The following is a 72,089-nucleotide window of genomic DNA, read 5'->3' as shown; positions in this document are numbered from 1 at the left end:
TCGTAGACGAGAAAATGCAGAGAACGTTTATATACAGGCGTGGGTTGATTTCAACTTCAACAGCTCCTAAAATACTAGAAAAATTTCCAAACCTTCTAAAACCAGACGAGGTAGTTAACCCTCAGACTTATATACTGTGTTTTAGTTTCCTGCGTATTACAAAACATTTTTCTTTGTCACCAAAAATTTAAAAAAATTATTTTGCAGTTGATAAAAGAATTCCAAAGGGTGGTGAAAACGGACAAAAATCCATTGGACGTTGTTGTGAAATATTTGAAATGTAAGACGGCTAAGATCTTTCAATTAACATGAAAACAAACATGTTTAAGCTAGTCAAAGCCCAGCTAGACGAGGAAAAAGATATCCTATCAGATGAAAAATACTCAGGTAATTGTTTTAATCGATTTTTGCTCAAACATCTGAGCAATTATTTAAATCGGACTTTTACTTTTTAGAGATAGAAATTCAAGCCTGTTGTTTGTTGGTACCTTTCTTAGTCAAAGAAAAGAACGAAAATATTTTCATATCCACGGTAAGGTGAAAAGGAAAATGCTTAACATAGAGTTTAAGAAATAAACCAAAAAAAGGTGGAAAAACGTTTAGCACTCAAGAGAAAAATTATCGCACGTGGTTTTTGATTTTCATGTGAATATTAGGGTTAAGAACTACTAAGTTCTGTTGAATTTCAACTAGACGAATTAAGGTGAAATACGTTTAAAGTGATACATGTTGATGAGTGCGTTTTTGATATAGTTTCTTAAACTTTATCAAGGTTAAATAAAAACAAACCCATTTTATAAGGAATGATGAAGATCGTCTCGCTAATGAGCTACTTCTCTTTTGAATGTATAAGCTGAATTCCTCTATTTTAGGATGTGCCACACTTGCCTATTCCTCTTTTGTCCGTGGAAAAAGAAGCACTTTTCAAAGAGACGTCAAATGTGGTAGTACATTTGGAATGTGCCAAATTAACAGTCTCAAACATTCTTGAAGGGTTCGTCATTTTATTCATTTCGTATTACGTTTTTGAAATTGAATATCCTGGACCTTTATCTAAAACGTTTGAGTTTGTACAAAAAGTCATACTGGGGATCGAGCCAGCGCTTAACAAAATATCCGTTCCCATTAAGGGACTAATAAATAGACTTTCGGTGTGAGGAAACGATACTAGAAACTGTATTCCTTGGAAAAACATAAATATTTAAAATGTTTTCAGTTATTGCTACCGAGAATCAACCCATAGAGAGGTTTTTAAACACTTGATTGGTGTTTTAGACTCTTCAGGGTATTTTAAAAAGCCTACTTGGTGTCTTAAAGCACCCTTTTCTACTTCAGATGGTGTAATGAAACATCTACTTGGTGTCAAATCACTAGATTTTTCGACTTTCGGCGTTACAATAACACCTACTTGTTGTTTTGAAGCACCTTTTTAGACTCTCTAATGTATAATGAAACGCCTAATTGGTGAGTAAAAGCACAGTCTTCGACTACAGATAGTATATAAAAACACCTACTTAGTGTCAAAAAAGCCTTTTTCCACTTTCGGGGTTACAATAAACACCGAATTCGTGTCAAAAGGCACCTTTTTAGACTCTTCAAAGTATAATGAAACGCCTTATTGGTGTCTAAAACCACCTTCTTCGACTACAGATGGTATATAGAAACACCTACTTAGTGTCAAAAAGAGCCTTTTTCCACTTTCGGGATTCCAATAAACACCTAGTTCGTGTCAAAAGGCACCTTTTAAGACTCTCCAAGGTATTATGAAACGCCTAATTGGTGTCTAAAAGCACTTTTTCGACTTTCCTGGGCATTATAAAATACCTAATTTGTATTTAAAAAGCACCTTTTTTAATTTCGAGGGTATGACAAATCACTTAATTGGAATTTATAAGCACTTAGTTTTACGGGGTGAAAAGAGACCTCGTTCGAAGGTGTCATTTTGCTCCAAAAAATGTGCTTCTGGTGATCTATTTGAAAACACCTCTAAAGGTGTAAAATAACACCATATTTTTTAACAGTGTAAGGTATTTGATAAGGGCATTAAATCCCACACGTCTTGATCTAATTTTTGAAGCACGATTTCTTTTTGTTTAAGTATTTTTAAATTGTCTTCTAAATCCTCCGATTTTACCGAAGTATCAGCTAAAAGGATTTTGATCACATTTTCGCTTCTAGTTCGAATAACGATTTCCTTTTATTCTTAGTAAGTCCGGTGGTTCTCCGGTTGTTTGGTTAGTGTTACCCGTACTACCGGTAGCTTCTTTATCTGCCATTTTTTTTTCTAATTTATTTTAACGTTATAAAAGTGTTTCCGATTTTTATAAATAGTTAAAGTTTTTACACGAATAGCGATTCCTAGTTTTTTCCGGGTTTCTCGCACCATAAAGCGCATTAAGTTCCTATTTGGGAGAGCGGTGCTGGTTTTCAGTGAACACGAAACCGACTGAAAAATCTCGTGTTGTTTGTTTATTTTTTGTTTTGGTTATTTTCTTAAAGTTTTATGTTTAAGAATTCTCAGCTAATTCTGAGGTTACGTTTTAATTTTCTATCGTTCCTTAGCTAAATCTAAGGTTACTTTTATTGAATGAAGACAAGTATGTTTTTTAAGTTTAAAGTTTTATTTTTACCACTTCCTTGTCGTTACTATGACAAGTTTTAGTACTTCTCTCCTGAGAAGCTAAATTTCGAGTGCCTTATCGAAGGCAATTTTTCGTTTTGCGCTCTTTAGAACTAAAACGATTGTTCTGACCCCTGGTGGGTGGCTGGCTGGTTTTTTGCTGTGACCTGATGAGTTTCGTCATAAATATTTCGAAATTCCTGCGATTTTTAACTGAAAATTCACCCGAAGTTCACATTACGCCTCATAGGTAGCGTAACGTAATTTATTTCAATTGAAATTATTTTTCTGTCACAACGGGAACCAATCCCGCCACCTCCAGATCCATACATGACGTCACTGAAGACTCCTTCTCTAAGCCTCCAACCAACCGAGCCACGCTCGCTTAGTACATAAACCGAGTTAAGTTATAGCATAGCCCACTCGATCACGCGCGTCACGACGCAAGCTGCTCGCGCTATAGAAGCCCCTTCAAACGGCCAAAAAGTGCAACTTTTGGATTCTTGGCGGGAAATTCGAAGTCTGCGAAAAATAACATTACGTTCTATGGGAGGAGGTCGGTTTTTTGGACAGATCCTTTGTCCTATTGATTGAAATGGCCTGCAATTTTAATGAAACGTGTGTTTCGATGTGTTTTATTATTCTAAAAAGGATTCAAGCTTCTAGAGTAAATAGTTTTTTTAATAAAAATTATTTTCAAAATCAAAATGATGGGTTCAGTGCTAAATCTGATTATATCTTCGGATCTACTGGTCCAAATGTCCTGAAATTTTAATAAAAGGTGCGTTACAATATATTCTATTATATTAAAAAGGATTCAAGCTTCTAGAGTGGATAACTATTTTAATAAAACTTGATTTCCAATGTCATAATTGTAAATTAAGTACTTAATGCTCAATATCTTTGTATCTAATGGCCCAAAAGTCCAGAAAATTTAATCCTTTTTAGAATAATAAAACACGTCCAAACACACGTCTTATTAAAATTTCAGGTCATTTGGATCAATAGGACAGAGGATCTGGCCAAAAAACCGACCTACTCCCATAGAACTTCATGTAAATTTTCGCAGCTTCGAATTTCCCGCCAAGAATCCAAAAGTTGCACTTTTTGGCCTTTTGAAGGGGCTTCTATAGCGCGAGCAGCGCAGCGTCCGGGAGCGCGGATCGAGTGGGCTATGATCTAAGGAACCAAAAATGCTATTAGTTAGCGGTTTTGATTAAAATATAAATCGAAATCATCTTTGGTTTGCGATACATTAATGATAATGATGGCACGAGATATTAGTGAGTATTAATTAAAATTAGTAGCCTTTTCAAAATCGTACGTAGAACTGTTTACTTCTTAAATAAGTGTGTTGAGAAAGTTACGTGTGTTAAATTTTACAAAAAAAGGAATGTGCTATAATCTATTTAAGAAGCTGTCTGTAAAATCATTCTTGCAATCAGCCTATGTAAATTCCCTCTAAGAAGATTATGGCTAAAAGAAAGGCAACCTACGAATGGCCAAAAGTGGGCCTCTTTTTGAGGTAGAAAATACCATTTTTTTTAGAAAATTTGTGCCAATAAGCAAGATAATTAGCAATAGTCAGGGGTAAAAACAAATCAAATTTAGTAAAATTTTGGAAAAGGGGAAATATATTCAGTTGATAAAATTGATAATTCCAAAAACAGGTGAGCATTTAGCCGCTCATAACAACCTAACCTAACATAAGCTTAATCCTGTTTCTAAACCTAACATGATCTATTACATCATAAATCAAATGGGTCTTGGGTTGCCTATTTATACCCTTGATGATCTATACATATTCTTGATTATTATAATAATTAGCCCTAAAATGTTAAACTTACAGTTTTTGAGACTTGGGAGACCACAAAAATACGAAATTGCGTTCTAACATATAAATGCTCACTGAGAATAGCCAAAATAAAATTAATATATAATTAAAAAATAATGAAACCCTGTATACATCATATGGAAGTGTTGAAATAACTGCGCTTACGTAAACGCCACTGTGTTAACTGCCAAAGCGAAAACAAGTATTTTAAAGTGTAAGACCTAGGGTTAGGAACTTAGGATATGTTTCTAGCATGAAACGAAGCAGACTATATCAAATTCCAAAACAGAGCTGGAAATCAGCTTTTTTATAATCTTAAAGGACGAAAGACGCTATAAAGAGTATATTACACAGACTTACCAAAATTCAACTTAAGCCTTGGCCAAAATGAATGTCGAGAAATTACTTCAAATGATATTAAAACCTCTCTTAACTGTAATTATTTACCTGAATTACTTTTTTAGACGAAAATTGGCCCTGATAACAAAGTGTTGGTTTTTAAGGGCGTTATAGTTCATTAGAAAATCCAAATAAAGGTCTTAAAGCTCGGATGAAATATCAAAAATTAATTAGCGTTGCCTTACTGTCGTCTGCTATGAAATAAACTTTCTTACTGTCGTCTGCTATGAAATAGGGAATTCGAGGCATAATTAATTAGTAAAATTACAAAAATTGGACTTCATTTTTTTAAAAACCAAACAGGTAAGTTTCTCATTTAGTAAATGCTTGTTAATTTGAAAGTATTCCGAAAACTAACTTCGCTGTAGTTTTTCCGTATCGCCTATGACAATTTCCCTAAAAAACCGGGTAAAATGTAATGCTTTTTCTATGGGACGCTAACCCTAAAAAGGTGATTTTTTCGTTTAGCATTACAAACGGGTATCAAGTCATATCTACAAGGGCCTACCGGCCCTGTAGAATTCAGTGTTCTATTTAGTTAAATTATATTTATTATTTTTAAAAATTGCGCTAGTTCATTCAGTGTTCTATTTAAATGATACTTAAAATTCTTAAAAATTGCGCTACAGCCACCGAAACTTCGACGCATCAACCGCCACTCACAACAAAGAGATTCTAGAGAATTCTTTTTCAAACAACTTGACACGTGAATTTACTTGCACAAACGTGGAGAGCTGGACATAAGAATTACGCCGTTTTCCACCATAGAGCAATAAATGTTTAGACTAGCTGTAACTTGAGAAAATAATGAAAATTTAATGGGAGTTGCATCGATAAGGTTACTCATATTTCGCGGGCTCTCCTAAAGAGCCCATCACACGTAGATGGCGTAACTTTCTACGGCAGTATTGATAATTTCGGGATTCCAAAATGTTGTAAAACACGAGTGGGGTCGGCACTCATGTACCGGCCAGCCACCAAGGAAGTAATGATTAAAGTATACTCTCACAACAAACTGGACTAGTTATTATAGACACGGTAAAACTTATCAACCGTTAAAGACATAACGACACAGGAGTAATATTTTAACTCCCATAATTTTGCTCCATGTCAATCAGTATTAGACTGCCCGCTTTGACGCAGTCCTTACAACGGGGGTGTGGTTCAGAACGTTCAGAATTATCTGAAATCAGGAGCACGAATAAACTAATTTAATAGAAATAAGAAATTTGTGACATTCAATACCATTCTCACCATTTCTATCAATTTAAACATCGAACCTTGATGTCAAATATCATTGAACGCTGTTTATTATTTAAGATAAATTTAGATCACTCGGAATTTTCTGACATTAGGACAACAAAAAAAATGTTTTTATACAAATAAGAAATTTGTGACTTTTAGTAAAATTTTAGTTTAGTGGGAACAAAAAATATTTACCTTTTATAATAGAAACATTTTCTGCATTTACTTATTTTGAGGCAGCAATTGTAAAATTTTAGTTTCGGGGAAACAAAAAACAATACAAATCATTGGCAATTTATCTGATATTAGCACAGAAAAATTATCTTTATACAAATAAGAAATTTGACACATTCAAAACCATTCTCACCAGTTTTTATCAATTTAAACATCAAACTTTGATTCCAGATATCATTGAACGCTGTTTCTTTATTAGAGATGAATTTAGATCATTCGGAATTGTTCTCAAATTAGGATATCAAAAAAATTATTTTATATAAAAAAGAAATTTATGACATTTAAGTCAATTCTCACCATTTTTTTTAACAATTTTAACATTAAACTCTGATGCCAAACATCAATGAACGCTGTTGATTATTTAAGATGAAATAGAAAATGATGCCGGTATATTAGGTCCATAAAATCCAGGGAGAATTCTCCACATGGGTTGGGTGGTTGGCAATCCATAAAAAGAAGAGGTTGCACTCTTAACTTGAGTCGATGGCTTCATGAGCTTTTCTTAAATTAATTGAATTTGCATTACTTTCGCTATTTGTATATTCCTTGTGACCTTGATTATTCCAGGTTTGATTCAAAGTTCGAGAAACATAACACTGAGTTATTATTTTGGAATTTTCTTGTTCATCAAATTTACTTTGTACATCTTCTTCTGCAGTTTGATTTTCAAGGTTTTCAATTTTAGAAGTATGCATTTCAGAGGTTTGATTTATTTTAGGTAAAGTTCGTGAAACATAAAATTGAGTTATTATTAAAGAATCTTCTTGTTCATCAAATTCACTTTGTGCATCTTCTTCAGTGCGATTATTCTGATTTTCATTTTTAGAAGTATGTAGTTCAGAAGATGTAGATTCCGAAGTTTTCGAGTTTTGCACAGTTGGTAAGAAGGAACGCTTTTGCGGTATTACTGATAGGCGGTATGAATCGTTGTACTTTCGATGTTGGTTTTGCACATTTCGTGATGAGGAACTCCTCTGTGGCGTGTAAATACTGCATGAGCCGTGTCGTGGTTCATGTGACGAAGGAAACGTCAACCTTCTTGAATGGTGATGACTATTATTGTAGTTTCCTATACCGGATGAGGAACGCTCCTGACGACTTCATGTACTGCATGAACTTTTACGTGTATCACAAGATGAAGGCAACCTCATTCCTCTTGATAATTGATTACGATTGTTGTAATTTTGATTCTGACACCTTGAAGTACTGCATGAAGATTGTCGTGTTTCACAAGATGAAGGCAACCTCATTCTTCTTGATAAATGATTATGATTGCTGTAATTTCGATGTTTGTTTTGTAAAGTTTGTACCGAGGAACACTTTAGAGTCCCTGAAGCATTGCATGAGGAACACATTTGAGCCCTTGAAGTACTGCATGAATCATGTTGTGTTTCAATGGATGAAGGACACTTCATACTTCTTGAGAGATGATAATCCTTTTTGTAGTTTTGAGGTTTTTTGTGCAATGGACAATAAGAAACGCTCATGAGCCCTTAAAGTACTGCGTGAACGTCATCTTGTACTGCATGATGATAGGTGATCACTATTATTATAGATTCGTAATGCTTGTGATGAGGAACGCTCCGATGGCCTTGAAGTACTGCATGAATCATGTTGTGTTTCAATGTATGAAGGACACTTCGTACTTCTTGACAGATAACTATATTTGTAGTTTCAATGTTTGTTTTGTACAATATGTATCGGTGAACGCTTTTGAGCCCTTGAAGTACTGCGTGGCCTTTGTCTTGTATCATTTAATGAACGTTACTTTACATAACTTGATGGATCATCACTATTATTATAGTCCCGAAGATCATTTTGTACAGTTCGTGATGAGGAATGCTTCAGTTGCCTTTTAGTACTACAAGAACATTGTTGCGTTTCACGGGAAGGGCACCTCATACTTCTCGATAGGTGATTACTTTTTATTGGTAATGAACTAAAGCTTCGCTAACTCTGGATCTTCAGTCGCGCCGCCAACAGTAGGCACGTGCCTGCGTTGGAAAATTTTGGCCTACTTGGGGGCCTCCAAATTTTTAAAAACTTGCCTATGAAGGCCTTCAAATAAAATTTTATTTCCTACTTCAACCGCGTATAATTAACTTTATGTACTTCCACATTATATATTTCTAACTGTAAAAATCTAACACAATATCACACACCTGCATTCACTCCCCTAAGGGTCCGTTAGTACCTGTTCGACACGTTCGCTACACTTAGCTTTTATGAGAGAGCATTTTAAAAACCCTTTTTTATATTTTAAAGAACAAGAGAAAGGTTATCAGACCGGGCCATACTTTCAATTAACCGAGATATATCTAACTAAATAAGAGACAATCCTATCTTAGTGGTCGATGAATTCGGAAAAGCTTCGAAGAGAACAATTTCATTCTATGACTAAATGTATGAGGAGGGGTCGCTGGGACACGGTTGCCAAAATTTCAAAACAAAGGGGAGGGGGTCTCTAGATCATGCTGTGCCTACGCGAGAAATAATCCTGGCGGCGCTACTGATGAAAATGAAATTGCCTTGAATTCTGAAAACGAAGCAACAGCTCCTGCTAGAAAATATTTTTTCCTTGAAAGAAAACGTAAAGCCGCAGCATCTGGGAAAAAATGTAAGGCAACATCTGCTAAAAAACCACTGTTGACTGAAACAGTATTATCTTCAATTAATATTAATTATAAAAATACCGGCTCAGCCTCTAAAGGCATTGATTACCCGCAAAGGGAAAATAAATTTGTAGGCGTTTCTAGTATTAACATTATATTTTATTTATTTTCTTATTGATAAATTATTCTTTTTTTCAGTTTTTTGAAGATGAACTTAGCATTAAAGCACACAAGAAAAGAATGACTGAAGAACTTACATAAAGTACTCCAGATTTAAGAGTATCAATAGCAAAATGGACAAAACATTTGATGTGAGATTTGCGAAAATCAAAGATGGGGTAATTTTAGAAGACATTTTAGAAGAATATCCAGCTCTAAAGGATATAAACCAGGTTTGGAAATGTTTTAGGAATTTAGGTAAAGGACAAGTGATATAAACCCATATTTTTGGTTATAACTGGATTTAAAACTACTTCGAAATCGATGCAGAAAAATATTAGTTATTTAGATATCCTAAAACTTGAGTTTATTTGATTTTTTTCTTTTAGAATTGGAAAAATAAGAATTTTTTTCTTCACGAGTAACGTATTAAATACTTTCTTTTAGTTATTTATGGAGTTCTCCCGAATAACGAAAGTGGAAATAGAGAAAACTTTACGACTGTCATTGAAGCAGCTTTGTCAAAAGATTTGGCGCTATGCACCAGCTAGTGTGAAAGACCTTAAAAACGCCTTAATTTCACAAATAAATTAAGAAATGGATGAAGTAGAAAAAAACATAAAGAGTTAGCAGCATCCTTCGGGTTACTTCCTAGTTTGGTGAAGGAGCATCACGGCCACATTTTTCAACAAAAACAGCTCAGAAACCAAAAGAACAAAGGAACCGGTAATTGTTTTTATGGGCAAGAAGGTCATAAATGGCAAAAAGTTTTATATTTACATTGATTCAGAAATGTTTCTAGAAACAGATGATTTTATAATCGCTGTATGTATTTGGTTTGGCTCCTTTGTTTTTAACATCGCGTATCCCGATATTTCTGCAAACACCTTAACTTTAATTGAATCTCTGTTATTAGGGCTTAGCCACACTGCCCTTTGCAGAGTTGTAACTAATGCAATTTCTTTAAATAGCACTAAATCGAAGCCAAAGAAATTAAGAAAAAATTGTAAAAAAACGTAACTCCTTTTCTTATAAACGAATAAATTTTGCATTTCTTAAATAGTATTTGAAACGTCTAGTAACTATTGAAAATATTAATTATTACAGTTCGTTGCTTTGTTTGCATGCAGGAATATTGTATGAGGAAAACCCGAAGGGTTTCTTACGTGGGTTTGTTAAGCGACATCTAGGCCTAGTTGGTTCACTTATAAAAGAGTATTATCACACTGAAAAGAGTGCAATTACTGGCCCTAAAAAAGGGTGTAATTATTGAACGTAAAAGAGTGCAATTACTGAAGTTAAAAGGGGGCAATAAGTGATTCAAAAAAGGTGTAATCAATGAAGCGAAAGGGTGTAGTCAATGAAGCGAAAGGGTGTAATGAGCGAACCGATAGGGTGCAATGAGTGAACCCATAGGGAGCAATTAGTGAAACGAAAGGGTGCAATGAGTGAACCCATAGGGAGCAATTAGTGAAACGAAAGGGTGTAAAGAGTGAAGCGAAAGGGTGTAAAGAGTGAAGCGAAAGGGTGTAAAGAGTGAAGCGAAAGGGTGTAAAGAGTGAAGCGAAAGGGTGTAAAAGTGAAGCGAAAGGGTGTAAAGAGTGAAGCGAAAGGGTGTAAGGAGTGAAGCGAAAGGGTGTAAAGAGTGAAGCGAAAGGGTGTAAAGAGTGAAGCGAAAGGGTGTAAAGAGTGAAGCGAAAGGGTGTAAAGAGTGAAGCGAAAGGGTGTAAAGAGTGAAGCGAAAGGGTGTAAAGAGTGAAGCGAAATGGTGTAAAGAGTGAAGCGAAATGGTGTAAAGAGTGAAGCGAAATGGTGTAAAGAGTGAAGCGAAATGGTGTAAAGAGTGAAGCGAAAGGATGTAAAGAGTGAACCGAAAGGGTGTAAAGAGTGAAGCGAAAGGGTGTAAAGAGTGAAGCAAAAGGGTGTAAGGAGTGAAGCAAAAGGGTGTAAAGAGTGAAGGGAAAGGGTGTAATTAGTGAAGCGAAAGGGTGTAAAGAGTGAACCGAAAGGGTGTAAATAGTGAACCAAAAAATTGGTAATAACGAACCGAAAGGGTGTAAATAGTGAACCAAAAAGTAATAATAATGAACCGTAAAAGGTGTTAAAAATGAACCCAAAAGGTGAAGTATTTGTGTCGAACAAAAGTCACCCTAAGGGTGTTGTGAAACACCCATTTTTTGAGTGTAGAGATTCTTTCGTTTAATGACATTTTACATTTGCATTATTCTAATTCAAATTCTAAATTAAAGGTAAAAACCATATCTGTTCATTGCATCTCCAACATCTTTTCTTATTTTCGACACACCAACGTAACTTTTTCATAAAAACGAAAATATGTAAGTTCCTTCTTGCCAGCGACAGTGTCGCCACGTATCATAGCTTTATCATATATCATAGCTAACATTCGACCAATCTTGACTAACTAAATCTTCAGATTTAAACATACAAAAAAAAATAATACTTGGAACGGTTACATTGGAATTAGTTTATTTTTAGTGCCTATAATAGTTCTTGAGGTAAGTCGGTGGTCTCCTAACTCAAGGGACGCGTTTTGGCGGCTGACCGTCATCAGGATCATGTTCGTTAGTGGAGCCTGGTTCGGCTGGATCGTGTTCTTCGATGGATACCGTGTCCACTGTGTCAGTTTGATCGTCGTTAGGGTTGTCGATAAACTGGTTTTCAGCTACATCTTCCTGAGTGTCGTCTATCTCATCTTGGTCGTGGAATAGGAACCCTTTCAGTTTATCTACCGGAGCTGTGTTCCGGTATAACTTTTGAGATCGTTGGTTTTCGGGTAAATCTTCAATTAGATATCTATCGTAATTTAAACGTTTGGTGACTATGTTCGGGCCTCGATACTTACCAGCTGTTTTCAACGATAGTCCAGTCGCTTGTGGGGGTCTCTCGACCACCACCAAATCGCCAGGTTGGTAAGTCTCTGCTTTAGCCCGTTTGATATTGTAGCGTTGGCGTTGCTTTTCCTGATCAATGCGAATTGATTGAATAGCATCGTCTCTACGATTGAGAGTCTGCACTTGAAACTGTGGCAACATGACCGTTCACTATCGGGGAATCTTCCGGTATTCGCGATAACGCGTCGGCGACTGCATTATTTTTACCCGGAAAATGATTAATAGAAAAATCCAATGATTGTAAATGGGCGTTCCAAGGGGCAAATTTTCCCATTGGGTCCCGTGCGCGATGGAGCCATTTTAAGGCACTGTGATCCGTATACACTTCGAATTTCGTCCCCTCAATGTAGGGTCGAAATTTGTCAATGCCAAACTTTACGGCTAAGCATTCCTTCTCCGTGGTGGAATACTTCCTTTCAGCGGTACTTAGGGACTTACTGGCGTATTGGATCACATGCTTTCTTCCTTCAATAATTTGCGACAAGACAGCGCCTAGCCCAACGTTTGACGCGTCGGTGTGTATAATAAAAGGGTGATTGTAATCAGGGGAACTGAGAATGGGTGCTGACAATGGGTGCTGACGACAAGTGGCTTTAACGCGTTGAAGGCTGATTCCTTTGCGGGGGTAGTTCCGCATGGAATCTGTCTTATCTGTATCATCTTTAATTAACGACGTGACCCAAAACACGACATTCTTGGCGACAAAACTGAGTTTTTGAGGCCTTGACAGTTAAGCCAGAATTTAACAGGCGCTCGAAAACCTGCCCAAGTGTTTTTAAACGGGATTCAAAATCAACTAAAGCGATTATTAGGTCGTCGAGATAGGCGCAGACCCTTGAATTAATTAAATCCACAAAGATGTTATTTACCATACGCTGGAAGTTGGCAGGGGTATTGACCAGGCCTAACATTAAAACTTTAGGCCTGAGTAGACCTCGATGGGTCACGAAGACGGTGATATCACGATGAGCCTCGTGAAGTGGTACCTGCCAATACCCACTGCGCATGTCCAGCGTGGTAATATATCGGGGTTTGTGAATCGATTCCAGAATGTCATCAATTCTGGGGAGGGGGTACGCGTCTTTTCTAGTTACGGCGTTGAGATTACGGTAATCAAGACATAAACGCGGAGGTCTATCATCCTTCGAAATTAGAACACTCGGAGCTGCCTATGGGCTATCAGAGGCCTCAATTAAGTCAAGCTGTAACATGTCATTAATAATATCATCCATGATAGCTCGCTTGGACGGGGAATACCGGTACGGAGCCGAGGCCAAGGGTAAACTATTCCCTATGTCTGTGTAATGTTCGACTCTGTGAATCTTTCCAGGAATTAAAGAAAAAATTGTTTTATAACGGTTAACTAAAGATTCTAATTTCGACTTTTCTGTGGAATCTAAGGGGGCTTCGTGGAGTGCGTTCTCTATACCTTCGGTATCAATATTTTCCCCAGTGACAAACTAAAAATATTTCCGTATTTACCGGAAGCTGGAGCAAATGGAAGGTTATCAAGCGGGTTGCAAAGATAAAATAACTTGCCCGCCCATAATCAATGATCATACCAATTTTCCTTAACAAATCTCTACCCAAAATTCATTGGTATGGAATGCCAGAAACATATGTACCTTCAAAAGTAATTTCTTTCCTAGGGAGGCAAAATGGAAGCGTGACTGCACCGTGAGTTTCCAATAGCGTCGAATCGGGTTGAGCTAATAAAACAATTTTACTATCGGTCATATACCCTTGTTGTTCAAGGAGGGATTTAAAATCACTATGTAATATAGTATGTGTAGAACCAGGGTCAACTAACGCTAAGCACGAGAGGTCACCTAAAAATATATGTAAAAAATCCTGACCATCTGAAAAGGTTTGGCCCCTGGCTGTGTGCTTCCCGTGCTAGCTGGTCTCTGACGTTTTAAGCTCGCGGCGGCGCCAGAGTGGGAGAGGGATCTCCGCCCGCGCTCACGTCGCCTCTTCTTACGTTTCCCGAAGCCGATTCGGTACCCGTTAGCTCTGGACAAAAGGGGCGCACGTGGCCTACTTTTTTTTATAAGTTCAGCTAGCTAATTGGACCAAGTCATCTTGCGACTTATTGCCACTTATCTAACGCCTATACAATGCATAGAGGGGTGGTGGCTAGCCCCTATGCCACAGCTAACCGACAGCGCCCTATACTAACTATTACCGTTAACCTCTGCAAGTTTTGACAGTTGTAGCAAGTTACATTGGGGTTGTAGTAATTTTCCGATGGGGTGTCGACAGGCCGTGCTGCCGAAATTGTTTGGGCACCACGAGGACCTCCGGAATTCTGGGGTCGTTCTTGCCGATTGTTATTATTGGGATGGCTAGAAAAATTCATGGGCCTACTATTGTTTTGCCTCGATCTCCCACCTGAATTCGATGGTTGGGATACATTTCCTCGACTCTTATTTCCCTGTTGGTTATTTTGGACTCTAGGGGCTTGGTTTCGCTGAGAATTTTCGCTTAATTCGCGGGCTTCTCGCCGTACAATTTGTTCAACTCCTAAAGCGTCGTCTAACAAATCACGAATATTCTCGTATTTATCGAGTTTGACCACTAAATACTTTTTAATATTGTCGCGAATGTTTCGCCGAATTATTTTTTCTTTTTCTTCTCCGCGAGGGGTTCATTCAACTGATTAAATAATTTTCGAAGATTTTCGACTAACTCGGCAACCGATTCATTCGGTTTTTGCATTCTATCATGAATCTTGTCTTTGATTCTCTCATCGTTTCCTTTACGGTCAAATCTTGATTTCAACCCTGCCTCAAAAGCGGCGTATGATGCAAAAGGCTCATTTTCGAGATAAAAGTCAAAGCCCGGGCCATTCAGCGCCGTGCTAATAAATCGTTGTAAGAAATAGTCGTCACTAACATTAAGACCATAACGCATTTGTTTGCCTGTCTCAAAAATTCTTTCGGACCGGGGTCCGTTGGATTTCCCGCGTAATAAATGTTTGGCAAAGGGGCTGAGTAAACTATAGGTGCCGTTGCCATATTGACATTATTAATACTGGGACTAGCCACGGGGGCTGACGCTGCGGCCATATTATAGTAAGGACAACCAGTGCTTTGCATTGTTTGAGACGGTACTGCAGAGCTATTTGGGGAAGCTAGAGAAGGTTGAGGGAAGTGAGAGCCCCCCTGACAGTTATTGTTCCCGCTAGCGACTGCAATCGAGCCTGGGTGACTAAAATTACGGAAAAAATTAGCATTTGGGTTTGCAACATTACTGTTTACCGGAACGTAATTTTGAGTTTGGTTTGATCTGGAGTTACCCGCAATGTTAGGTAATGTATTAGTGGCTAAAACAGACGCAGAGCTCCCTGGGTTTGGATTGGGTGGAGTATTTGGAACCACCACCGGTTGGGAGGTTGCGACGTTATTATGAGCTAACTGTAATTGGGTAACCAAAGCTTGGAGACGCTTTTGCTCGTCGGCTTGTTGGTTTAGCTGCTGTAGGATTTCCGTTAGCATTTCAGCAGGCAAAGGGGTGCTACTAGCAGCGTTATTTCCTACTGGAGGAACCGGAATACCTTGTTGGTTATTAGCATTAACCCAATTGGTCGGGGTTTGAGCCAAAAGTATTGGGTTAATCGGCTGGTTCGTTGCCGCAACCGAAGAATTAGGGTCAATTAAAGAAAGAGACATATTAGGTGGGTTACTGACCCCGGGTTGAGAACTACTATTCCCTGCTCCTGATGTCAAGGGGAGAGACCTATTATTTGCCCCTGTAGCGAGAGGGGTAGGAGAGGTACTCCTAGAGGGGGGTTACTACGACCAATAAGACCCATAGCTGTATTTTTACGATTAATACGATCGAGACTACGTTGTATACGGGACTGTTTACCAAATTCTATGTCAGCGGCGTCAAATCGACTGTAGTTATTTCTGTCCATAAACTAAATACCTACCTAAATTAAATTAAACGATGGTACCAAATGACAAAAAAAAATTGATTTACCTATGCTTATTAACGAAAAAGAATCAAACTTCCTATGTTACTAAATACCTATGCTACACTATCACCCTGTCAAAACCTAATCAGTCAAACAAATAAACTAATAAACAAAAGAGGGCAGGTCAATTAACTGCCAACTAAATTCAAAGGCCACGAGGGGATACTGTAATCAATTCCTAATTCAGCTTCATAAGTGGTAATGGCTTGTTACGTTACTTGATGGTTTCATCAAATTGTTCCTTATTTCTTGGATGGTTACTTTAAATTTCATGACTAATTAATCGCAATTAAATCAAATCAAATCCCGGCTGGGCCCCCATTTGTAAAGCTTTTTTCGACGACAGTCTCTGAGATAACGAAATAAAGCGAGAGAGCGACGCAAATCAGTCTTACAACTTAAATAACAAATACTGTGCCGGGTGGCTCGCCTACCTTTTTACTATTGGGGGGTGGCGTGTTAGGAGTAATTATTAAAAGAGCATAAGGCTTAGTCTAGGTGGAGTGGGATAAGTAAATGAATTAAGAGTTGCCATCATGTTTAATATGTGGATACGAGAGTACTCCAATAAAAGGGAACAATAAATACATTACAGTATGCCTTAATATTAAAATAAAATATCGCAATCAGTAAATGTAAAACGGGTCATGACTCCGAAAGTAAGTTAATTGCGCAAATAGAACAATGAATAGATATATATATACAATGGCTTCTGCGAGAACATGTTAAAAAGTAAAAGTACGTTACGCAAGGCGTCGGAGGTCGGTTCCTTATTCATGAGTGGAGCACGGTCATCGCGTAGTTAGCGTGTGGTTATTCATTACGCCGAAGAAGGGTTTTCCATACACCGGCTTAACTTGCGGCTATCCACTATGGGCTATTTGGCCTCTTTTTTATTAAGGTCTCCCTTAAATCATCCTCATTTCTTTTGCCGTTCGCAGCCAAATTTTGTGGCTCTTCTCTCGGAGTCCAAGTTAAGAAGTGTCTTTTTCTCTTTCACTTTTTGGAGTCTTCAACTCCTTGGTTCCAGGTAAAAGAAATGGGTCGTGACCCGCCTGGCACCATGATTCTTTTTATGCCTTTCCCAAGTTCCTTGGGTTCTTGTATTGTTTGTTTTGTTACAACTGGCTTCTCTTAGTCGTTTGCCAAGAGTAATTTCTCTCGCCACTCCGGCGACATAGGTTTCGCGCACACATATTTACAAAGCCACCACTATTTACACAATACACTATACTAAACAGTAGGTAAAAATGATTGCATGCATGGCAACTCTTACTTTTTCTTAGGGGATTAAATAAAAATCGGGACCGAAGGGGAAGGGGAAATCGCTAAGCCCAATAGGTAGGTCGTTTGGTACGGGGTATTCGGACGCCCCGAAGCGCTAATATCCCCGTCTCTCCGACACAGTGTCGCCTGGCCAAGCCACACCGGCTGAAGGGGGTAAAGGGAATTGGAATGTTGAACCCCCAATACCGACGACCAGCATCGAGATTGAGGATAGGCCTTGTGAATTTAAGATTTATAAAATCGGAGTTAAATTTCATTATTGAATGAATCAAATTTTGATTATTGAATGAATCAAATTTTGATTATTGAATGAATCAAATTTTGATTATTGAATGAATCAAATTTTGATTATTGAATGAATCAAATTTTGATTATTGAATGAATCAAATTTTGATTATTGAATGAATCAAATATTGATTATTGAATGAATCAAATTTTGATTATTGAATGAATCAAATTTTGATTATTGAATGAATCAAATTTTGATTATTGAATGAATCAAATTTTGATTATTGAATGAATCAAATTTTGATTATTGAATGAATCAAATTTTGATTATTGAATGAATCAAATTTTGATTATTGAATGAATCAAATTTTGATTATTGAATGAATCAAATTTTGATTATTGAATGAATCAAATTTTGATTATTGAATGAATCAAATTTTGATTATTGAATGAATCAAATTTTGATTATTGAATGAATCAAATTTTGATTATTGAATGAATCAAATTTTGATTATTGAATGAATCAAATTTTGATTATTGAATGAATCAAATTTTGATTATTGAATGAATCAAATTTTGATTATTGAATGAATCAAATTTTGATTATTGAATGAATCAAATTTTGATTATTGAATGAATCAGATTTTGATTATTGAATGAATCAAATTTTGATTATTGAATGAATCAAATTTTGATTATTGAATGAATCAAATTTTGATTATTGAATGAATCAAATTTTGATTATTGAATGAGTTAAATTTTGATGATTTGGGGATAGGAAGTTTATTACAGAATTTGAGTTACAACTCCCCCCGGACTGACTTCGAACGTTCTCGGTCGAACTGGACAATTACAAAATAAAGGTTCCATGAAGAACAAAACCAAAAAAAAAAATATTTAGGGGAAATTGACAAATTAATACATAAATAAGTGGTAGTTGATGAAACCAAACTACTGAATAAAAACAAATCTAATAACCAATTGAAACAAAATTGCGAAGAGATCTCAGTATTTACAAGTGCACAAAAAAACTAAATATCGATATATTCATATATAGTATGAAAAATAATTAAAACAAAGGAAAAAAGTCTAGCTAGCTTGTCTGGTTTTGACCTATCCAGTCAAGGGATCCCCAGGTCGTAGGGTACGACCATGAATAAAATTTGCTAGCACGTCGTCCTGCTCACTATCACTAGCTTCGGCTATGGACGGACAAAAATTGGATTCATTAAGGGTCAAATTCTTTCGCTCGACATACGGTTTCAGTTGAAAAATATGGTAGGTACCAAAAAGGACCTTTTTCGTGTCCACATTCGCCAACCTGTAAGTTCTTGCACTAAGCCTATTTGCTTTTTTGTAAGGACCCTCAAATTTTTCCGCTAGTTTAGCTGTGAAATTATCAGCAGCTTTGGAAAGGTGGTGTGTATGTTTCAGAACGAGGCCACCCTCTTCCAATTCGAAATCCCTGTGTCTTTTATCATAATTAGCTTTTTGCCTAATTTGGGCCTTCTTAATGTTCTGATAAGCTGTCTCGAAAGCTTTTTGGACTTTTAGAAGGACGCGTATACCATAGGTATTTTCAACTTCATCGGCGAAATAATTATTAAGATTTTTCGGGGTTATGAGACTGCACGCAGATCTTATTTCCCGACCAAACATCAGTTCGGCTGGAGTAAATCCAGTCGTTTCATGCACCGCGCTCCGGATTGCCATTGCATATTGTTGTAACCCTTCATCCCAGTCCTGATGGTTATCCGTGACGTAAGATGCAATCATTATACCCAAGATTTTATTAAATCGTTCAGTGAAGTTTTCCTGAGCACGATACAGGGAAGTGAATCTTTGTTGGATTCCTAACTCACTAAATACGTTTCGAAATATTTTTCCAACAAACTGTTCCCCGTTGTCTGAAACGACAGCGGAGGGTAATCCGAAGCGGGTGAATACCTCATCTACTAAATGTTTTACTATGGGCTTTGTGGTGGCGGAACGCAGGGGAAACACTTCCACCCACTTGGTTAAATAATCTCAAACCACTAAAATATATTTGAAACCGCGCTTGCTGCGGCTATATGGGCCCTTTAGGTCGACGGATATGAAACTGAAAGGTTCGGCTAGATCACTACATTTCATAAAGCCTGCGGGTAGTTGGCGGGAGATCATGTGTTTCTGGCATACTGAACAAGAGTTGCAGTATGTTAATACATCTCGCGTGATGCCCTCCCAAGTAAATTGAGTTAGAACCCTCTTTAAAGTCTTTTTGGAATCAAAGTGGCCAGCTGATTGAATGTCATGGCTTAAGTAGAGTATTCGAGCTTTCAGGGAATCGGGAGCCATAATTCTAAAAGGATCTCATTCAAGGTGTGATTTCCTAATCTCTCTATATAAAATTTCATGGCGAATATCACAAAAGGGAGCGGTCTTCTCTACCCAGTCTCTCAAGGGCTTCTCATCAGGTAAATTCCCGTTGTATAAATAAACTAATAACGGACCTTACTACCTATCCCCAAATCATCAAAATTTTATTCATTCAGTAATCAAAATTTAATTCATTCAATAATCAAATTCAACTCCGATTTTATAAATCTTAAATTCACAAGGCCTATCCTCAATCTCGATGCTGGTCGTCGGTATTGGGGGTTCAACCTTCCCAATTCCCTTTACCCCCTTCAGCCGGTTTGGCTTGGCCAGGCGACACTGTGTCGGAGGGACGGGGATATTAGCACTTCGGGGCGTCCGAATACCCCGTACCAAACGACCTACCTATTGGGCTTGGCGATTTCCCCTTCGGTCCTGATTTTTATTTAATCCCCTAAGAAAAAGTAAGAGTTGACATGCATGCAATCATTTTTACCTACTGTATAGTATAGTATAGTGTATAGTGTATAGTGTATTGTGTAAATAGTGGTGGCTTTGTAAATATGTGTGCGCGAAGCCTATGTCGCCGTAGTGGCGAGAGAAATTACTCTTGGCGAACGACTAAGAGAAGCCAGTTGTAACAAAACAAACAATACAAGAACCCAAGGAACTTGGGAAAGGCATAAAAAGAATCAAGGCGCCAGGCGGGTCACGACCCCTTTCTTTTACCTGGATTCAAGGAGTTGGAGACTCCAAAAAGTGAAAGAGAAAAAGACACTTCTTAACTTGGACTGCGAGAGAAGAGCCACAAAATTTGGCTGCGAACGGCAAAAGAAATGAGGATGATTTAAGGGAGACCTTAGTTAAAAAGAGTGGATAGCCGCGCGTTAAGCCGGTGTATGGAAAACACTTCTTCGGCGTAATGAATAGCCACACGCTAACTACGCGATGACCGTGCTCCACTCATGAAAAAGGAACCGACCTCCGACGCTTTGCGTAACGTACTTTTACTTTTTAACATGTTCTCGCAGAAGCCATTGCATATATATATCTATTCATTTTTCTATTTGCGCAATTAACTTACTTTCGGAGTCATGACCCGTTTTACATTTACTGATTGCGTTATTTTATTTTAATATTAAGGCATACTATTTGCTTTTTTTATTTTATTGCATTTATTGTTTCCTTTTATTGGAGTACTCTCGTACCCACATATTAAACATGATGGCAACTCTTAATACTAGTTCATTTACTTATCCCACTCCACCTAGACTAAGCCTTATGCTCTTTTAATAATCACTCCTAACACGCCACCCCCCAATAGTAAAAAGGTAGGCGAGCCACACGGCACAGTATCTGTTTTTTAAGTTGTAAGACTGATTTTCGTCGCTCTCTCGCTTTATTTCGTTATCTCCGAGACTGTCGTCAAAAATAGCTTTACAAGTCATTTCGTCGAAGTCGATCGTTTCTTCTAACGTGTCTTGAATCAAATCTGAGGTTGGATTTCGTGATTTGAAGTTAAAGAGAAGAGCGAAGGGGGTGCTTTTCGTGGCACTATGGTACGTGTTATTAATTCCCAATTGAATCTCGTACAAATGGGTATCCCAATCGCGCTCATCTTCTCTTATGCACATGCTGGCTATAGCAGGAGTTAACTGTCTATTAACTCTCTCTATCTGGCCGTTTCCACGTGGCGTTGCTGTCGCGTTTACGAAGTGTTTGACGTTCGACTTTTTACAAAGGTCTTTTATCACCCCACCTGAGTACGAAGTACCCTGATCGGTAATCAATCTCGTTGGAGCTCCAAATAATCCGATAATGTCTTCGAAAAAACGTGTGGTGGCTTGCATGCCGGTATCTCGAACGCCTCGTAGGATAGTGTACTTCGTAACCCGTCGATAGCTGCAATGACTTAAGTGTTTCCTTTGGTGCTACGAACGAACGGACCCAGGTGATCCACATGAACGGTATGTAGTGGCGTTCCTACTTTGTCTGGTTGCCTTCCAGCTGCTCGTTTTTGGAAGATGCATTCTAGACACGATGAAACGTAACGGCGAACGTACCGTCTTAGTCGAGGAAACCAATATAATTCCGCTACTTTCTTACACGTTTTGTCTATGCCTACGTGACCTATGTCATCATGGCAGTTCTTGACAATTCTCCATCAAGCTGCATCTGGTACGACCCAAAGTAGAATCGGTGCTTCGTTTTCGTTGACAATCATTTTTCGATATATTCGTCCGTTTTTTAAGATGTAATCTTCGATGAGACGAGTGTCTTCTTTCGTACGTTTCCCTGTCTTCAATAGTTGTTCCCTGATATAACGTAATTTTGGGTCGCTAAACTGGGCTGCCGTTAGCCAATCTTCCGTTTGAACTTCGGTGTGCATGACGCATAGGCCTTTTGCTATTTTCATTTCTTCGGCGTCCTCAAAGGGAGCTCTACTTAAAGCGTCAGCGTGAGCCATCCTTATTCCCGGTCGATGCCTTACTTCGAAGTCAAACTCTTGGATCCTCAGCCACCAACGACCAATTCGTGGGACTAAATGCTTCTTTCACAAAGTTGCTCGAACTGAGCTGCAATCCGTAACAACGGTGAATTTGAGCCCGATTAAGAAGACTCAGAACATTTCTAATCCCCATATAACCGCGAGAGTTTCCAATTCGCTTGAGTGGTAACGTGACTCTTCGCGGGTGGTTTTTCTACTAGCATAATAAAAGGGGTGAATTAACGTGTTTTCAGCGTCTTCTTTTTGCATGAGTATAGCACTGAGTTCAATTTGACTGGCGTCAGTGTGTACTTCGGTGATAGCGTGTGGACTATAAAGGGCTAACACTGGTCGGTCAGTTAACCGTTTCTTCAGGCAGGCGAAGGACGCTTCCTATTCATTCGTCCAAGTCCACTCGACATCGTTTCGTATGAGTCGTGATAGAGGTTCGGCTTGAACTGCGAACCCCTTTATGAATCGTCTAAAATAACTTGAGAGTGCCAAAAATCGTCGGACTTCATGTACGTTTTGTGGTTGTGAAAAGTCTCGGACGCATTGAATTTTCCGTTCTCCAGGTCTAATTCCTTTCTCGCTAATGTCGAACCCGAGGTACTCGATGTTGGTTCGCAGGAAGTAACATTTCTTTAAATTCAACGTGAGTTTGGCTTATCGGAAAACGTTTAATACCTCTTTGAGGTGCTCTAAGCCTTGGCCTTCGTCGATCGAGGGAATTAGCACATCATCTAAGTACGTAAGTGCTATGGCGTATCTAAGTGGTCCGAGCACAGCATTCATCATCCGTTGGAAGACTGCCGGACCGTTGCTCAATCCAAACGGGAGACGTAAAAACTGATAATGTCCGTCTGGTGTACAGAATGCGGTTTTCGGTTGCGATTCCTCAGCTACCGGAATCTGGTAGTAATCGGACATTAAATCTAGACTCGTAAAATATTTGTTACCACGTAAACGTTCTAGTTGGTCGTCCATTAACCGCAAGGGAAAGCATCCTTTTTCGTTATTCGATTTAGTGCTCGAAAGTCCACACAAAGGCGTTTGTCGCCCGTTTTTTTCTTGATCATCAAAATTGGACTTGAATACGGAGACGTTGATTCCGTGATTATTCCAGCAGCTAGCAATTCGGAAATTTTTTTCCGTACCTTTTCTCGCTCGCTGTAAGGCAGATGGTACGGTCGATACGTGACTGGCGTTGTTGTGGTTAATTCGATGTCCATTAGCGCTTGATCCGCTTCTACCAAGTTCCGTTAACTTATCGGCGAAACAGTCGCGATATTCGTTTAAAGTATTGCATATCCTCTTTTTTCGTTTCCGGAGATGCATTCGGATCGACGTTGATTTCGCTGATGGTAAAGAGCTACAATTCGTTTCGTTCAATGCTCAGCACATTGGCGTTTTCATTCTCGACGGCGGCTTGGCAAGGTGTCGCTCTTGCTAGATTTTGACCTTTGGCTATGGTCAACTCCGTACCTGAGACATTTATAACTGGCATAGTCGTATGGCCATCTTCGATTTGATACACCCCTTTTGGGATGCAGTACTCTGTATTCTTAGGTCGTCTGTCATCAGATCGATATATCCTACGAATTTAGGAGGGATTACCAATTTATTAATTGCGAATCTTTCGGAAAAATAAACAGTTTACTATTGTGGACGCTAGAGGGTCAACGGTTCCGAAGTCTTGTTTAAAGGGTATGAGAAGCTTCGTTTGAAAAACCTCCGATTTATATAGCAAAAGATAGAATTCATTTCTGTGATTTCAAAAATATCAAGCTTTTAATTCTCCGATTTCTGGTGATTTCGCAATATGCATTTGAAAATGCTTCAAATGAAATTATTTGAAATCGACTTTTTAAGAAAGGCTAAAACGTTTCCCTGTTGCCTGACGTCACATATATTTTTCACGCGAGATGATGCCACTCTCACTGCTATCAGACCCAGAGTTTAGACTGGCGAGAAGCTCTAGACGCGTATACCTCGCGCGTATAGGATTCCCGCGCTTTTTTTTCCTCACGTCATAGTGATGTCATCAAACAGGCGAACAAGCTCAAGAAGACAAAATTGTTGATATATCGAAACTGATTTTTCGTGATTTTCCAATTGATTTTAAAAATAGAAACTTTGGTTCAATTATATTAAAAACTTGATATTTGGAAAGTAGACTTGAAACTGTATTACATACCACTTTCATGCCAAAATATGATATGAAAATGTAAATTCGCATACCCTTTAAAAAATTCCTTATTTCCAAGACTGCTTGGTTCCAGGGGTTAACCAAATTTGTCTGATTGAAAAACTCCGGAAATCTCGCATTGTTCGGTGTGTTTAATTTAATTTTAAATTGTGATACACGGTGTAGCTTCGAGTGTCCGGAATTAGCAGCTCGCAAAGGTTTTTATCAATATTCTGTTATTACAATAATTTTGTGTCGAATCGACTTCAGGGATGCACTCTGAGTAAATGGGTATGACCTGAGTGCCTCATTTTCAGTGCCTTATTATTAATTCATAGAACTCAAGATTTTTTTCCAACATATCCCTGTTTTTTCACTTTATACATATTGGAATATTATAGACCAATAGTAGACCAAAATAAATGAATCTTCGTAGATCAATAAAAAGGCCAAAATAGATGAATCCTTGTATTAATTGAAGTATACTTTAAGTTCTTTATTGAAACTCTTTAGTAAAGTTAAGCAAATTGCAGTTAATTCAAGCTTCAGCCTTAAAGACAACTGCGTACCCTATCTTTTTAGCTACATCGTAGTATACTAGCCGTAATACTTGTAGTAGGCCTAGTTGTAGTTATTTTGGCCCGAATTTTCGTTTTAGTACCTCAACCCACTCATAGGTGGAACTGAGCTAGGTTAGAGATTTTATTTTAGTTAAAATTTTTCTTAGGCGGAGCCGGGAATCGAATCCGGGTCGATCGCGCAGCATCTACCACTGTACCATAAGGGCTTGACAGAAATAGCGAGTTTTCTTCGTTTAATTTATCTCTAAAGGGTCGGAAATGAGGGAGGACCCTATTTGTGGGGTCGGATACTTCTGAATTTGTCTTTAAGTCTTTATATTTATTTCCTTTTTATGTGCTAATTAAATATATAACGATGTGGTTACTATAAAGGCCCAGCCCTTGGGCCATCTTGTTTATGATATTTCGCCTTATTTCTATTTTATTTGATATTTCGAATTCCGGATTACATATTTCATGTGTCAGATTAAATGATTTCGAGGGAGTGTCTTCAGAGTATACAAAATACCCAGACACAATACGATAACAAATTATTTGTAAATTGTATTGAAAATTAATTTGGACCAAAACAACGGACCTCAATAAGTTGTTTGCGTGAAAAAACAAACTCTTTTCTCGCGTATAAAAACTCGCTCGTTGCTCGCTTGACTAAATAAAGTTCTTTCGAAATTGCTCTTTATGGAGTTATAATTGAAATATCAACTTTTGGGAAAGGTTCACAGGAATGATTTAAATCACGCAATTGCGTTGAATAAAGCGAAACTCAAGAGTTCAACTTCTTTCTAAATATATCGCGTCCAACCACATTAGCTAGATTTATTTTCTTAATTGCGAGGCGTAAAAGCGGACAAAGAAACGTTTTTGCGTCACGCGAAATTATTGAGTAAAGCCTTACCTTTTCAAGTATAGAAACATTAATCGAATACTGCACTTTTTCTGACCCACGGTTTTCGTCATAGCGCGCTGAAATCTATCACGAATGAAAGGTGAAGCTCATTCGTGGCCTATCATCTATCCATAAATTTTATGTTTAACTCCCGAAAGCAGCGTCGTTTAGCATATGAAGCCTGAGGAAAAAGCGAAACATTTTAGTTGTTTATTTTGGTATATTGTAATTAAAGCATTCCATGCCACTTTTTTAAATTCAAGAGCGTTTACGCGAGTGGTATGATTAACAAACCATTTTCTGTGATTTAACAAGTGCTGTGTATACCAGTCGCCACAGCTTCACTTCTTTTTATCAAGAGGACAAAATATAAGGTAATTCAAGAATTGATTAACCATAAGCCCGGTTGAATGATGCGCAAAAAATAACTCAAACTATGCAAGTGATTTTATGATAAACGGTATCAAAAGTCTATTGTAACCTATCTGAAGTGTGTTATAATCCCAATTAAGTCTAAAGATGATTCATATTTCGCAATTAAGTCTCGGGATGATTCACGTGTCCCAATTCAGTCTCGGGATGACTCACGTGTCCCAATTAAGTTTCGAGATGATTCACGTTTCCCAATTAAGTCTCGAGATGATTCACGTGTCCCAATTAAGTCTCGAGATTATTCACGTGTCCCAATTAAGTCTCGAGATGATTCACGTGTCCCAATTATGTCTCGAGATGATTCACGTATCCCAATTAAGTCTCGAGATTATCCACGTGTCCCAATTAAATCTCGGGATGATTCACGTGTCCCAATTATGTCTCGAGATGATTCACGTGTCCCAATTAAGTCTTGAGATTATTCACATGTCCCAATTTAGACTTGAGATGGTTCACGTGTCCCTATTAAGTCTTGAGACGGAGCCTCCGAGATATCTAGGCCCATGCCTATCGCGAAGCTAGAATAGTTTTTAACTAATTTGGTTCGCCGCGTTTTCTCACTTGGGGACGCTTTTAGTATCATAAAAATAACAGCCTCGTTACCCCGTCGACTGCTACAATTTAGGGCAAGGCATAGACGTAGAGCGGTAAAACCGAGGTCGCGGATAGTAAAGTATTGTTTTAGAAAATTTCCGAAGAGCTTTATTAAACAACAATGGCAAAGGATAAAAAAGGTAAGGTTAAAAAAAATTAAAGGTTACGAGGGAGTAAAAAATTGCTCTTATGGTTTAATAAAACTGTGAATAAAAAACTTTTTTTTTTACTAAAAAACAACATGTTAAAATCTCATAATTAATTTTGTTGTCCACACAATCTGAACGAAAGATCCAATAAAAAAATAAACAGCCCCTAAAACAATTACGTTAATTTAAAGTAATAGTGCCGTTGTTTAAAAATTATCTCAAATCTAAAGAAAACCTTACTTTTTTGAGAGTTTAAACTCATCTGATTCCAAAAATATGCTAGATCAATATTTAAATATGAGGGAAAACACAGAAAAGCGTTCCGAAAACTTGAAATTTGGGGGGCAAAAGCAAATTTGCGGAGAAGATTTTTGGCGTGTTTTTCTCCTTGCTACGTCACTCACGGCATCTTGCGGAAAAGCCAAGCGCGAGCGCACGAGACTCTCAAGTCTACTAATATATAATGTAGTTATAATTAAATATGTAATGCCGTAAATATACTATTATGAAAAAAAATCATAAATAGAAAATTAAAAAATAATAATAACGATGTCGATAATCGATCTCTCCCTCCCTCCCTCCCCCTCCCTCCCTCTCTTTCTCCCTCTCCCCCTCTCTCCTCTTCTCTCTCCCCCTCTCTCTCCCCTCTCTCCTCCACTCACTCCCTCCCTCCCTCCCCTCTCTCTCCCTCCCTCTCCCTCTCAGGGGGGAGTGAATAGCCCCTCGATAAAATTATTTACCTTTATAAATTTACTTTTCCCCCGTGTTAACACGCGTTCAACTTGAAGGTCAGGCATCCAAAGAAATAATACTAATTGTATTATGTAATACTGCAGTATGAGTGCACTTGTACTGTACTCCCCCAAATACGAATCCAATAGGATTCATAATTGACCCGACAGTTCGATTTGAACAATACGAAGACAAGTTCGGTCTGCCCCCGACAACCTTAACGAAACGTAGCCATATCCGTTCTTAGAAATTCAATACAATTTTTAAATACCCATCTATACTTAGGCAACTAATACACACTTTTACGCACTTTAACGCTTTTGCAATACTCAATTTGTTTTGGGTTTTAAATATATAATACCATAAATATACTATTATGAAAAAAATCATAAACAGAAAATTTCAAAAATAATAATAACGATGTCGATAATCGATCTCTCCTTCCCCCTCTCTCCCCCTCTCCCTCCCTCTCTCTCCCCCTCTCCCTCCACCCTCGCTCCCTCCTCCCTCTCCCTCTCCACATTTTTGGGGGCTCTAGCTGAAATGTTGTCCCGCTAATAGATTTCACTGAAACAAAAAAAATCTGCCAATCTATGGTTCACCATAGCATTGACCCCCTACGCCATTTGCCGCTATCTCTTGGTAACACGCTTACCACGTTTTAACATATTTGGTGTATGGCAACCGTCACGCCGTTCGAAGTTTACCCCTCGAATGGAGAACTTCCTTCAATGGCGGCTTATGCATGGTAGTCTACCTTGCCCTTCTCGTATGTACCATGTTCAGACTGAATACGTCACGCCCTCATGCCCGTTCTGTCCATGTGTTGGGTCTTTGGATCACATGTATCTTACTTGCCCTCTTTATGAGACAGTCTCCTCTGGCGTTTTTTTTTGGTTCACGAGGTCCGACATCACGCTCATGATGATGCTGATATCTGGTTCCTTCCCTTAGGCAAGAATCACGACTTTTGCAACCTCGCCTTTATTACGAGTTCCATAGCGCCATCCCGCACAATACCCTGAACCCCGTGGATTTTAAAAATATTGTTAACCGCTTTGTTTCCAGGCATCGTCGCCTCACCATTGCCAGAGTTTCTGCTCTACGCTCTGGGAGTGACGATCCTGAATCTCTAAACATTCATGGAATCTTATGTGGGATTTTTCGGTTCGCCAGTACCTTTCCCCCTAGCAAACTATTTTACCCCTTTTCTTTTGTTTATATTTTAAAAAACAGACAACCCCTTAGTTTTAATTTCTTAATTTAAATTGTTTATTTTGATTTGTAGTTTGTAACACTATAGTCATACATTGTAATTATCATCATCATATTGTCATACTGACAACAAACAAACTCCCTCCCCAATGCCTCTCTCTCCCCTCCCCTCTCTCCCTCCTCCTCTCTCCCTCCCCTTTCTCTCCCTCCTCTCCCTCCCCCTCTATCCTCCTCTCTCTCCCCCTCTCTCCCTCCCCTCTCTACCTCCCCTCTCCCCTTCTCTCCCTCCCTCTCTCTCTCAGGGGGAGTGAATAGCCCCTCGATAAAATTATTTACCCGTATAAATTTACTTATGCTGTAATTGTAATATTCCGGAGAATCGAAGAAAAATTTAGAGATTATTAATGGTTATTTTAAGAATTAAATTTGCCACTTTCATATTAATGAATGAAGTCTGGTGGAGTATACGACCCTAAAGATACGATGTCGCTAAATACCCCTACCTACAAATTCAGAAGTATCCGACCCCACAGATAAAAATTCAAAAGTATCCGACCCCACAGATTGAGGTACCCCACCCCTCATCACACCGACATTTTAGAGATAAAACTAAACGATAAAAACTCGGGGTTTCTATCAAGTTTCTATGGCTCAGTGGTAGAATGTCTTTCTACTGAGTGAGCGACCCGAGTTCGATTCCCGGATGCGATATCCGAGCCCAGTCACCCCTATGGGTGGGTTGTAATATAGAGTTCCTTTTAAGCTAAAAAATAACGATAACGAAAGTGAAAACTCCGGCCACTACTACTATTACTACTACCACCACTACTACTACTATTACTACTACGGCTTGGGTCAAACTAAGAGCCTCATCGTATACTACGTTGTGGCTTAAAATAGCTTGCCCTTCGAGAGAAGAGTGAAATACTGTTGGTGAAAATGGCTGGTAGATACTAAGCCTCCGTAGCTCAGTCTGTAAGGCGTTGCACTCTGGTGCCTGTATGGATACGGGGGTAGCGGGTTCGGTCCCGGTAGCGCCAGAAAATTAATTCTTCAATAGTAATGGAATATTTACAGGACCTCGTATAGATGTCGCTGAATTCAGTATTTCTAGCGGGAAGTTTAAAATGAAAGTAGCTCTATGATGGATTCTCAAAGGTCATATTAAAAATTGAGGGCAGAAAGGAGGGGGAGCAGACGCCCAGCCGTAAGGGGACAGAACAACGCTTTCGCGGTCTATAGACCGCAAAAGCAAAAAGAAAAAAAATTACCTAGCAAACGTTGTTCGTGCGGAAGTTGTAAGACCAATTGCAGGTACCGTGACAAAGCCACACTAACCGCACAAAATGTGTTTTTTCATAAATTTCCCAGTATCATTTCGAACAATGTAAAAATATCGGTGAAAGTTTGTAGTTCCTCGGACTTTAACATGAAATATTTGCGAAAGAAGGATAAAAATAAATCAAGGCGAGGCGTGGTGAGAAGGGAGACTGTTCAATGAAAGTAGCCAAATCTCAAATGAAGCAGCGCATAGCAGATGCACTTTCAATTTGGGGTGACGTCTTTCCAAGTTTGAAATATAGGGGCGCCAGCTATGCCGATGCTCTATTCAAACATGCACCTTTAGTCCCTTTCATATACAAGGGTTTTTATTCTTCTAACTAAGTGGTAATTTTGTATTCATTTTAACTATTTTATTTTTAAGGACATCCAGAATGGATAACATTACGAACGAGATTTACAACTACATGAAAATAAACCCTAAGTGAGTACAGCCGGAAAGAAATCACAAATTTCAGTGGAATGTCATGTAAAATATGGTTTTAAACCATTTCTGGGAATTCAAAAATATCAAGCTTTTAATTCTCCGATTTCTTGTTATTTGGCATTATGCTTTTGAAAAAGCTTCATATGAAATTATTTGAAATCCATTTTTTATGAAAGGCTAAAACGTAGGCCGACGTCACAGGTATATTTTTCACGTGAGATGGTGCCACTCTCTCTCCTATCAGACCCAGAGTTTAGACTGGCGAGAAGCTCGAGACGCGTATTAGGATTCCCGCGCTTTTTTCCCTCCTCATAAAACGGGCGAACAAGCTCGACAAGACAAAATTATTAATATATGGAAACAGTTTTCGTGATTTTTCAATGGATTTTAAAAATAGAAACTTTGGTTCAAATCTATTAGAAACTTGATATTTTGAAAGTAAAGACTTGAACATGTAATATTATACCACTTTCGTGGTCAACTGTGATGACGATTTCTTATTTTTTAACAAGTGCAGCAGAACCAAATGCTTTACATATTAAGAAAATCCCGTGATGGATTTTCTATTTATACTCAATCCGATATCGTAATGTTAAACTCTATGGAGCTTAACATGATAAGGTGGAAAAATTTTTGCGAGTTAGACCCAAGGTTTTGCGACCAAGGGGGTACACTTTTTTTCACAGCCTGACTTTGCAGCAATAGCAAAGGCTGAAAAGGTATAGTATCTTATTTCTCGTAGTGTAAGGTTAACTTGGTTTTTTTGTATAGGTTTCAAAAATAAATATTTTTAAACCACGAGCTATAGGCAGAGCGGACGACACGTTGTCTAAACAAAAAAAATTTACTCTATTAGCGGTAAAACAGCGTAAGTCCAACAGTACATTTCTCTATGATTTTAGACAGGATGAAACCACGTAAGTCCAACAGAATAAAAGGTCGTAAGTTTAATTATATACTTAAAAGAACAAAAAGTAATACTTAATATATATTGTTTTCAATGAAACTTCGGAAGGCACCACAAATGTGTCATACCTTTCATTTAAAGTCGTTTTCAGACCTATCGAACGTATAGTCTTCAAAAAATGGTCGAGAAACTTTCGCTATCACAGCAAACATTTCCCATGTTATTCCTATGGAAAAATTTCCCTTTTTTACTCGAACGGGGGAGAATCCCCCCTCGCACGAGTATTGGTCCTGGTTTTCAAGGTCTCTCTAGCATAGCTTTGGCAATGCATGGCGACAGGAATACCGTGTGTTCGGACTTTTCATCCCCATCATTTCTATTTCGATTTTTTAAAGTAAACACTTAATTGGTGACTCCACCAGAACGAACTCTAGTTGAAGCCGCAAAAAAGGATAAATAGACTCCGCCTTCTCCGAAGCACGCGTTGGTGCGGTGGGTTAAGGATGGTGGCGCGCGGTGGTTTGGGCATGGTGCTAGTGGAAAGCTTAAGTCTTTAGAAGGAGTTGTCTGCTGCGAGTTCTACTGTTAATGTTTATTAGACTCTCACAACTGGAGGTATAGCGTCAAGCAAAGAAATTTTTATCTAATGCGCGCTTTTTTAGCCCCTATTGTTTAAATTTTTATTATCTTACATATCCCGCACGAGTGTCCTTTCTGCTGGGCAGCTTGTTTGCCAAAATGACTGAATAATTTTATGGGATTGAAAACCACTTTATTTTCTAAAAGAAAAACTATTGGAAGGATCTCTATGAAATTTTAACCACATATTAAGAGCACGGATTTTAGTTCAGTGGAATATTTTCAAACCAGTAAACATAATATAAAAAGTTACATCCACCACCCTTATACATTAAAAACAGTATGAAGTCTTATCTAAGAGAGCTACCGCTCTCTCAGAATTTATATTTTTACTAAAGATATTTTGGTGAAAAAATCTAAGATAAGAATTTTTTAAAATATGAAATGTTTTATAATCATGTCTTCAAAAGTCCGAATTTTAATATCTGTACTTCAGGCAATTAAATTATAAACTTATCTCTTACTTTTTCTAGTCTTTGTCCGCAAAGACAGTTTTTATTAATACTATTGAGGACCCAATACAGGGTTACTACTGTTAATGCAAGACGGGTGCTAAAACACTTGGTTGTTGTCAGCGCACTTTGATTTTTGGGTTACACACGACACCAAAACAAGGCGTAGTACCCATGGAAGACTCTTTTTCAAAGTGCACTAGATGGTTCAAAGAGAGTGCTCCCTCAAAATTATATCCCGCACGCAGGATCTACTTTTCCGAAAGATACAAACCGAAATAAGAATAGGGCAAAAAACACTGAAAATAGCAGCTTATTAAATGGAACTAATCGTTTTCAATAAGTAGCATGTTTGAAATCATACACAGAACTTGATACAAAATGAAATTCGCATGACATAAATAAAAAGGGACTAAAAGGCACTAGGGTTACGGAACTAAGATGCTGGAAAAACATTCAACCACGCTGGTTTCAGGCCTGTGCGAGTACTCGATCGAGTCTCGACTCGAGACTTGAAAATCAAAATTTTAGGATTTTTAGGACTTGAGAATAATTTCGAGTCCTCAAAAATCCTCACTACTGGACTCGAGGCGGACTCGAACCGAGGCTTAACACCATATCAAGTCCAAAAATATTTACTTTGGATAAAGAATTTATTCTTCTTTCGTCTCTTGTCAGCACGCACAAATATACATGAATGAATGAATGTTTTATTGACCTAAAATCCCTTTTGAATCAGGGAGGAACCCGCAAGGGGTTCACAGGTCCAAAAAATATATACAAAATTTGTAAAAAGCAAATATACCGACAATAACAATATCAATATCAATATCGAAACCAAATTGGCTAAGGACAAAGAATCACGTCACAATAATAAAATTAATGGAATATACATAAACATACAAAATTATACAGCCGCAAAATATGAAACAAACAAAAAACCCAAATAACCCAAATACTGGTGAGAGGCAGAACGGATCACGAAGAGCTCTGGAGGCGTAAGGACGCCCATCGACTTAAAACCAATTTGGTGACCTCAATGACGCCATTCGAAAAATCACCCCCAAGAACCAGCCTATCCTCAAGGGTTGGATTCCCAAAATTCTGCTACAAATCCCTCGCGGAAGTAAGGACCGGACACACCATAAGGATGTGTTCTACGTCCTCTCGCGCTGCCCCACAAAGTGCACAAACAGGGTCTGCGTCCCCAAAAACACGCAATAAGCGGGCGCCAGTCGGAAGAGCACCAGATCTGGCCAAAAAAAGATAGCTACTCGAGATGGAGTTCGAATAAAATTGCTCAAGAGCCGGCCGCTCCTTCAAAGCGTAACGAGTCAGGCTCGGATGCCGACTAAGCTCCATTCGCCACCGTTCCTGCGAAGATTCGACCACCACCCGATCTATAACCCTGTACCAATCCCGCAGGGAGTCAACGTCGCGCCTTGACACACCGGCACCATAACGCTCGTGTAGGCGTTCCACGCGCTGTAACCACGAAGTCTTACGGGGCATCGCGCGGATGTAAAGGTAGACGCGCTTAGCAAGGCGTGAGTCGTCCATATACCAAAGCCTCCCCAGAAAACACAGCTTACTCTCCTCGAAGGTCGACCAAGCCATTTCCCCCTTAAAGGGATAGAATCGATCTTTCGACTACAAATGAAAAGCTTTCATTTTTTTAAATCAGATAGAACCTAAAATTACGTTTTCAAAAATATATAGATATTGATAGTTTTAATAACTTAACTATTTTTAATTAATTTTTAAAAGTATTGGATTTCGTCGCCGCTCCGATCACTGCCCCCTTTACAGGCGTTTGCAAAAACACGAGCGAAAAAACTAAATTACTCCCGCGACTTTCCTTTCGCTCGGAGGTACAGTAGATTTACTCCTAAAAGTAGTTTTCATACTATTCTGCATTTTCGCCAAATTAATATAACTCATTTCGATACGGGGATGCTTTGAAAGTTATAAAGGAAGGTAAATAGTTTCACTGTAATTTTCGTGTTCAAAGTAATAGTTTTACTATGTTTAATTACAATTAAAAATATGTCAAAGCTTAGATTAGGGTCATTAGGCTAAAATATGGCCATGCCATTATTATACATGGAAGCTAAGCCTTTGCCAAAATAGCGCAAAAATATGGTGTTTTGGACATTACCTGTAACAATTTTGACAAATCTCTATCATCCTTACTCTACAACGTAACCGAGAGTTAAGAGAACAAAGGATAATAAACATGAAAAATCAGAATTATGTTTACAAAGGTCTTTTCAAATATGCGCCGTTTCCCCAGTGATAGAGAAAGTGAAAAGCTACTATACAGTGGTCTAGAGCTCCCTTCATTCTCCTATTTCCAAACAACCAATGAATCAAGAGACATTTGCAACGTCATAGTGTGAAAAACAAGTTGGGCGGTATTTCGCGGCTAGTTTGAATTTCAAAATATCTAACGTACTTTTCTTAATTTTAAACGTTTTAATTCGATTTTTTTTTTGGCACACATAATTTTAAGCACATTTTTTTACCTAAAACTGCCCTCATCTTGTACTAGTCGGAAAACGTTGATCCTATCCCTTTAACTGCCGCATGGGTAGTCAAAAAATTACCACCTAAAGCAGCCTTTCCAACAGAGAACTGAGCCTGATCGAGACGGCGAAACGTCGTGGCACTCAGACACAGCACCTCATTCGCATAAGTAAGGGCCGGAACCGCCACAGCCTTCCACAGCGTCCTCATGACACTATATTTGTTGTACGAGTGATAGCCCTTGTGTTTAATGGCACCAGCCAAGCGATTTGCTTTCGCAGCCATGTAGGTATCGTGGCTGCCCAGAAATGGCATCCTATTTGTCAATTTGGCCCCCAAATATGTCACCTCCCCTACCTCCAAAAGAGCACCACCTTGAAGGGAAAAAGGAACCGCCGAGTCCCCCACAGGCGCGTTGACAGCTAGAACAACACACTTTTCGGTACTAAAGGTTAACCCGGCAGCGGACGCAAACAGCCCACAAAAATCCAGAATACCCTGCAAATCCACCCTCGATTCTGCAGCTACAAAAATGTCGTCAGCGAAGAAACCCCCCGATATCCTGAGCTCCACACTCGAGGTGCCAGGGAGACAGAGGGAAAAGCCGCGGTTGGACGTTCTAAGGGCTCTTTCCAGGGGCTCCAAGTATAAGGCAAAGAGGAGCGGCGACAAGGGACAGCCCTGTTTCAAACCGACCGCACTAGGGAGGAACTCCGTAGCTAACCCACCAAACCAAAACCGACATTGTACATCCGTATAAAGGGCAGCTAGCAGAGCAACGAACCGACCAGGAATGCCCAACGATCTCAAGGTCTCCCATAATTTTGGACGGCTAACGCTATCATACAGCTTGCGGAGGTCAAGGAAAGCTAGGAACAGAGGACGCTGCTCAAGTCGAGAAATGTCCATCAACTGCGTCACAGTAAAAAGACTATCAGCCCCCCTTCTATCCCTACGGAACCCATTCTGCATCTCACCAAGAATCCGACCTTCCTCGACAAATGTTGCTAGCCGAGCCTTTAAGATCGCGACAAACAATTTCGAAAGACACTGCGAAAGGGCAATTGGACGGAACGATGATAGGTGTTCTATGTCTTTTCCACCACCTTTAAACAAGAGTTTAATTTCAGTTAACCTCCATGATTGAGGAAAAGAGGCCCGGTCTATAACATCAGTAAACAGGTCACACAGGACTTGTCGCGAACGACCCCCCAGAGATTTCAAAAGTTCGTACGATATAGAGTCTTCACCCGCAGCTTTCCCCGCAGCATCAACTTCTGGTAACAAAACCACACTACAGAGAGAGAGTCACTAGACTCCACAACCCAGTCCCCCTGAGCAGGCAGCAGCGGCATTAAGGCATGGTACTCAAGGAATCGAGCCTCCTCCGCCCGGAAGAAATCAGCCACCCTCGTATGTACGTCCTTAGGGCAAGACAGAACCATAACACCATCCTCCGCCTTAACGGACGCCACGACCAGATTCGCAGGCGGCGTATTAAACAGCCGCCAAAATTTCTTCCCCGCCAATCGTTCCGTCTCCCGGTTTACGTCACCAATTTTACGCGCCACGAGTTGGACCACGTCCCTCTTAAACGAGCGGTACGATTGCCATAGCGTATCAAGGAAGTGAGGTGAAACAGCACTGTTGGGCCGACGAGCATCACGAGCTGCCCTACGATACCTCCTGTTAGCCTCCTTACGTCGCTTTATAGCCTGTTTCACCTCATTGTGAAACCAACGCTTCAGGGGTCGACGCGCACCTCTCCCCGCCGAACGGCCGAGCTGGTCGGACGCCGCCGCGAGTACGACCGACTGGAAGTCATCAAGCGTCGTCACCCGGTCACGAAGTAAAGCTTCATTGACTGCCTTGCTATAGGCCTCGACTTTACGCGAGTCATTCGTTCGCCACCGCGAAGTGGTTGACACAGGACCTACACCCGCGCTACCCCGCAGGGAAACGTTTAAAGTCAAGGTTATCGCGTTATGATCGCTTCCCAGGCTTAAAAGACCGTCCTCATCAACCTCCATTCGCGATAGAAGAGACATAAACCGCTCACTACCAAGGGCATAGTCAATGGTGGATGACATTCCCCGAGCCGACCATGTGGTTTGGCCAGCGCACACTTCAGATAGGGTATTTACAATCGTCAAGTCATGATCCAAAACCCACGAAACAAGTCGGCGGCCCGTCAAATTGTCCCGCCCATCAAGGTCAGGAAGATGAGCATTAAAATCGCCCAGAACAGAGATCGGCCTACGACCATTGAGTTGAGCTAGGTCTCTCGAGAGACACTGAAAAATACCACTATTCCAACTGGAATCCTCTTTGTCCGTCGCGAAATACACGACCGCAAGAAGAATCTCAAACGCGCCACACCGAATTTCCACCCACATATGCTCAAAACACGACCGCACAAGCCGACATTACATAGAGGCCTAGCTTTCCCGTGCTGACAACCGAAGCTGCGACAAAGTATATATCGAATAAGCTGCCTTCGGAGATAGGGAGTAGCCTACCTTCTAGCGTCAAAACAAATTTCCTCACGCTCATCCTTTATCCATATTTCGCCTGAACTCGGTGACTCGGAATTTTAAGTAGAGCGCGGTATCTAGTGGGGGTTTTACCGATTTAGATTTTAGAGAAGACAGGTGACTGGACAAAAATTTGACGTCAGCTAGAACATGTTTATTGACGTTTGTTACTTTTAATATCCAAGCTGTGATATTTGAACAAATGAGGAGTAAAAAATAAAAGATATGGAAATATTTAGCCTTGATTTTGACATGAAATAATTTATTAGGACTCGACTGGGACTTGATATAATTTATCAGGACTCGACACTGGGCTTGAGACGTAGTTTTTAAGCTGACTTTAGGACTCGATACCAGTTAAAAGACTCGACTCGAGATTCTATAAGAGCTTTTTTTAGGACTCGAGACTCGACTCGAAGCCCAAAAAACTGGACTCGCACAGGCCTAGCTGGTTTATAAGTATGTATACTTACTTTTTTCATTACTTGAGAACCCCCTGCCCAAATGATATCGATGTGAAAAGCAGTTTTTTTTATAAAGCCAAAATGCATTTAAGCTATATACTGAAAAATGAACAAAGAAACTGTTAGGTGTTTTAACACTTTTAAGTACACAAAAGAATTAGCTTCATTTCGGACAAAGAGGGAGAAAAGCGGGAATAAAACCATCTTCTTAAAATAATCTAAATGCCTTTACACATATGAGAGTATAGATAACAACGTCCAGAATAAAAAAATCATATTTCGTACTTCATTTACTATTTTAGCACTCTGCAAATGTGAGATAAAATGGTTTCATGTCGAACTTCGAGATCTCTTAGCAACAAAGCTTTTCATTGTACGTGGATGTGTCCATTAATAGTTTTTATCAGCAACGTCGGTTCTCACTCGGCAGAAAACACGACGGAAACACGGCAGAAATGGGTTCGGCGGAAATTTTCTTACGCCGAGATCGCCGCAAATGCTCTTCGTTCGGACAGAAATCGTGTTCTATTTTTTCCGTCGAGCCCGGCGTAACCCTGGGGTATCGTCCAATGAGATTTCGAGCTATTGATGATGGACAGGCTGTTGGGATATTTTTTTATTGTAATTTTTTGAATGTTCGCAAACCTATGCGTAGTTTTTCTTCGGCCTTATAACGCCACTCATGAAAAACTAAAAACCTTCTGATTCAGTGTGAACAAGGCAATATTTATAGAGGTTAGAAAATATCCATATCTCTATAATTTAATCCATATTAGTAAGTAAATAATATGAAAAGCTTTAATATAATTAAAAAAGTGTTTATCTAACAAACTAAATTGAAGTTGTAAATGCTTAAAATACTCAGATCATCACTGACAAATCCTCCATTTTCGTTTTCTCTCGCCACACTCGTGTCTGACTCTATCTCACGGCTTGTCGCTAATTGCGCGAAAACGCAAGCCCATTGATCACGTAACAAGATACTTTCCGTCGAGTGTGAACGGTCTGCCGTCGGAGACCGACAGAAGTTAAAATTTCTACCGCCGGCTTCCTTATTTCTGTCGTAATTTTTCTGCCGAGTGAGAACCTAGCTTTAGCTATCGCTCATTCAAATTTCATGAATTTTGGCGGAAAGCTTTTTTCTATAGAGCGTGTGTAGGGTCCTTTACCCCTAAGCCGCATTGCACATTTCTAGCAAGGCCTTTATTATTATTAGATTGTTTATCGTATGTAAAACTGATATTTCGGAGTATTATACGAAAGCCATAAGTGCAAAAAGTTTATTTGTGTTTTTATATGCACGGAAATTACATAAAGCATTTGTCTATTTTTAGGTTTGGCCTGTTCAGCAATCATGTGAAAATAGTGGTAAGACAAGTTTCATTCCTAAAAAATGTAAACAGGCACATTTTATGATACAGATTTTGAAACGTGACTTTTTTATGATCACTCACTCTTAGCTCTTTTCTATAAGTCCACCGAACTGAAAACTACATCAAGCCAGTTTTATTTTAAAGATATGACGACTTTAACAGGGCATAAATATCAGACGGATGTGTCTTCTGATGTATTTGGTGCGTTTCCCAGAGACGTAAGTTTCAATTAGTCCAATATATTGAAAGAACTTACAGTATATTGTGCAAAAAATTTATAAATTGTTTGAAAAAAATTTATAAATTGTTTGAAAAAAATTTATAAATTGTTTGAAAAAAAATTATAAATTGTTTGAAAAATTTTATAAATTGTTTAAAAAAATTATAAATTGTTTTTATTTTATTTTATCTCAATTAAGATAAAATTGAAAATGTTTCACTAATCTTGACGAAAATATATTTGTTCAATTTAATTTTGTTCGATTTAATTTTGGTTTGGTAAATCAGGTAAACAAAACCCCGTATTATAAAGTAGTATGGAACGTTCTAGTTGGGGGTAAGATCCTCCATAAGAGAGAGAAGAGTTAAGAATTGGGTGGTCTGTATAAACCCCGACTCATAGGTTTTCTCACTCTCTTTAAAAAAGGGAAAATTTTGGGTAGAAAAAACAGGAGAAAAATATAATCAGAAATTCAGAATGTATTGGAAGTTTAAGGTGGTCGGTCGAGAAGTTTTTACCTAGTCAATAAAAGTTTTCTTTTTTAAGAACTCTGTTCGAATTATTTCGGGAGTTAAGTCGACACTTAAACCGTTATAGTTTTTTATGGAATTTACGAGCAAGCCATAACGATTCCTAAGTCACGGGCCCAATATCAACAAAATAAGTTTAGGTGGTTTAAATAATATTCCACACCTCTCACTGCTCATTTTCTCTAGTAGTTTTATTAAACCTTCTCTCCTCTCATTCTCAATTAAGATTTATTACCGTTAAGATAAATTCGATTAAAATCTAGGCCTAGCACAACTTCAAATCTTACCGTGTCACTGCAATAATTATGGCAACATCCATTGCAACATAAAATATTTATGCTTTTGATAAATTCTGCTTTTGAGCTTCATTATTTGTTGAATCAGAATCAGAACTTGAAGTGTTAAAAGCACCGACTACTTATTTTGTCCAGAAAGTTCCGGAAAGAAGTGATTCTCGAACGATAAGCCAGAACACGATGCCGCTCGAGTTATATAATCTGCGTAACAAGCTGTGAAGATAGATTTTAGACACATCGTATGATGAACATCTACGATGTGGGTCTTAGTTTGACCTGGCCGGTTGTTGGCGGTGGTGGTGTTGGCGGCGGCGTCGTTAAAGAGAACTGCCTAAGACAGTATAAAATTTTTCGTTCGTGTATTTTAAATGGAAGGGAATTATAACAGTAAGTTTAAGAATTGGATTTATTTGTACTAGTAAAGTTTAACATTGAGAATTGTTTAAAACTCCCTTTAAAATTCCTGTCACCCATCGACAATGAGGGTTTCACGCTTTTCAAAATTCAAAGAAATCGAGGGGGAAGTTTTAAGAAGCAATAGAAAGTATATACCGACGTTATATTTAGAATGGTTTTAAGGCGGTGTTTATTATTGGAAGTTACGTCTATTTCTCCAAAAATCGAGATGAGTTTAAAAAGAAGGTACTAGGCTAGCTGGGGCCTCGGATATTACAATTATAACGTAAGCAAAGGATTAAGAGTTATGATTTTTGTTAGGGCATCGAGGGGCTATTCACTCTGACCTTCAGTACTTATTTTAATGGGTGTTTTCTGGTATATCGTTTTACCACTGTTAAAGAATGCGCATCGTGGGGGTACGTTTTCCGTTATCAACAATTTTCCCTTGGCACGCTCCGTGTTGAAAAAATTTATCGCGAGACTTGAAGAAATTTGCGTGATGTGAAAATTGTGGCGTGAGACATGGAGCGTGCCACGAGAATTTTGTTAACAAAAAGGCACGGCGTTACGCGATTGGTCGGAGTGGTAGGATTGCACTTTATCTAACTAACTCAACTAACAGCGGTTTCTGACTAATTAGACCACGGGGTGTTGCATGTATTTACCATAACCCCCGAGAATTGCAGAAAAACCTAACTCCGTCGTCTGCAGCCAGAGAGACTTAATTCTCTCTTATGTAGCCGAGCTCGATCTTACCAAATGGACTCGCGGCGAAAATAGTGTTATAGCTTATTCTAGATCTTACTAAGAAATGGTAAATCTACAAAAATTATGAGATTTATGCTAATAATATTTGAAAAAGTGGACTTTAATTGAGAAAAAATTAGGAAAAGGTCTCATTTTATTTGCGTGGTAAAAGAAGTAAGCTTCAAAATTTTGGAAAAGGCGTATTTTAGAAATATTTGCAAGAGGCTTCAAATAATTTAGGAAGCAAATGAACGTAAAGGCAAAATTATGGAAAATTACGCGAAATATTTGGAAATTAATGGTAATATTTGGAAAAGGCGTCATATTTTACATCAATATTTTGGAAAAGGCGTCATATTTTATGGCATTATTTTGGAAAAGGCGTCATATTTTACGGCAATATTTTGGAAAGGCGTCATATTTTACGGCAATATTTTGGAAAAGGCGTCATATTTTACGGCAATATTTTTAAAAAGGCGCCATATTTTACGTCAATATTTTGGAAAAGGCGTCATATTTTACGGCAATATTTTGGAAAAGGCGTCATATTTTACGGCAATATTTTGGAAAAGGCGTCATATTTTACGGCAATATTTTGGAAAAGGCGTCATATTTTACGGCAATATTTTGGAAAAGGCGTCATATTTTACGGCAATATTTTGGAAAAGGCGTCATATTTTACGGCAATATTTTGGAAAAGGCGTCATATTTTACGGCAATATTTTGGAAAAGGCGTCATATTTTACGGCAATATTTTGGAAAAGGCGTCATATTTTACGGCAATATTTTGGAAAAGGCGTCATATTTTACGGCAATATTTTGGAAAAGGCGTCATATTTTACGGCAATATTTTGGAAAAGGCGTCAAATTTTACAGCAATATTTTGAAAAAGGCGTCTTATTCTTTTTGAAATATCTAAACGCAAACGGGGATATTTTGGAAAGGGTTTCAAATTACACAAGACCAATCATATATATACGCATAAAGTGCCATAACATCTAACAAGCATTATTACGACAAAGATTCGATACTCGATTATGAATTATCGCCACTCTAACCAAGTTTGCCAGTAGATAGAAAGTATTTGTTTGGGAACATGGCGTCAGCCAGTGCCAGCATCGTGCCAGATGGCACCAATAAATATGGCGTCAATGAATCAGACATGGCGTTTACCGCATTTTTCCTCTTATGGCGCCAGTAAATCAAACATTTTCCCCCAATATTGTTGTGACGTCAGTGAAACGTACATGACGTGTGCTCTTATGGCGCCAGTGAATCAATCATGGCGCCAATGTTTGGCAAAAGCATCATATTCGACAACGTGGTCCGTGCGGTAAATAACCCTTGTCATACACGTGGTTTAAACGCCATGTTCACTATAAGAACATGATTGATCTAAAAAGAGCGCCATGTTTACATGGTCAGAGCCTAGAATGTCACGTGACATTAAAGTATAAAAGACGAGGACGGTTTAAAGATAAGCCAGACTTAATGGGTTTCTAATTTTTTGGTTGGCTTATCTTAAATCTTATAACACCCATAAAATATTAATTTAATTAATTTTTATTATTAAAAAAATAAAAAGTTCTCTTATCGTAATATATTCTAGGAGAGCGATAGCTCTCTTAGATAAGACCTCATACCGACTTTAATGTATAAGGATGGTTTTTTGATTGGTTATAACTTTTTTTGTATCGTATTAACTGCTTTGAAAAAATTTCACAGAACTACAATTCGGGCCCTCAATATGTGGTTAAAATTTCAAGAAGATCCACCCATTAGTTTATTGTATAAAAAATAAAGTTGCTAAGGGTAGTTTTCATTTCCATAAATTAATCAGCCATTTTGGTGAAAAAGTTAAATTTTCCCATAGAAATAACATGGAGTTTTTTTCAAATTTAGCCATTTTGTCGCCACCCTTTTGAAATGAAATATTCGTTTGTTACGTTTGGGAACGGTTTTATATCAAAATTTAAACCTTTTTCTAGGACCATTTTTAAGGTTTTTGAGAAAAATTAATTTTAAGTATGTTTAATTTTAAATTTTAAAAACTACCCCAATCTGCGATATTTTCGCATGGATACGCTGTTTTATTGGTAAATATCAGCGCGACCAATATTGGCCTTTTTTTACGTATAGTTGCGTCATAATAATCCGATTGTTTTTTCTTAATGCCTTTTGGTTGAAATGACCTATCGATAGTGTGATAAGACTGCTTTAATATTGCCGCCGTGATAAATTACCCCGTTTGTGGCCGCCATTTTTTTAAGGGGAAAAAAATTTGAGAGTGGGTCATTTTTCGTTGCCATTTTCATATTTTTTGAGGATTTTCTCATGGATGGATTTTAAATATAATATAAAGTAGGTTTCAAGCTTTAACATAAGCCTAATTTCATAATTTTCCACCTTTTTATTGTCCCACAATCTATTTCTAAACTTGGCACTTTTTTAAGGCGGTGAAATTGCGCTAAGCCTTGGCTTACCATTAATTTTTGCCTTTTAAAAAAATGTTTACCTCTCGTTGCCCGTTACTTCGCCTTCTCGTATCGTCGTACTTAAGTTTAGACTTTGAAAGTAGTGCTTTGTTTTCTTAAATATTACTTCATTGTATAAAATTTCAATATTATAATTGCGTAAAACGAATTCAATGTTGTTTGTTGATGACCGCGCCTTGCATTTGAATTTCGTTCTCTCCCTTTAATGGGCCGGAGAATTTTTCTTTACCGCCGTCTTTCGGTCGCTTTAGCCCTGAAAACAGCTGTAGTGAGAAATTTTATTTACTATTTCTCTCAGATATGACTTCATACTGCTCTTAATGTATAAGGAGGTTTTTTTTTAAATGTATGCGCTCAGTGTGTTGTTGTGTTTGCATTTTAATGCTTCTAATCGTGCGCGTCGAGGTTTAGGAATCCAACGTGTGTTACGAAATGAAAATCAAGGGTGGATACTAGTATGATTTAGGCTTTAAAAGGAATTTGACGGCGACATGCAGTCAAGCAAAACGGTATTAGGCCTTGCATATGAAAATTTAAACCTTTTTCTAGGACCATTTTTAAGGATTTTGAGAAAAATTAAGATTAAGTGCTAAATTTCATGTCTTTTTGCAAACTCTACGCATAAGGGTTTGTTAACAGGTTTCTAAACTGGTGTCACCGGCCAATGATAACAAATACGTACATCATTTTGTTCGTTGAAATTGCTGGTAAATTAATCGATAGATCACACGATCACTAAACCCTGTCAACAAACCAATTAATATTTTTTATTCAGACTCTTCCAATCATTTTTGTTGGGTAACTATTAAATTTTTTATTATTTTTTTAGTGCTTATTTTTAGTTGCCTAAGAAAAAATTAAACGATGACCAGTTTATTTATATAATGATTATTTTAACATTGCCCAAGAAAACAATAAGCAATAGCCTGTTTTTAATTCTCACCAGGTGCCAATGATAACTGCTACGAAGATAAATTGTTTGTCAAATTGCTGGTAGAATAAATGATTGATTAAGTCGCACGATCACAAAACCGTGTCACCAAAAAAACCAGAGCTGTGCTAATTAACTGGCAACTAATTGATTTGGAATTAGCAATTGGACAATTATGACTTAATTAGCAATTAGGCATAGAGGCTAATTAAATCCCTTTACACACTGATAAACAAATAAACCCTGTCAACCCCACTCTTGGACTACGGGACCATCTAGTAACGTTTGTTTAATCGAAACTACACCATTTATTTGCTTTAAAATTCGACAAAATTTCATTGAGTTATGAAGATTGAAGAAATTGATTAACGCGAGTTGATAAAGAAATTGTTTCATTTATTAATATTTGCTTACAGCAATTAATGATACATTCATATTGGTATAAATTGTTTATTTCTGTTAATAGGAGTTAAAGGGATAAGAAAATGTTTTTATGAAATATATTTGTAGCTTCAAACGGGTCAACCATTTTTTAGAAAACTGGAAAACTAAATGGTTTTGAATCAAAAAGAATGGAATAAGGAAGGAAAAGTTAGTTTATTTTTTCAAAAGATAACAAAATGGTTGGGAAATCATTTCCTATGTTCAAGGGGTAATGAAATGACTGGTAAATCTTTTCTTCAGTTAAAGGGATAATATTTATTAAAATGGATTAATTAGAACGAACATTAATTTATTAAAATGGATCAAAAAGAATGGAATAATGATGGGAAAGTTAATTGAATTTTGTAAAAAAATAACAACATGGCTGGGAAAATGAGTCTTCAATTCAAGGGATAAAGAAATAACTGGGAAACGTTTTCTTAAGTTCAAGGGATAAAGAAATCACTGGGAAACATTTTCTTAAGTTCAAGGGATAAAATTTATTAAAATGGATTAATTAGAACGGTCCTTTAATTTATTAAATAGATGAATATTGATGGAAAAAATTATTTGGTTCAAGAGATAACCATTTTTAAGTCAAGGAATAACGTAATTGCTGGTCAAAAGTGTCTTAAGTTTAAAGCAAAGCGCGGGTCCAGTGGATCCCCTACAAGTTGACTTTCCTTACGAACTCCAGTTTTGGCTTGGAGAAGGCAGGAGGCATTTGTGGGCGGGATTTATAAGTGCCCATATAAATCCCGCCCACTAACCTTTGCCAAGCCAGAACGGGAGTTCAGGAGGAAAGCAAACTTGTAGGGGATCCACTGGACCCGCGCTTTGCTTTAAGGTATTACAAAATGGCTGGGAAACCATTTCTCCCGTTCAAAGCATAAACAAATGATTGGGGTAACCATTTATTATTTTAAAGGAAATAAAACTTTTCTAAAATGGATTAATAAGAATAGAATATTAGTCCATTAAAATGAATTAAAAAGAATGCAATAATTTTGGATGAAATTAATTTATTTGGTTAAATGCTTTTTGACAAAAAAATTGAATGAAAATTAATATGGTGATGATGCTACAAAAAATATAAGAAAAATTATCTTCAATGAAAATTTTTAATTGAAACTCAAGAAAAGAATTGAGAATGCAAAAATATTTAAAACTTAGGCTTTCAAGATATTAATGAAAAAAAAACCCCCAATAGTAACTTCTTTTCCTGTGCCCCAATATAATAAAAGTGTTAACTTTTTTAAATGTGGTTTAATACTTACAAAATATTTACAGTGATGTTTCCATATTGTTGGTTGGGATGGTGGTGTTTGGGGTGGTGGTGGTTGTGGTGGTGCTTGGGGTGGTGGTGGTTGTGGTGGTGCTTGGGGTGGTGGTGGTGGTGCTTGGGGTGGTTGTGGTGGTGCTTGGGGTGGTGGTGGTTGTGGTGGTGCTTGGGGTGGTGGTGGTGGTTGTGCTTGGGGTGGTGGTGGTTGTGCTTGGGGTGGTGGTGGTGGTAGTGGTGGTTGTGGTGGTGGTTGCATTACCTATCATGTAACCGTATATAAGTCAACTATATATATGCTTGAGCCTTTAACACCTTTGGCTGGTTTGTGTACGATATACTTTTTTATAATTCATTTTGGTCTTACATGCAGAGTTTCTCAGTCCTACAATTTCAGTTTAATATCCCATTTTCTTTAGATACTTTTATACCATAGAATATCTTTCTACCCCATTGCCAATATTAGAGCAAAATTACACTATGAGAGCCATGGCGATAAAGGGCTCTAAGATTGCTTGCATTAGGGCTACCTAGGGATAGCAGGGAACTTCACTGTCTTTTTTAAATTCAGTAGGGAGCTTTCAGATGGGATAGTAGTACGTCACACCCACCCAAGTCTTCTGGGAGCCATATTGGGTGGTCTCGGCTTCATTCCTGCTTTAAACCCTCCAATATGGCAGCGTAAATTATGTCACGAGACTCGGCTCCAACTGAAAGCTCTCTATAACATTTTATTAAATTTAAAACTAGTTTCCCTAAATGAGATTTTTAACGAAGTGCGTAGAAGTTTTTAGGTAGCCCTGGGAAAAGCAATCGAAAATATTTAGTACCTCCGTTTTGCGGACATTCCCGCATTATGTGGCCGGCCTTCTTGCACTTGTAGCAAGTGCGGACCCATTTCCACCGTCCGCGACCGCCACCTCGTCCGCCGCCTCGTCCTCCGCCCCGTCCGCGACCGCCGCCTCGTCCTCCGCCCCGTCCGCGACCGCCGCCCTGGCCGCCCCGTCCGCGACCGCCGCCGCCGCCGCCGTAGAAGTAGGCATTAACAACTTTAATGTTTTTGCCTTCCATTACTAAGCCCAAACCGAAAAACAAGAAATTTTATTGAATAGTTTACAATCAATTACTTTCTATCTAGTATAAAATTTGACAATAAATTTAAACATTATAACTTCAAATTTTATGACTTAGCTTCAAAACCCGTTAATTAATAATTTTAACTATTAAAAATTGTGTTTAAAACATACTTACGAGGTTGATAAACGGCTTGCTTTAACAAGTAAATAAGTAACAGTACTTTCCCGCCAAAATATTCCCCGGGCTAGGGGAAGTACCATAGAGCAATTAAACTGGAGTGATAGCATGATTTTACAGAAACGTTTCCAGGTATAATTGCTCCATGCTACTGTTCCAGACTCCAGAGGGCAATAAATTAAAAAAGCTTATTCTCTTGGCTTCTTTTTTGGCGGGAATTGTTACAATTTCCACGTCGTTCCGTTCTCTTACAATTCCGAAGACTTGTAAAAGAATATTAATTGCCACGAATCTTAATTTTTAAGGTTTTATATGATTTATAAACTTAAGTATTTTTGGTTTTTTAATGTTCCTATAGTACAATAACTTTTGTTCTCATTTCAGATTGTGAAATTGTCTTATTTACTCTTAGTCTTAATAGGTTTCACTTTCCCTTGTAATTATATTATCTTCATTAATTTATATTGTATTTTTTTTTTCTTTTTACAATTTGCAATTCTGTCAGAAGTTTTTTTTTTGACACTGGGTTCTTTCTGTGCGCCTAAAAGGTACCCTGTGTACCTTTTATTCAGCCAATTCTTTGTGTTTGGCAAGTGGGTTCTCTGTGCTCTCATTAATTGGGTTCTTTGTGCTCTCATTAATTGGGTTCTTTGTGCTCTCATTAATTGGGTTCTATGTGCTCTCATTAATTGGGTTCTTTGTGTTCCCATTAATTGGATCTCTTTGTGTATCCAAATTGCAAGTTCCAGTGTGGGATTAAGGTTTCTTTGTGACCCATTGCAAACCGTGTCAAATACGGTACTGCTTGAACTGATTACAACTCTGCAGAGGTTGAAAAACATTTGCTTTCTTGTGCGATTCGTAAATTTTCGTAATGTTTTGTCGGGAGAAAATAAAGAGAAAAAATAAATGCTTAGCAAAGCAAAAAGAAAGAGCCCAAAATAAATTGGAACTGTTAGTTAACAGTAAAGCTTTGCAAAAAAAGAAAGCTAAGCGAGTTAAGAATAAGAAATTATATCTGAAAAACCAAGACAATTTTCAGAGAAGAAATGCAAATAACTATGTTCAGCGTAAACTTGCGCTTGGTACAGCAAAAGGTTGTAAAAGGGCTATGGCACCAGGTGGCACCACTAATGTTGCTTTTTGCTCAAAAAAATTAAAACCCAAACATAAACCAACTAAAGTAGATAAATTTGGTTTTGCGAAAAAGCTCCTCAATGCGGGGATTTTCAAAACGAAAAACAAAAAAATTATAGCCGAAAGCTATAAAAGGTTTTTAGTCAAACGTCTAACTGAAAGACTGGTGGCGTCAGAGTCTTTTAACGGTGAGACTAAAAAACAACGCACGAAGTCTATCTCTCACAAGCTAAAATGCCAAGTGCTAGCTGGTAGAATATTGCATTTGAAAAGGCAATTATATTCGGCTTACCACGCCCAACTAACGAGCATTGTTAGTGAATTTAAGGATTTTGTTCAGAAAATCAAAGAAATTGGGTCCATTGACCCTGGCAATTTGGCAGAAGTTGTGGGTGGGAAAAGGCTTCACAGTAGCATGAAAGAGGCCTATTTTCATGAAACTACCTATTATGTGATTGGAAATAATGGTAAAATATTGAAAAATGGCGATGAGTCACATTACGGCAAAATTTTTAAATTGGATTCTGATGGTAGTATAAGAAAAGTTCTGTGAGACCGTGCTACCAGTTCGACTAAAGAATTGTTTGTTGACGAAATGGGAAATATCGTTGACATGAAAAACAATAACGCAACTAGTAATGTTGAACTAGTTTTACAAGTTAATGAGTCGGGTGTTGTTACGAATCTCTTCAACATTGTTGAAACTGAAGAGAAGAATCCAAAAGCAAATTTTGTGATCAATGAAGGTGGGTTTATTGAAACCTTAAACAAAACTGTATATTGGGAATGCAGTGATATTTGTAATGTTCGAACTCGAGCCATTGCAAAAGTACTAGCTTTCGTAAACACAGTTGCCAATGCGAATGAAAAATCTTTGACTAAAATTTTTGACTCTGATTTGGACCTTTGCGAATTAAGAAAACAATTTTGCAAAAAATCAAACGTGTCTATACCACCAGATGGGGACGAAATAGTGGTGAGAATAGTTCCGTTCCTAGGACACACTTCTTACTGCGCTGATAGCGAAGAGTGCCAAAGTCATTTGCGTGCTTTAGCTGAACTGGCTCCTCACTATTCGGGAATTAGAAATATTCTTAATAATATTTATCACGTCAAAGCGTTACTCAACGCGTTAACTAAAATCTCAACTGAAATTGAAAGTGGTGATTACGAGTCTGTGACGAATGTCATGGCGGAATTAAGGAAAACCCTTGCTACACGTGGGAAAAATTTAAATAAGGAACAAAACGATGCTCCCGAAGGAAGCGTTAACGCTCCTCAGCCGAGTCATGATGAAAGTCAAATCTTGAGTCTTTACGAGAATCAATTCGCTCGGGCAATGCTAAACACCAACGAGTTTCACGACACGCCCTGCGACTGCTGTTTAAGATTACTGAAAAAATCTGATTTAAAAGCAGTAGAAAAACTGGTAAACAGAGCTGTTTTTGAGAACGAGGCCTATCTGATTTTAAGAGCTGGCTGGATAATGAATAATTCCGACACGAGAGAAGCAGACATGCTACTATGTCGTTACTGCGCTACGGATTTGGGAAAGGGTAAAGTTCCCATCAGATGTTTTCTGAACAACTTGGCGGTTGACAATCCTCCACTAGATGTCACCAGTTTAAACATGTTTGAGAAAGTTTTAATTCAGCTTGTGAAGGCCTTCCACACTGTGGTGCGGTTAGGCACCAAAACCAACTCCAACATGCAGTTTGGCACGGTTAAAGCTTTGAAGGGAAGAGTAATTTATCTTCCAATACCCGTGGAGAAAAATTTGAAGATGATTCCCAAGACATTGCCCAAAAATCACGAACTGCATATCTTGGTCAATGGCGTTCCCACAGCGGACAAAAAAGTTTGGCAACAGGTTGTTTGCCTCGAAAAAGTGTTGAAAGCATTCAGTGTGCTGAAAAAGATAAACCCTTTTTACAAAGACATTGATATTTCGACAATGAACGAGGATTATATTTGTGGCACGCAACAAATTGATGGAAATGAAAATTCATTGACTCCCGAAGAATTACTGAGCGTAACAGATCCACTTGCGTTAATTAATGATGGATCTGATGCGTTGACACGCGCTTCCGCTGCGCTTCCAACAGAAGGACCAGCGGATAGTAGTCACGACGTCCAAGGTGACCAAAACGCTTCGAACATGCAGGAGCACGATGAAAATCAGTCTAGCCTTGCAACAGGCGACGCCTACAAAATTCTAACACAGCCCGAGGCTTTGTTGCGAAAACTTTCTGAAGGCGAAGCCAATGATCTGTACGATCATTACTCTATTCATCCGGTGAACGTCCAACCACCGAAGGATTTATTGGGTGCTTACCAAATGAAGCGCGTCGAGGCGGAGCCGGTTAGCACTTGGGACAAAAATCTGGAATACATGAGCTTCGTTCATTTGTTCCCTCGGGGTCGCTTTGGCAAGCACGATGATAGACCATTTGGGAAAATAACGGAAACCGAGTATCGTTTATCCCGTCTTTTGAACAAAAGTCCAATTTTTAGACGAGATTACGCCTATTTGTTCCATTCTTATCAAGAATGCGAAATGAAAGCGATTTCTAGCAGTTTGAACTACGTTCTTCGTGTTAAAAAACCCATGCCAATTGGGGTTGAAAATTTGCTCAATCGAGTTGAATCTGGCGATAAAGAACTTGAGAGTAATTTAGCTACTTTCTTGGGTCATATTCGAGGAACGAAGGACTACTGGTATAAAGTTCTTAGATACGTTTTAGCGATGATTCGGGAATTTGGTCCTCCCACCTGGCTTCTAACTTTTAATCCGGCCGAGTACGATGATATGGAACTGCACGATCACTTGAGAAAAGTGAATTCAGACGTTCCAGGAGTAGAGTCGATGACGGTGGCTGAATTGTTGAATTTAGACCCACTTAGCGTCAATTTGCACTTTCACAACAAAGTGCGGTCGCTGTTAAACAACTTTGTCTTGTGTAAGCAAAATCCAGTTCTTGGCATGATAGAACATCATTTTTGGAGGGTTGAATACCAATCTCGGGGTTTACCTCACTACCATATGCTTTTGTGGGCCAAGGACGCTCCAAAGATTGGAACTTCTTCGACCGAGACTATTTTGGATTACGTGCAAAAATACGTCACGTGTTCGATGCCAAGAGCATCGGTAAGTCCGGAACTACACCGGCTGGTAAAAAAATTCCAAACTCACAAATGCACCTCCAGTTGTTATAAGAAGGTGAAAAATTCTAAAAAAGGATTGAAAGTGTGTCGTTACGGTTTCCCTCGAAACGTAACAAACATTGCTACTATGAATTCTGTCACCGTAAAATGAAAAAGGTGCAGAAACGACTGTACGACTTGCCGAGAAAACAGCACGAAGTTTTAATCAATGATTACAATCCCACGCTACTTTTGGCTTCCAAAGCCAACATGGATTTGCAATTTGTCGCTGACAAATCGGAAATAGTGGCAAACTATGTCACGGCTTACGTGACAAAGGGAGACCGGGCTGACATGGACCAAACTTTTGCCGAGTTAGGCAACGAAAGTTTGTCCAAAAAATTATTTGCCTATAGATTGAAATCTTTGACGTGCAAGCAAATAGGAATTTATGAAGCTCTCGATATGATGCTGGGCCAAGACCTTTACAACAAGTCTGACAGCACTAAATTTATAAACACTAACTTGAAAGAAAACCGATCGAGAATTTTGAAAGGTTACAAGGAACTCGCGCGATTGAGGGAAACTGACCCCGAAAGCACGGACACTTGCCAAAAAGGGTTCGTCGACGACAAATATCCGAATCGTCCTGACAGCTTGGAAAATCTAAGTTTGCGGGAATTTGGTCAGTTTTACGATTATGCGATGCGCTCTGAGGGTGTCGAGAAAAATGCGAATGTAATCCTGTTGAAAAACAATCTGGGTTTCATGAGAAAGAGAATTAAGCCGTACATAATAGAGCACTTTATTCACGACCCGATAGAGGAGAAAGAACAGTATTGTCACGCTCTACTGATCCTCTTCAAACCGTGGCGTGACGAAACTGAGCTATTGGGCGATTTTGAAACATACGCCGATGCTTTCGAAAACTCGCTTTCGGTGTTAAAAGACATGAGAGAATACCACGAGAAACTCTCGGTTTCCAAAGAAGTTGAAAAGAAACGGAAGGCTTCTAAAAAGGCGAAAGAGCCAGAAACCATAGTCTCGGAGACTGAAAGTGACGACAATGAAAATGCGCTGCAAGGGAAGGAAATTGTTATCGAAACCGAACACGCGATGGCTGATGTGGAAGCTGCCATGGAATTTCGAGACTGATGTTAACAATGTGGCGTTACTAAACTCGGATCAAAGGCGAATTAATGATCACATCATGGATCACTTCTCCCAAGAGGGAGAAAAATGTAGAAACAAGTGCCTTTTTGTGTCGGGACCTGGTGGCACTGGCAAATCGTTTCTTATCGACACTCTCGCCAACGCCGTAAGGCGACGCTTTCAAAATCCTGCTAGCGTGGCAATTGCCGCGCCAACGGGTTTGGCAGCGTTGAATCTTAATGGCGTAACATTACACAGATTACTAATGTTGCCGGTAGATCATGGGCGTATTGCCGAATACCATTCCCTAAGTTCTGACAATATGAGCATTATGAAAGAAACTTTGGGTAATTTAAAACTGTTAATTATTGATGAAATTTCTATGGTCTCATCGGTTTTACTGACACACGTTCACTTGAGGCTGAACGAATTTTGGGAAATGAACCAACCATTTGGTGGAGTTGTATTTATTCTTGTCTTGGGAGACTTTTTCCAATTGCCACCGGTTCAAGGAAATCCCGCGTTTATCAAAATCACTTCCGAAGAAGCCAGACTTAGATTCAATTGCATCGGAGGAAGTGATCTTTGGAAGCTTTTTAAATACGATGAACTAACGCAAAATGTTAGACAAGCCAACGACCAAAGTTACGGCGACATTCTAAGCAGAGTTAGAATTGGAAATATTTCCGAAGCTGATGTTGCAACCTTAGGAACTAGGTTGGTTGAGAGAGGTCAAAACATCGAGGTGGCTATGGACCTTTTCATTAAGCTGTCCAATGAAGGGTTTCACCCAATTTGTTTGATGCCTAAATTAGCCATGTGCGTAAAATTGAACTTTGATATGCTGCGAAAAAACGGCCAGAAAGTTGAAGTCATTCCTTGTCAGGATAGACTCGCTGACTATGGCAGAAAAATGAATAAAAACATTCTCAGGAGACTGCAAGGGCTACAAAACGAACCGTCCAAAACAGGCGGTTTGGAGAGCGAGTTAGTTCTTTGCGTTGGCTGCCGAATAATGGTCAGAAGGAATATCAGTTTTGAAAAAGGCGTTGTAAATGGTACGATGGATTTCGTAACTGGATTCAAGAAGGACGAACAAGGAAACGTTACTGGTATTTTTCTCAGAGTAGATCGCGAACCGAATAACGATGACGCTAACACTGACTTTTTAGTTGAGAAAATTTGCGTCAAATTTTTGCTCATGGCAAACATTTACGTTAAACGCTCCCAGTTTCCCGTCATCCTGGCGTACGCTATTACGATACACAAAAGCCAAGGCATGAGTTTAAAATGCGCCATTATGGATTTGGGTCCGAATTTATTCGGAACTGGCATGGCGTACGTGGCTTTATCGAGAGTGACGTCCTTAGCCGGACTCCATCTATTACAGTTCGATCCGACTAAAATTAAGGTGGATGGACGAGCCATTATGGAGTATAACAGGCTTCGCAAAAAATATAGGCCAGATCTGCCTCTTTTGGAAATAACGGAGTTGAAAGAAAGTCGAGGTAGGAAAAGAAGTGCGCCTACACTATCTAAAAGCCTTTTAGAAGGCGAGGAAGAGAGATGTGCAGAAACACCGAAGAAGAAAAGGAAAACCCAACAGAATTTGGATAGTTTGCCCTTGAAGGGTTTAGCTAACGATGACCAAGTAACGTGCTATTCTAATAGCGTTTTGCAACTACTCTTATTAGTGCCGGAATTAAGAGAATTGGTTAAATTTTACAATGGATCATTCGTTGAAAAACCAGTTTTACGTTGCCTCCATAACACGATAAACGACATCGAGAGTTCTCAAGGAAGCTTCAGTCGTAAAGGGTTGGAACTGAGAATGGCTGTCGGAAATCATTTTACGCTAAACGATCAACAAGACGCCAGTGAATTTTTGATGGTCCTTTTGACGACACTAAGTCAAGAAATGGAAGCTGATTACTCTAAAGCTCTGAAAGATATTTTTTGGTCAAAGTCGCGAAACGTTACCAAATGCCCCAATTGTCAAGTTGAACAAAATTCGGAGAATATTGTTGAAAGCAACATTTTCAATCTTCCACTAGAAAACCGAGATAAAATTGATTGGAAATCTCTAGAAAAAAGGATGAGATTAACAGAGGTGCCATGCGTATTTTGTAACAACCCAAAAATACAAGAGCGTGATGTATTGATATCCAGCGGGAAGTACGTATTTTTGTGTCTTCTCCGTGGCGATTACAAAGATGGTCGACCAATTAAGATTTCGACCAAAATATCAAGTTTTGAAAATCAAAATGTCACTATGAGTAAGATGCTTTTTAAAACTAAAGGGGTGATTATTCATAAAGGTGAATCGTTGGCCGAGGGACATTATGTGAACTTTGTGAGAAAAGACAACGGCTGGTACGAGGTCAGTGATACAATGATCAGAAAAAGGGAGAGATTCGTCAGTAACTTGACTGACGTCACTGTTCTGCTCTTGGAAAGAGTCCAGACGCATTAAAGGGAATCTAACGTGCTTGAAGAATCCATATCAAAATTACCCCGAGTAAAGTCCAAAATTTCAATATTCATACCAGAAAGGAGCATCATATCTGTCAAAGATATACTAATAGTTTCATATTCCCTTTTAAGTAATTTATGACTGGGTAAGATTGTTAATCCTAGAGCAAGGTTAACGATGGTTCTGGAGTAATTTTGATGTTGCCTACTATAATAACCGTGAAAGGGAGAGGAGGGAGGATTGTAGGGCCATGCTATTGTTACGAAAAAAAGGCGATGATTCTTGCATTAATTTTAGAATTTTCTAGTGAAGGGTTTTTAGTACTCTGTATTAGTCTTGCCCCAATTGTGTTTTATGTAAAAAACACGCTAAAAACGTAACCCCTGTTGGTAATGCTATGTGATTAAATATAATTCTTTAATAAGCTGGTGAAACTATTGAGACAAACTCATCCTATTAGTTAACATTGAACAGATTTTTTGAACTGAGATTTAGACACTCTTATCCAAATTTTAAATAAATATTGATTAAATTTAATATATTCAAAGAGTTTTCTAAATATCAGTTTCGCATTTTCCATTTTTTTCTCTTTTAAGCGCGCTATTTTTTTTAAATTAAGACGCCCATAACTTTTTTACATTAACAATTTAAAACCATTCAAAAACATTAAATTAAATTAATCTAATCTAATATTATCCTGTTACAATATCAAAGATTAGCAAAGATTTTATGTTTAAATATTATCTATTAATATAACCTTTTCTTTCTATAACTTATCAATAATGTTTACCCGTCCTAATCCGATGCCACTTACAAAAATTGATTTTTAAACTATTTATTAGTTAGGCTTAAAAAAAGCCATATGAACTTATTAATTTGTCCTATAACTAATATCCTACTATTGTTGTATAATTTGTTTTTATAAAGTGTGAAAATTATTTCCCAAATTGTGGTTACCAATATATATAGACATTACCCTTGTTATTAAAACAACTAAACCATTTTTCCAATTAATATTCCAGGAAGTTTTGCATAGTCTCTTTGCGTTTCTCACCAGCTGGGGTAGTCTGCGTGGCAGATTGCATTGCGTAAATCCAACAGGGGTACAATTTGCAAAGCCTTCTGGAATATTTTTTTCCCCCAAAAATTAATAACCTTTTCATTGTCCCTTTGGTAACCCACGCGCAAAACAATAATTGCCATGTTCTAGCAGCACTGTTTCCAAACTTAAAGTTAAGAGTTGCGTGACAAAATTTTAAAAATAGACCCTTATATTTAAATGAACATATAATTGCCAGTAAATTGTAAAGTTTTCTTTCAACCCCCGCCCCTTTACGTAACTAATATAACGAAGATCAAAATTATTCCAAAATAAATACTACAAGCAGGGTATATTTTCAAGTTTGAAACATACAATTTAAAGACTAATTTCGTACAACTACATGCTAAGCTTCAACAGAAAAATAATTCATCATAGCTATTACCAGTATAATAAAAGACTAAACCTACACAGCTCAAAAATATGATGATCATCATCATTAGAAAAAAACCCGCAACAAGACTTCGATAGACAAATCAAGAAATATATTCAACTTCTCCACCGAAATAACAGACACTTTATACTGGCGTGTTCAAAGAGTGAGAGCGTCTTTGGATTAAGAACAGCAAAGATATTCAAAGAAATAATCTTTCAATTGGCTTGAGTCAGTGTCTATAGAACATCAAGCTGTATCAAGGCCAAATAATACATGTCAACTCTTTGGTTTCCCTATATAATTACGTTACGGTTTGGCAAGCCGTGCCTACAAGTTCATCAACACAATAGAAGTTCATAACAGCTATAGATTCGCAAAAAAACCTTTTCCGGGCAAAACGTTGCCTCAACGTTGTTAAAATTTAGAACAGCAATGGATTGTTACTAAAATTATGTGCTTGACTATGTTGGGAGTTGGGCGCACTCCTGTAAGCCAAGCTTCTGGGCGACAAAGTTTTGAGGGAATAAGGGACTTGTCAGCAGGAACTGACTACCCCGCGTCCGCGGGTGGTGAAATACCCCAAATCCCCCCTCCTTCACCACTCGATTAAACCTCAAGTACTTCACTCGTTACTCTAAAATACCAACTGATTAACCTTGGATTTCCATTTTCATCAAACCGCCTTAAAGCTAATATACCATGATGGTATATTACATTGTTTAACGGACGTTTGCCAAACAAAGCAAGGTCGAGGGAACCAGTAAAAATTGCTGCCAATTAATGACGTTAAGCAGTAATGCCTTCTGAGTTCAATAGTAATAAATATAGAAAAAAAAATAAAATCAACTGGATTGGAGATGTCGCTACCAAACACAAGGCGCCTCATTAACTCTCTGAACTGAACTGCAGATTCTACATCAACAAAACAAAATCAAGCGCGATGGAACCAGTAAAAAAACTACAATTAATGACATTAACTCCCAACGCCATCTGAGTTCAATAGTAATAAATATAGAAAAAAACCTAAAATCAACTGGATTGGAGATGTCACTAACGAAATACAAGGCACCTCATTAACTCTCTGAACTAAACTGCAGATTCTACACCAACAAATCACTACCAATTTTAAAAAGCATCTTTAAGTATATTAGGACTAATTTAACAAACTCCCCTTCCCTTTTTTATACCTTAAAAAAATATAATATTGAAACACATGCTTACTATTTTTCTGGCAATTATATAGTCTCAATTTGACAATCCTAGGATTAAATGTGTGTAAATATTTTTTCATCATTGAATTGTTCACTTCAGAGATTAACAAAATTATTCAAGGCATTCATACGATAATGTTGAAGTCTCTCACTTTATAAATCCAACCTTCACGTATGACTGTCCTTGAACATTTTTTTAATCCCTCTCACGCATTCATTGTGAAACTTACATTTTAGATTCATTTAAAATTAATTATAGTTACTCTTAGCTTTTCCCTGTTAAGGTCTATTTTTTGGCAGCAGGACGCAATCGCTAATTATCCTCAAAAGCCTTTCTGGTGTCAAAAACAATTTTCTTTGGAAAAACCCTTTAAAATATGCAACTTTTACCTTTAAACGTAAAAAACAATATATTTATTGACTGGAATAAATTTATAATGAATACCATAATTAAATAACAACTAGGGAAATTAAGCCCAAATTACATGCTGTAAATAAACGTGGCAAGTATCAAACCAAATTTTTATTTAAATAAATAATTTGCGCCTTCCAATATCATAATCATGCGTGTTTAAAAACTTGAAAATAGTCAAACAAAAACATTCTTAATGCAATTTAGTACTTGAAAGTAATTTTTAAACAGGCATTACTTAAAAACATTCCTATTTGTATTTTAACTATTATATGAAATAATATTATTAACCCTAAATTTTGTCATCAATAAATTACCGTAACTGTCATTTAACTTTATTTATTAAAAATAAAATAGTTTACAGGGCATAAAATAACATTAATTTCATGATTACAAGTAAATAATAATTTAATCCTGTTATTTCCTATATTTAATGATAAATCAAAGCATACTTCCATTTCCTGACCTCCTAGCATTCTGGCAAATCATTTAAACACCAACTTCAATTTCCCAAAGGCTGAATCCAATTAGAATTGTACTTAAGGGCGGGGCTAATAACATTAAAACTAAATGTGTGCCTGTTATTGTATTTCTTATTATTATCGAATTGACATCTTTCCCAAAATATTGCAAAATTGGATTTGTTTTCACCCCGAAATATTGCTAAAGTATTGCTAGTTTACTAATTTAATGCCATTTTCGACAAAAAATACTATCTTAGTTCTTTAAACTAGGTTAAAGTTAGAACGCCACTAAAGATGGCATATTCAATATGTTTCATTTCCTATCAAGGTTAAAAGAAATTATCCATTTTGAATAAGATCTTGTTAAAACAATGACATTGGAAATGGGGCTCAAAGATTTCTAATAGAGCATCTGGTCTTGGTCCACCTGAAATAGAGAGCTTTTAGTTGGAGGATGAGCCGAGTCTCGTGACGTAATTTACGCCGCCATATTGGTGGGCTTAAAGCAGGGATGAAGCTGAGACCACCCAATATGGCTACCAGAACCGCGGTAAGACTTGGGAGGGTGTGACGTACTACTATCCCATCTGAAAGCTCTCTATAGTGTGATACTACAATCTTTGTCAGCTTTGGTCATACAATTTAGACTAAAAATATTGATGTGACGTTCCCATAGCTCCGATCTCTCAACAATTTTCTATTGAATGATGAACTACTTCCTATACGGAGCTAACAACTGGCTAGGGGGAAGAGATAGTCTGATGTCACGCAGCCCTTCTCTGGTTGGCATTTTTGCGCGTAGAATACTGTTTCCAACCGTTAGGGGGGATGAAACTCCAGTAAGAGATAGAAGGGTGTGACGTTTCAGGGTCAGAACTGTTAGCTCCCTATTCTACGGCATGCAGAAATAAGCGTTGAAATAATCAATATAAGATCACCAACGTGTCTACACAAAATTAATAAAAATTAAGACCGAAGTCACAGATATTAATCAAAACGTCTTGGATTTAACCAAGACCTAAAAAGTATCGATAAGAAGAGAGTTAAGCAAGTGACTTGAAGGCCCAGATATTAAAAGTTTTTTTTTAAATTAAGACTTACATGCTTAAGATGCTGTTCGGACAGTGGGACAAAGGACGATCTTCCTCATAGAGCTTAACATGGCGGGTGGGTAAAAAAGGAGAGGGCGTCGGACAGCCCCTTTAAGAAACTTATGTTCCATCACCCTATTGCATTGAATAAACTTAATTTACTGGTAGTCAATTTATTCCCTCTCAATAATTTGAAAAATTTACTTATCTCGGGTTTTCGAGCACAATTCCATTCCCCGTTTACATTTTATAAGCACATTTATCATTTTTAGGGGATTTCGTGATGAAAAATACCATAACACGCGTATCTCTATGATAACACGTAACAATGACAAAACGATTTAGTCGTAGTCTGCTTTAGCCTCTGCTATGCCCGATACGAGCAAGGAGGATGCGTTGTTACAGGGTGGGAAATAAGGACTTTTTTAAAACTGGACATTGGGCCAGCGACCCCCTGGCCTGGAATAAATAAACTGGTCCATGACCATTGACCAGGGCGCGTCGTCTGCTAAACTAAAGAAGTGGGTAATTAAAATAGTTGAGATAATGTCTGGACTCTGGTTACCCTTGAATTTTCTTAGTGGTCCCGTGGACCACTGACCCCCCTCCGATTTAATTTTTAAACTGGTCCAGGCATTTTTTAAACTGGTCATTTGCCCTGTGCCACCGCCTTATTTCCCACGCTGGTTGTATACATCGTCCTGGCTAGAAGTACGCCTTGTGCCTCTCTCATGCGGCGTCAATGCGTCATGCCTTCTTTCGCTGGCCTCGTCACCAAGGCAATAGCCCACTCAATTACGCGTTAAGCTGATCCAAAATTCCGTGTGAACGTACTTTTTAAGGTATTCGTCACCAAATAGTAATTGTTTTTGAGAACATTCCTCGGCTTGAAATAGGACAACTACGAAATAATTCGACCAAATTTTATTTTATAAATATTTTTTACTATTTCAATTTCTATAAAAGTATTCTACCAAATGCATACAGAGTGCCACCAGAAGTCTCTGCGGCTACTAGAAATACTACATTTATATAGGAAGATAAGATAAGCAGCGACAAGTATATAAATGCAGGGCTATCCCTGATAAATCCCATATTCCTTTAAAAACCGTTAATACTTTCATTAACCTTGTTCCTGAATATATACAGACTAAGTAGCAGAGTCGAGTCACAGCCTCCTAGATCACGCGACTCGGTGAACGCAGGCTATATTGCAAAATAGCCAAGTCAGAATTTTCGGCCTACGACCAAGCTGAGTCCAGCTGACACTCTCACACCCTTAAAAAAAATTCGAAGAGTATGCACCCCCCTACTGCTTGCGAACCATAGAAATGATAGAGACGCCATGGGCCTGGCATAGAACCGTGTGACGCTTGTCTGTCGTAGCGCTGCTATAGACCCTTAGTACTTAAAAAAGAGACATGTGAATCCTTCCTCAGTTTCGGGATATACAGGGGGTTGACCCCTCGACGTCTCTACTCTTTTTATGATCTTTCTATCGACCGAGATGGAAGGCAAACTATTTTCCCGTGTCTTTCCCTCTTACATATATTCAGTTTAACCAAGACTAAAAATCATAACTTCCCTATTGAATTTGCCGCCATTGTTGAAATTTGCACAAAAACAATAGGTTTCACTATAAATCGTTCAGGCCATGAACGCGGATATGTTAGCAACCTATTAACGACACAATGTCATACACGTACCATGGATAAAGAATGCGCGTGAGGAAAATAGTTTTCACGCTATAGGATAGGCAACTACCTATCTCGAACGACAGCTTATTCTGTATATACTCTTTACAACATCGGTTGTCAGCACGAGTAAACCTAGGTCTCTATGAAACGTAGCTTTGTACGTGCTGTCAAGAGACAAAAAACTTCAGGATCTTCAGGATTTAAAAACGTTTAAAATATCCTGAAGTTTTTTGTCTCTTGTCAGCACGCGCAAGGCTAGATTACATAGAGACCTAGCTTTACGCGTGCTGACAACCCATGTTGTAACAGAGTATATACAGAATAGGCTGTCGTTCGAGATAGGGAGTTGCCTATCCTGTAGAGTGAAAACCAATTTCCTCACGCGCATTCTTTATCCATGCACGTACTCTCCTAAAAATGATAAATGTGGTTATAAAATGTAAACGGGGAATGGAATTGTGCTCGAAAACCCGAGATAAGTAAATTTTTCAATTTATTGAGAGGGAATAAATTGACTACCAGTAAATTAAGTTTATTCAATGCAATAGGGTGATGGAACATAAGTTTCTTAAAGGGGCTGTCCGACGCCCTCTCCTTTTTTACCCACCCGCCATGTTAAGCTCTATGAGGAAGATCGTCCTTTGTGCCACTGTCCGAAAAGCATCTTAAGCATGTAAGTCTTAATTTAAAAAAAAACTTTTAATATCTGGGCCTTCAAGTCACTTGCTTAACTCTCTTCTTATCGATACTTTTTAGGTCTTGGTTAAATCCAAGACGTTTTGATTAATTATTATTAGAACTGATAAGGGAAATAAACTCTATGTCCAAATATCTGTCTCACAGTGCCAACAGTAAAGCGAACTTTCGATCTGATAAGAGAACCAATTCAAATTTTGAAATGATAATGATAAAAGCATATGCCTCGATTTATCCATTCTTTCACATACATGCCGAGTAAAGGAACAAATATTTGATCTTCCTAAAAGTATGGATTAAAAGTAAATAGAAAAGATGGCAATTGAATCTCCTAAACACAAACAAAATGAAATTCAAACCATACTCAACAATGATAAAAGGGTAAAACTCATTTCCAAATCATCGGTAAATTTCCTCCGAGCACGAGCCAGCAAAAGTTAAATTGCAGAAGTGAACTAATTTTAGAAATATGGCGGGTCGACTTTCGAACTACCCACGCTTTAGTCCATGCGTTTAATTCATTTCTAAAGTCAACATCATTAGAGCAAGCTTTCCTATTATTGTTCATACCATTCCTATTATTGTTCATACCATTCCTATTATTGTTCACATCATTCCTATTATTGTTCATACCATTCCTGTTATTGTTCACACCTTTCCTATTATTGTTCATACCTTTCCAATAATTTTTCATACTTTTCCAATAATTTTTCATACTTTTCCAATAATTGTTCATAATTTTCCTATCATTGTTCATACTTTTCCAATTATTGTTCATACTTTTCCAATTATTGTTCATACTTTTCCAATTATTGTTCATACTTTTCCAAATATTGTTCATACTTTTCCAATTATTGTTCATAATTTTCCTATCATTGTTCATACTTTTCAAATTATTGTTCATATTTTTCCAACTATTGTTCAAACTTTTCCAATTATTGTTCATACTTTTCCAATTATTGTTCATACTTTTCCAATTATTATTCATACTTTTCCAATTATTATTCATACTTTTCCAATTATTATTCATACTTTTCCAATTATTATTCATACTTTTCCAATTAATATTCATTCTTTTCCAGTTATTATTCATACTTTTCCAAGTATTTCTCATACTTTTCCCACTATTGTTCATATCTTTCCTATTACTGTTCATATGTTTCCTTTTACTGTTTAAACGTTAGTTATTTCTGTTCAAACGTTTGTTATTTTTATTCAAACCTCTGTTATTTTTATTCAAGACTGTTATTTTCACTCAAACCTTTGTTATTTCTGTTCAAACTTTTCTTATTTCTTTTTTAAAACTTTAAGATTTTTCGTTTCTTTGCTTAATTTTTCCTTCATATACTATATTTTCAAATCATCTGGTTAATGATTCCTTCATCTGCTAAAATTACCCGTCATCTACTTAATATTTCTTAATATTTCTTATTATTCTTAACTTTTCCTATTACTATTCAAACGGTTCTAATTGCTGTTCATATAATTTAAAAAATAAGCCTATTTGTAGCTAAACTAATGTTTTTTCTGTTCAATTCTTTGTTTTTCTGTTCAAACCCTTGTTATTTCTGTTCGAACTTTTGTTAATGACTGTTCAAACTTTTTTATTTCTGTTCAAAGTTTCACTGTTTATGTTCAAATTTTCACTCCTGTTCAAAGTTTCACTCTTTCTGTTCAAAGTTTCACTCCTACTGTTCAAAGTTTCACTTTTTCTATTCAAAGTTTCCCTATTTCTGTTCAAAGTTGCACTCTTTCAGTTCAAAGTTTCACTATTTCTGTTCAAAGTTTCACTATTCCTGTTCAAAATTTCTTTATTTCTGTTCAAAGTTTCACTCTTTCTGTTCAAAGTTTCACTATTTATTTTCAAAGTTTCACTATTTACTTTCAAAGTTTCACTATTTATTTTCCAAGTTTCACTCTTTTTGTTCAAAGTTTCACTCTTTCTGTTCAAAGTTGCACTCTTTCTGTTCAAAGTTTCACTCTTTCTGTTCAAATTTTCACTCTTTCTGTTCAAAGTTTCACTCTTTCGGTTTGAAGTTTCACTTTTTATGTTTAAAGTTTCACTATTTATGTTTAAAGTTTCACTATCTATGTTTAAAGTTTCACTATTTATGTTTTAAGTTTCACTATTTATGTTCAAAGTTTCACTATTTATGTTCAATTTTTCCCTGTTTCTGTTCAGACATTTCTTATTTCCGCCGAAACGTTTTTTTATTACTGTTCAATTTTTTGTTATTTCTGCTGATACGTTTTTTATTACTTTTCAAACATTTGTTGTTCCTGTTGAAACGTTTCAAACTTTTTTTATTTTGTTGCAAGTTTATTTATTCTTTTTCCCCAAGCTTTTCATGTTTCTGTTGTAATTTTTCTTATTTCGGCGATTTAATTACTTTTTCCGAACTTCTACATCGCTTTACTAATTTCTATGCTTTTGAAATCGAATTTCAAAGTTCCATAACCAAAATTCCCATGTGATATAAATGTGATGAATGCCTTATTACCTAATAATGTATGAATTCCTGGAATATAAACGTCTTACTCTTAATCGGAATACATTAATTTGTTATTTTAAATTACTTTAGTATTGTGAGATTTAGAACTCTAGATAAATTCTTAACCCAACTGCGAAAGTTTATATGGAAAACGAATTTTCAAGGTGAAAGATACGTAGTGTAAAACGGATGATTTCAAATTCAGACTAAATAATCAATGAAACACCATCTCCTCATTAACATTAATTTGTTTTGATATTATTGCAGTTTGGTTTCTAAAATGTTTATAGGTATTTACGTACCAGAGAACGTTCTCAAATGACAGAACTGCGATTAAGTTTTCTTCACAAGAAACTAAAGAAGTGGTTGAAATTGACATGAAGTGTCTATAAGTCATTTTAAAGTATCGGCAAAACACTAAAAATTGGTTAAAGTTTCGCTAAATGCTTAGTAAACGTTTCGTTATTCGACTTATATATATCCGATATTGTTAATATATGACTATTATAAAACAGATAATGAAGTTGAATGACGAAAAAGAGGTCGAAAGTGTTGTTAATCTAAAAAAGGGAACTAATACGACTAAGAAAGTGGATCAAAGTTTTGTTAAACTACTATAATGTGGTTCAAATCACATTCAAAGGAACGAAAAAGCAGTTGAACGTTCATGAAATGACAAAAGTACAATTGTAAGTAATGTGTTTAATATTTTTATAAATTTTACAAGGGTATAAATACTTCTCGCGGATCTCAACAGTGTGTGAAATTTGATCACACGCATGTTACCAGTAATTGGTCCATTAACGTAACAAATGTGGATGATTACCAAGAAATAAACCCATTTGATTTCAATCGTGATTTGATACTATCACATCTAAAACTTCGGTATATCACGACGTTTCGAGGAGACCTTTAGACACTTAATACTAACCTCTTGGTGAGAAATTAACAATTGCTAAACTTGTTTGCAATATAAACCAGGGCTTTGAACGCAGAATTTATTCCAGTCTGTTTATTATGTCAGTAAAGATCTTCTCAAGACACACTTTCTTATCAGTTTGATAAATTGAAATTTCACTGGTGATAAATTATAAAGTGCAACGTCTAATAAATCCGCATCTCTTTTATCGGTATTATCGTCTTTTCGATGTTACGTTGAAATTTCAAAATATCATTTGACCACTTTCAACAGAAAAATCCCAATGCTAAAACAGATGGACACGCGTAGGTTCAATAGAGAATGATGTAATAAAACATGCGCCGGGGGAAAAAACGCGAGTGCGGCCCTCCCCTGGTCTTGAGATTGTTAGCCTTGACACTTCCATCCAATGTCTGTGGTAAATGGAAACCGGCTATTTCGGTGTGGACACTTCGGTGTATGGACAGTTCGGTGGGGACATTTCGGTGTATGGACATTTAGGTGTATAGACAATTCGTAGTCAGGACATTTCGGTGTACTCACGTAAAAATCCTTTCTTTTAAAAAACTTACCTGAGTTTTTTAACTCTATTATATATTTAAGACGCAACCGCAGTCTCACGTATATTAATTATGCCGCTGTTTCTAGATAGTTCGCGTGGTGGTAAGAAACTAATTGACGACGACTATTTTGAATATGTCAGAGAAAGACAAATAAAACAAAAGGTAAAATTGTTATATCAGATATAACATTGTAAATAATTGTTATTATTTAATAATTTTATTAATAATAATTTCACTTCACAGGTGTATTGGCAGTGCTTTTTAAAAAAAGAGTGCAAAGCCAGGATACACACAATTGGGAACGAAATTGTAAAACGAGTAAATGACCACACACACGTTGCAACCGCAGCCATGGTCGAGGCTAAATTTGCATATAATGAGATGAAAATTCAGGCAAAAACCACAGACTCAAGTAACAAAAAGATTCTTGGGAAGGTTGTTGTGCAGATGACAGAAACATCAAGGGCCCAACTACCGCCATCGAATACCATTAAGCGAACTCTGCGAAGGACTAGACAAAAGCTACATGAACATTCTGACACGCCTTCCTCTAATGTGTCATTTTCAACCATGGATGTACCAGAAATATATCAGAGAACTGAATTGGGCGGCAGATTTTTGTACTATGATTTGGGCAAAGAAGACTCTAACCGGTTTCTTATATTCAGCGGAGATAGCTCATTACAGGCTCTATCTTCCTCAAAGTGTTGGTATGCTGACGGGACTTTTAAAATCGTGCCACAACTCTTTTTTCAGCTTTATTCCATCCATGCGCAAATAAATAACGCTGTCATTCCAGTCCTTTACGTCCTTATGTCCAGCAAGACCAAAGAGCAGTGCATCCGTGTCATAAGGAAAGTGAAGGATCTTTGTCCAACTGCAAATCCAAAGTCAGTTATGGCCGACTTCGAGATGGCTCACACAGCTGCCTTTAAAGAAGTTTATCCCGAAGCTAAAACTCAAGGCTGCTTCTTTCACCTTACTCAGTGCATTTATCGGAGGATACAAGCGGAGGGCTTGCAACAAGCATACATCAGCGACCCGGAGTTTGCCTTAAAGTGTCAGATGATCCCGTCAGTAGCTTTAGTACCTAAGGAATATGCAGTTGCTGGATTTGAAGCCCTTGTTGAAACACTGCCAGAAAACTTGGAGCCAGTACTTAATTATTTTGAAGATAACTTTATAGGCAGGTTACGAGCAGCAAATCGAAGAACAACAGCAAGATACCCAATGGAACAGTGGAATCACTACGAAACGGTGATGTCCGGCGGAAACAAAACAAACAACGCAGTCGAAGGTTGGCATCGCGGAATGCTCGCGCACGTGTCGTGTCACCACCCCAGCATTTGGAAATTCCTCAAAGTTATAAAAGAACAAGAATCTCTATCATCCATGCGAATCGAACATCTGTCCAAAGGAATCATTGAAAAGCGAAGAAACAAGTACCACAAATGCGCTGAGAGACTACAAGAAACTGCCCGTAATTTCGACGAAGATAACATCATTCGGTACTTGAAAGGAGTGGCTCACAACATTTCATTTTAACCATTATTATTAGTGTTATTATTATTCAGTTATTATTATTAAATTTATTTATATATTTATTTATTATGACAAATAAAGTTTTTGCGTCTAACCCATACAAATTACTTAGTACACCGAAATGTCCGAACTACGAATTGTCCACACACCAAATTGTCCGCACGGCGAAAGGTCCGCACCGATATGTCCCACACCAAAATGTCCTACACCGAGATGTCCTAGACTCTGGTAAATCATTCTCTATTGAACCTACGCGTGTCCATCTGTTTTTGCATTGGGATTTATTAGACGTTGCACTTTATAATTTATCACCAGTGAAATTTCAATTTATCAAACTGATGAGAAAGTGTGTCTTGAGAAGATCTTTACTGATAAAATAAACAGGCTGGGATAAATTCTGCGTACAAAGCCTTGGTTTATATTGCAAACAAGTTTAGCAATTGTTAATTTCTCACCAATAGGGTTTAACTAGTATTAAGTGTCTAAAGGTCTCCTCGAAACGTCCTGATATACCGAAGTTTTAGATATGATAGTATCATATCACGATTGAAATCAAATGGGTTTATTTCTTGGTAATCATCCACATTTGTTACGTTAATGGACCAATTACTGGTAACATGCGTGTGATCAAATTTCACACACTGTTGAGATCCGCGAGAAGTATTTATACCCTTGTAAAATTTATAAAAATATTAAACAAATTACTTACAATTGTACTTTTGTCATTTCATGAACGTTCAACTACTTTCTCGGTCCTTTGAATGTGATTTGAACCACATTTTAGTAGTTTAACAAAACTTTTATCCACTTTCTTAGTCGTATTAGTTCCCTTTCAATCGAATGCTTTCATTTCACATCAGTTCCATCTGAATTTTAGTAGATTAACAACACTTTCTACCTCTTTTTCGTCATTCAACTTCATTACCTGTTTTATAATAGTCATATATTAACAATATCGGATATATATAAGTCGAATAACGAAACGTTTACTAAGCATTTAGCGAAACTTTAACCAATTTTTAGTGTTTTGCCGATACTTTAAAATGACTTATAGACACTTCATGTCAATTTCAACCACTTCTTTAGTTTCTTGTGAAGAAAACTTAATCGCAGTTCTGTCATTTGAGAACGTTCTCTGGTACGTAAATACCTATAAACATTTTAGAAACCAAACTGCAATAATATCAAAACAAATTAATGTTAATGAGGAGATGGTGTTTCATTGATTATTTAGTCTGAATTTGAAATCATCCGTTTTACACTACGTATCTTTCACCTTGAAAATTCGTTTTCCATATAAACTTTCGCAGTTGGGTTAAGAATTTATCTAGAGTTCTAAATCTCACAATACTAAAGTAATTTAAAATAATAAATTAATGTATTCCGATTAAGAGTAAGACGTTTATATTCCAGGAATTCATACATTATTAGGTAATAAGGCATTCATCACATTTATATCACATGGGAATTTTGGTTATGGAACTTTGAAATTCGATTTCAAAAGCATAGAAATTAGTAAAGCGATGTAGAAGTTCGGAAAAAGTAATTAAATTGCCGAAATAAGAAAAATTACAACAGAAACATGAAAAGCTTGGGGAAAAAGAATAAATAAACTTGCAACAAAATAAAAAAAGTTTGAAACGTTTCAACAGGAACAACAAATGTTTGAAAAGTAATAAAAAACGTATCAGCAGAAATAACAAAAAAATGAACAGTAATAAAAAAACGTTTCGGCGGAAATAAGAAATGTCTGAACAGAAACAGGGAAAAATTGAACATAAATAGTGAAACTTTGAACATAAATAGTGAAACTTAAAACATAAATAGTGAAACTTTAAACATAGATAGTGAAACTTTAAACATAAATAGTGAAACTTTAAACATAAAAAGTGAAACTTCAAACCGAAAGAGTGAAACTTTGAACAGAAAGAGTGAAACTTTGAACAGAAAGAGTGAAACTTTGAACAGAAAGAGTGCAACTTTGAACAGAAAGAGTGAAACTTTGAACAAAAAGAGTGAAACTTGGAAAATAAATAGTGAAACTTTGAAAGTAAATAGTGAAACTTTGAAAATAAATAGTGAAACTTTGAACAGAAAGAGTGAAACTTTGAACAGAAATAAAGAAATTTTGAACAGGAATAGTGAAACTTTGAACAGAAATAGTGAAACTTTGAACTGAAAGAGTGCAACTTTGAACAGAAATAGGGAAACTTTGAATAGAAAAAGTGAAACTTTGAACAGTAGGAGTGAAACTTTGAACAGAAAGAGTGAAACTTTGAACAGGAGTGAAAATTTGAACATAAACAGTGAAACTTTGAACAGAAATAAAAAAGTTTGAACAGTCATTAACAAAAGTTCGAACAGAAATAACAAGGGTTTGAACAGAAAAACAAAGAATTGAACAGAAAAAACATTAGTTTAGCTACAAATAGGCTTATTTTTTAAATTATATGAACAGCAATTAGAACCGTTTGAATAGTAATAGGAAAAGTTAAGAATAATAAGAAATATTAAGAAATATTAAGTAGATGACGGGTAATTTTAGCAGATGAAGGAATCATTAACCAGATGATTTGAAAATATAGTATATGAAGGAAAAATTAAGCAAAGAAACGAAAAATCTTAAAGTTTTAAAAAAGAAATAAGAAAAGTTTGAACAGAAATAACAAAGGTTTGAGTGAAAATAACAGTCTTGAATAAAAATAACAGAGGTTTGAATAAAAATAACAAACGTTTGAACAGAAATAACTAACGTTTAAACAGTAAAAGGAAACATATGAACAGTAATAGGAAAGATATGAACAATAGTGGGAAAAGTATGAGAAATACTTGGAAAAGTATGAATAATAACTGGAAAAGAATGAATATTAATTGGAAAAGTATGAATAATAATTGGAAAAGTATGAATAATAATTGGAAAAGTATGAATAATAATTGGAAAAGTATGAATAATAATTGGAAAAGTATGAACAATAATTGGAAAAGTATGAACAATAATTGGAAAAGTATGAACAATAGTTGGAAAAGTATGAACAATAATTTGAAAAGTATTAATAATGATAGGAAAATTATGAACAATAATTGGAAAAGTATGAACAATAATTGGAAAAGTATGAACAATAATTGGAAAAGTATGAACAATAATTGGAAAAGTATGAACAATAATTGGAAAAGTATGAACAATGATAGGAAAATTATGAACAATTATTGGAAAAGTATGAAAAATTATTGGAAAAGTATGAAAAATTATTG

The 72,089-nt window shown here is 37.4% G+C and overlaps 2 protein-coding genes and 2 long non-coding RNA genes across 8 annotated transcripts; 2 read left to right on the top strand and 2 right to left on the bottom strand.

The window, feature by feature from the left end:
• The first annotated feature begins 44,875 nt into the window (after positions 1 to 44,875).
• LOC149716468 (uncharacterized) lies at positions 44,876 to 45,707 on the top strand. Its single transcript, XR_016369419.1, has 3 exons — positions 44,876 to 44,991; positions 45,109 to 45,280; positions 45,429 to 45,707. It is a non-coding gene; the product is annotated as an uncharacterized LOC149716468 (long non-coding RNA).
• Positions 45,708 to 46,758: 1,051 nt separating this feature from the next.
• On the bottom strand, positions 46,759 to 49,129 carry LOC149716467 (uncharacterized). The gene is made up of 3 exons (XM_089844860.1): positions 47,946 to 49,129; positions 47,309 to 47,377; positions 46,759 to 46,778 (listed from the first exon to the last, which is right to left on the bottom strand). The coding sequence occupies exons 1-3, from the start codon at positions 48,184 to 48,186 to the stop codon at positions 46,759 to 46,761; spliced, it is 330 nt and encodes a 109-aa protein (XP_089700986.1). The 5' UTR covers positions 48,187 to 49,129.
• Positions 49,130 to 49,157: 28 nt separating this feature from the next.
• Positions 49,158 to 61,174, bottom strand: LOC149716466 (uncharacterized). 5 transcript variants are annotated; one of them, XR_016371580.1, is made up of 6 exons: positions 60,939 to 61,174; positions 59,114 to 59,351; positions 58,972 to 59,055; positions 55,783 to 55,885; positions 55,529 to 55,708; positions 49,158 to 49,191 (listed from the first exon to the last, which is right to left on the bottom strand). It is a non-coding gene; the product is annotated as an uncharacterized LOC149716466 (long non-coding RNA). The 5 variants fall into 5 exon arrangements; XR_016371586.1 differs by having other exon boundaries at positions 59,114 to 59,329; XR_016371575.1 differs by lacking the exon at positions 60,939 to 61,174 and having other exon boundaries at positions 59,114 to 59,485.
• Positions 61,175 to 67,068: 5,894 nt separating this feature from the next.
• Positions 67,069 to 68,840, top strand: LOC149716465 (uncharacterized). The gene is made up of 3 exons (XM_089844859.1): positions 67,069 to 67,150; positions 67,381 to 67,457; positions 67,539 to 68,840. Exons 1-3 carry the CDS (start codon positions 67,069 to 67,071, stop codon positions 68,838 to 68,840), a joined length of 1,461 nt encoding a protein of 486 aa, XP_089700985.1.
• Positions 68,841 to 72,089: the final 3,249 nt, after the last annotated feature.

This window comes from Phalangium opilio, unplaced genomic scaffold (assembly GCF_054372755.1).
Source record: "Phalangium opilio isolate 3A_F unplaced genomic scaffold, DU_Popi_V2 ptg000009l_1, whole genome shotgun sequence".
Classification (NCBI taxonomy): Eukaryota; Metazoa; Arthropoda; class Arachnida; order Opiliones; family Phalangiidae; genus Phalangium; species Phalangium opilio.
The sequence above is the reverse complement of the archived record's forward strand: the minus strand, read 5'-3'. Positions and strand labels throughout refer to the sequence as shown.

Bases quoted from the DNA above. Each gene is read 5' to 3' on its own strand.
- LOC149716467 (XM_089844860.1), bottom strand. From the start codon at position 48,186: ATGGAAGGCAAAAACATTAAAGTTGTTAATGCCTACTTCTACGGCGGC. The intron at 47,378-47,945 runs GTACTAAATATT...GTTACATGATAG, and splicing joins GGAATGTCCGCAAAACGGAG to GTAATGCAACCACCACCACA. The intron at 46,779-47,308 runs GCACAACCACCA...AATCCATTTTAG, and splicing joins CACAACCACCACCACCCCAA to AAAAGTTTTATTTCCTTTAA.
- LOC149716465 (XM_089844859.1), top strand. From the start codon at position 67,069: ATGCGCCGGGGGAAAAAACGCGAGTGCGGCCCTCCCCTGGTCTTGAGA. The intron at 67,151-67,380 runs GTAAATGGAAAC...CGCTGTTTCTAG, and splicing joins ACTTCCATCCAATGTCTGTG to ATAGTTCGCGTGGTGGTAAG. The intron at 67,458-67,538 runs GTAAAATTGTTA...TTCACTTCACAG, and splicing joins AAAGACAAATAAAACAAAAG to GTGTATTGGCAGTGCTTTTT.